At 43.4% G+C, this 71,926-nt stretch overlaps 3 protein-coding genes and 1 long non-coding RNA gene across 8 annotated transcripts in view; 2 read left to right on the top strand and 2 right to left on the bottom strand.

Moving 5' to 3' along the window:
• The window catches only part of LOC126991022 (uncharacterized), a 13,452-nt gene extending 2,081 nt beyond the window's left edge, over positions 1-11,371 (bottom strand). Inside the window, exons 1-2 of the long non-coding RNA XR_007745002.1 lie at positions 10,692-11,371; positions 4,119-4,245 (exon numbers count right to left, since the gene is read on the bottom strand). This is a non-coding gene — a long non-coding RNA (uncharacterized LOC126991022). The remainder of the gene's footprint in view (positions 1-4,118; positions 4,246-10,691) is intronic.
• A 21,130-nt stretch (positions 11,372-32,501) lies between these two features.
• On the bottom strand, positions 32,502-44,060 carry LOC126990982 (protein phosphatase inhibitor 2-like). 3 transcript variants are annotated; one of them, XM_050849627.1, is made up of 5 exons: positions 43,897-44,060; positions 40,768-40,935; positions 39,943-40,037; positions 39,151-39,291; positions 32,502-33,047 (listed from the first exon to the last, which is right to left on the bottom strand). In XM_050849627.1, exons 1-5 carry the CDS (start codon positions 43,977-43,979, stop codon positions 33,025-33,027), a joined length of 510 nt encoding a protein of 169 aa, XP_050705584.1. In that variant the 5' UTR covers positions 43,980-44,060; the 3' UTR covers positions 32,502-33,024. The 3 variants fall into 3 exon arrangements, with proteins under 3 accessions (XP_050705584.1, XP_050705585.1, XP_050705583.1); XM_050849628.1 differs by lacking the exon at positions 32,502-33,047 and adding an exon at positions 36,395-36,590; XM_050849626.1 differs by lacking the exon at positions 32,502-33,047 and having other exon boundaries at positions 36,395-39,291.
• A 5,306-nt stretch (positions 44,061-49,366) lies between these two features.
• Positions 49,367-60,569, top strand: LOC126990998 (alkylated DNA repair protein alkB homolog 8-like). Of its 3 annotated transcripts, none has more exons than XM_050849675.1 (11): positions 49,367-49,507; positions 52,209-52,354; positions 53,241-53,475; positions 53,775-53,912; positions 54,041-54,238; positions 55,023-55,224; positions 56,777-56,970; positions 58,692-58,855; positions 59,276-59,365; positions 59,585-59,734; positions 59,854-60,569. In XM_050849675.1, exons 2-11 carry the CDS (start codon positions 52,244-52,246, stop codon positions 60,502-60,504), a joined length of 2,133 nt encoding a protein of 710 aa, XP_050705632.1. In that variant the 5' UTR covers positions 49,367-49,507; positions 52,209-52,243; the 3' UTR covers positions 60,505-60,569. The 3 variants fall into 3 exon arrangements, with proteins under 3 accessions (XP_050705632.1, XP_050705634.1, XP_050705633.1); XM_050849677.1 differs by having other exon boundaries at positions 56,777-56,961; positions 59,854-60,567; XM_050849676.1 differs by having other exon boundaries at positions 49,423-49,507; positions 52,195-52,354.
• Positions 60,570-69,456: 8,887 nt separating this feature from the next.
• The window catches only part of LOC126990963 (glutathione S-transferase 1-like), a 7,878-nt gene continuing 5,408 nt past the window's right edge, over positions 69,457-71,926 (top strand). Inside the window, exons 1-2 of the mRNA XM_050849595.1 lie at positions 69,457-69,591; positions 71,583-71,804. Of these exons, the coding sequence (XP_050705552.1) occupies positions 71,605-71,804 (200 nt within the window). The 5' untranslated portion in view covers positions 69,457-69,591; positions 71,583-71,604. The remainder of the gene's footprint in view (positions 69,592-71,582; positions 71,805-71,926) is intronic.

Below are 71,926 nucleotides of genomic sequence, written 5' to 3'. Positions count from 1 at the left end.
TGGTTTAGTCGCAACATCTGTGGTCATATGCCAGAGAGGGACAGGAGGGGAAGGAATGATAGGAGAAGGGAAAGTAGAAATTTTGTTTAGTCGGCATGGATCAATTGAACAATTGCCCCCCCAGACTGCTCTGGTGGGGCGATTCTTCAGTTGGGCAGAGTTGGGGGGGCAATTCTTCAGTTGATGACAGGACTACAGCGGGCAGCCCAAACCTCACCTGTAGACCTGACCTCACCTTAACACCTCCCCGGTAGACCTGACATCTAGGGATCAAAACCTCAGCAGTTGACCTGACCTCACCTTAACATCTTAGACTAACCTGACAGTTTTAGCACCATTGGGTTCATGTATTCAGTCTGTAGTTCGACATGGCCCGTGACACATTCAAGCCTGTCGTGCTCCCTCTACTGACTGAGGATCCTTTGCCTGTGACCAATTGGCTTAAACAACATCGACTTTTAAGAAATGAAGTGAAGTGTGGCAATTGTGACAATGCAATGAACTGGACTAAACACTTCCTTCACTCATATCTGCAGGAATTTATGTGGCGCGACCAATTTTTTACCAATGCCTTTGAAAATCTGTGTATTCATATTTTGTGTATAAAATTTTGCATAATAAATGGCATAAACCAAATATAATATATAATTTCTGATATTTCTAGTTGGGGGGCGATTCTTCAGTTGAGCAGAGTTGGTGGGGCGAATCTTCAACTGGGAACTCTGGGGGGGCGATTCTTCAATTGATCCATCGGCACAACATCTGTGGCCATATGCCAGAGAGGGACAGAAGGGGAAGGAATTGTAGGAGAAGGGAAAGTAGAAAGTTTGGTTTAGTCGGCGCAACATCTGTGGTCATATGCCGGAGAGGGACAGGAGGGGAAGGAATTATAGAAGGGAACAGACCCCAGGAGACGGGACACAACCCTAAATTAATACCTGGTACCCATTCACTGCTGGGTGGACAGGGGTGTAGGGTATCACAAAAGCCACCCAAATTTTTCCACTCCGCCCGGGAATCGAACCCGGCTCTCTCTCGGTGTGAGCCGAGTGTAACCAACCACACACCAAGCCCCCTGGTGTGTGGCAGTGGAAGTACACGGCACAAGACATGACAGGGCGGCAGTGTTGCAAGAAATACCTCCTGGCAGAAATAAGTCACTCTGGCGTCCACTGTACTTTCCTGCCGTACCGGACTTGAGGAAATATATCGAACCGTTGCAAAAAACGTACTTTTGGCACTAAAATAACCGTACCGTAATATCATACCAACATACTAAACACCCTGCCCCCAGTATGCCACGCCCAAACACAGGCTATTTAAATCCCTTCGCTGGGGCATTTAAACATGCGGCAGACAAAAGACACCACCACCCCTTGGCGTACTCTCCCCTCAAGGTTATGGAATCCTACACAGCTTAACCCATGGGCTTCAGCTGTGTGAAAGCCGAGAAGTGGCCGAGAAACGGCAAAATTACACTGCATTTTGAGACTAAGAAAAGAGCATGGAACGTACATCAGAGTACTCCTCTCAACCATAAAGCTGTTAAAAATATTTACTTTTACTCAAACTCCTTTTTTTTTAGGTGGTGTTTGTTACAAAATAAACAGTCTGGTGATGCATGGCATCTAGCCTAGAGTCACTTGTTGTCTACTTTAGAGAATTTGACAAGTGATTACTGTGTGGATAGCTAATTCAGTCTGCCATGACCTTACAGCACCACCTATGACAAAAAAGCCAATCTCAAGATCACTCACTCACCACCATGACCCAGGACATTCATGGTGGGTTGCGCTATGCCACCACCGCCTACAATTAGCTCGAATTAGGGGTTTTATGGCGAGCCCTTTTTAGGGTCCACCGTACCACAGCCACGACTCGGGAAAGCCCTGAAAAGGGTCTGCCGACGTTCTCGGGTTAAGGCAGACAGAAAATTCATCAATGCTTCTTTACTAATGAGACTTTCTGTACAGCATAGTGAGGTCATTCTGTGTTGATCTGTGCTATAGGTTTCTGGCAGTCTTGTGTGTTTTGAAGTTACTATAAGTCTTGACTCAGAAAATTCATATATGCTTCCTTACTAATGAGACATTTTATACAACAAGGTGAGGTCATTCTGTGCTGGTCTGTGCTATAGGTTTCTGGCTATCTTCTTTTTGCAGACACCTTAAACTTACCCTGATCTACCCGAACAATACCCTAAACAGTCACTACAGGTCTTGACTCAGAAAACTCATACATGCTTCCTTGCTAATGAGACTTCCTATACAACAAAGTGAGGTCATTCTGTGTTGATGTGTGTTATAGATTTCTGGCTGTCTTGTGTTTGAAGACACCCTAAACTTAACCTGATCTAACCTACTATGCATTTCAGCGGCAGACAAACGGTGTTTTTTGCAGATATCTCCTAAACTAATCGTTGGATGAGTATGATATTTCAGCACACTACCTTGAACATCCGTTCGTAATTTTTGGTTAACATACCATATTGCTATATGTGTTATGTGAGGAGTTTACTGAGTGATATTACGCCTAATCCAGTCATCATATCAAAGGTGTTACACAGAATCGGACGAGTGGGGTACTGCTAACCTCCACCCCCACCACCACCACCCACAAGAACCCCACACCACTCCTTCTCTACCCCAGTATCACATGACCCTCTTCCCCCCCCTACTCACCGTCAGCCTTCCACCTGTGATTTTTTTCCCTATTGTAATTACATACGTATAGGTATAATAGTTACATACGTCAGTATGTACATACATATCATACATTAATAATATTATCTAATACAATTGCTGGTATATGTGGACATGAAAACCAGACTGGGTCAAACGACCGTTAAAGCAATAGCTAATTCCGCTGTTAATGGCCGTATAGCTTGATAATAAGCAACGTATCTAACCCGTATCTCCTCCCTCTATCCGAGGTCTGAGGTGCAACCCTCGACAAACCGAGGCTATGACAGGGCCACAGGCTATATATCATTCAGTACCGAGGCGCACCCATTAGCAGTAATGTTGTCACGTTGCCCCCGTGGATGCAGGACAGCGTATAAATACAGTAGTGGGAGAAGTAGGGAGGGGCACAGGAGTGAGGGAGGCGAGAAGCAAGGAAGAGGAGAGGAGGGATAAAGAGGCGGGGGACTTCGAGACGGGGAGACGTAGTAGTGGTTAGGAATGGTTTGGGTGGGTGTGTGGGGGGGGGCACACTTTCATTCGAATGCGTGAACATGACTCGTCGGCTTTGTGTTATTTTTCACGAGTAAACTCCTCACATAACATATATAGCAATGTGGTATGTTAACCAAAAATTACGAACGGATGTTCAAGGTAGTGTGTTGAAATATCATACTCATCCAACGATTCGTTTAGGAGATATCTGCAAAAAACACCGTTTGTCCACCGCTGAAATGCATAGTAACAAAACCCTAAACAGTTACTATAAGTCTTGACTCAGAAAATTCATACATGCTTCCTTACGAACAAGACATTTTATACAACAAAGTGAGATCATTCTGTGTTGATTTATACACTTCAAGATACCCTAAACTTATCTAACCTAACAAAACCCTAAACAGTTACTACAGGTCTTGATTCAGAAAATTCATACATGCTTCCTTACTAACGAGACATTTTATACAACAAAGTGAGGTCATTCTGTGTTGATTTATACCCTAAGGTGCTGGCTGTCATGTGTTAGAAGATACCCTAAACTTAACTAGCCTAACAAAACCCTAAACAGTTACTATAGGTCTTGACTCAGAAAATTCATACATACTTCCTTGCTAATGAGATTTTCTATACAACACAGTGAGGTCATTCTGTGTTGATTTATATACTTCAAGATACCTTAAACTTAACCTAACCTAACAAAACCCTAAACAGTTGTTACAGGTCTTGACTCAGAAAATTCATCTATGCTTCCTTGCTAATGAGACTTTCTATGCAACAAAGTGAGGTCATTTTGTGTTGATTTATACCCTAAGGTGCTGGCTGTCCTGTGTTAGAAGATACCCTTAACCTAACCTACCCTAACAAAACCACAAACAGTTATTATACGTCTTGGCTTACAACTACTACTACTACTACTACTACTACCATGATCACCAATACCTTATAAGCCAGGGGCAGAGTCTTGCTGTGCCTTCTCAGGTTGTCGTAGCCCTGGGCGGGGAGTGTTCCAGCCTGGGCACTACCAACACCGGCAGCTCAGGAAGGTAAAACTTGACAGCCGCCAGGTCTGAAAAGGTTTGGACGTCTTGTGAGCTAGCTCTAAAAATATCAAAGATAGCTCTACGGGTTTGGTGTGTCTTGGCGTGACTTGTTGCCACGTACACACAAAATCCCATTGACGCACATGAAATACACATGGAGAAAAACACACACAAACAAACATGAATATCAGGGACAGTATGAAAAAAATAGGAAATATGCATGGAAATGATTGGACATCTTGTGAGCTAGCTCTAAAAATATTAAAGATAACTCAGCAGGATTTTGTGGTCATGTGTATCAATAATTAACCGTGTAGCAGCGACGGGCCAAATTTGTGGCTTTGCCGTGTACCAGCGACGGGCCAAATTTGTGGCTTTACCGAGTAGCAGCGACGGGCCAAATTTGTGGCTTTACCGTGTAGCCGCGACGGGTCAATTTTGTGGCTATACCATGTAGGAGAGACAGGCCAAATTTGTGGCTTTACCGTGTAGCAGCGACGGGCCAAATTTCTGTCTTTACCGTGTAGCAGCGATGGGCCAAATTTGTGGCTTTATCGTGCAGCAGCAACGGGCCAAATTTGTGCCATGATATAAACCCCCCAAAAATAGATGGTACATAATCTGATCATAAATGCTTTGATATATATTATGGAATGGTTTGTGCGAGGGGTGATTTTTTCTCATTTTTCTCGCTTGGAGGGACCATTAAGAAACATGGTCCCCACTGCCACCACCAGGTTAATGAAGGCACACACACACACACACACATGTACATATGCGGGTGTGTGTGTAATGAGTTACCTCACGCCAGCAATGCAAATCTAATGGTAATGTCGAGCAGAGCCGAGCCAGCACAGCGTGTCATAGGGACCTGACATGTTTTATTTATTTATTCATTTATTTTTTACATATACGCCTGTAGCCAGTAGGCTCTCTTGAGGGCCTGGATGGAAAGTTTGGTTTAGTGGGCGTAACATCTGTGGTCATATGCGGAGCGACAGAAGGGAAGGAATTATAGGAGAAGGAACAGACCCCAGGCGACGGGACACAACACCGATTAAGACCTGGTACCCATTCACTGCTGGGTGGACAGGGGTGTAGGGTATCGGAAAAGCTGCCCAAATTTTTCCACTCTGCCCGGGAATCAAACCCGGGCTCTCTCGATCGTGAGCAGAGTCCCTGGCCTGGATGGAAGTCAACCCCAGCCCGTCATGGCGCAGGCAAGTGTTTATAGTGGCGCCATCTTGCCAAGGCACAGACAGCAACACATGGCTGGCCAGCCTTGCCTCGGCCTGCATGGAGTGTGGGCAGCGCGAGTACGACTTGTGCAAAGTTACCAGTTAGTGACACATTGAAGGCTGAGAGGATGCACAATTGATGCTACTTCACCAATAGGGTAGGCGGTGGCTGAGTGGTAGCGTGCTGGGCCCACATTCACAGCGACTGAGAATGTTTTTTGAATGAACAGCGCCCGGTAAGTACAGCAGCGTTTGGCCACCTGCCCTCCTGCCTCTCAGTCTCATTAGCACAACACAGTTATCCCTCCCACACCAGTGAATACCTCCGTGCTCCACAACATGACCTGTCAGTCTTCCAACACCCTCCAGCTTATTCTGGTCCTAAAATTTGGAATTCTGTGCCAAATCAAGTTCAACTATTACCAACATTGCATACATTTAACCCCTTGACTACGGATTTCCTACAAGAAGACATCACCAGGCTACAGGAATGGAGCAAAAAGTGGCTGCTACAATTAAATGAAGAAAAATGTAGTCCTGCACCTTGGGAGGGGATATATATATATATATATATATATATATATATATATATATATATATATATATATAATATATATATATATATATATATATATATATATATATATATATATATATATATATATATATATATATATATATATATATATATATATATATATATATATATATATATATATATATATATATATATATATATATATATATATATATATATATATATATATATATATATATCCAATCCTGGAGCATGACTTCGGGCACAGTGAAACCAACCTCCTGACCTCGCTTGGGTTCAAGAGGTCCTCCAACTTCATAGATTCTCTTGAGCGGAAGGAAAAGAGGACAAGCAGAACCAAGAACGAGAAGAGGAAGAAGAAAAAGACAAGAAAACAAGCCAGCAAGGCAGCAGAAAAAAAATTATAAGCCTGGAGGCTTCTGAGAAAAACCTATCTACAATGAGTGGGGTGGTGCCCCATGATACCCACACCATCGAGTGTATAATATCCTTAGAAAAGGAGGGGACCAGGTACCATAACTCAGAAATATCTGTAGAATAAAAAATACATTGCAGAAATACCATATCAAACATATTATGGTAACGAAATGTAAAAACAATGATTTCTTGAAATGTAAGTTATTGGCATTTTTGGTTATAATTCTGATAGCCTATAAAAGACATTTCCAATTGGATAAGTTCATTCAATAGGGTAATGGCAAGACTATATTTCCATCAAGACAAAACTCTTCTAAGTGACACAGAATATTTTTTTCATATATTTTACACCGAAACAGCGATATGTGTTTGGTTACGTAATAAAAAAAATATTATTATATATATAGAAAAAAATACATATACATATACATATACATATTGGCCAAATGTAAGCACTGAGGTTACTTTACATTGTCCAATGAACAAAAAAGCTGAAAACCCATAAAGAAAAAAGTTATTTAGAACTCAAATTCGGTCAAAAAAATCACCCCCCCCCCCCCCAAAAAAAAAGAAAGTTTTTCGTCGATCAGGCTCAAACTTTGCCAGAGATGTTAGATTATAGTCTACTTTATTGTGTAAAATTTACAGCCAAAAATATGCAACTTCATATGCTTTCTAAGACTACGCGCCCCTTAAGAGTAGACTGGATAACTACATGGACGAGGATGACAGGTGGCAGTGAGGTGTGGGTGCAGTAAGGAGACAGGGTACTGGAGCATACGCCCGTACCGAAGGTAAACGAGGATCAAGCCTCTACCTGTAACCCCTTAAACTACACCTCCTCACCCATCATGAGTAGTGGGGGGGATTCTGGAGCTGCCCTGTGTAGGCCACTCGGCCTCTTGCAGTTTCCCTATGTTCTTATGTTCCTATGTTCTTATAAGCAATTAATTAAGTTATTACTTATTTGAAATTGTTATTTAAAGAACGCCTAAAATAGGTGTTTCTTGTAATTATTATTTTAAAAAAATAATAGTAATTATTATATGTTTTAATGATCATATGATCGGAATGGTGATCGGAACAGCAGTACTTAAAAATGATCGGATGATCGGAATCGGATCAGTTGCCCAAACTGATCGGATGATCGGGGATCGAAACATCAAAAAGTGATGGTGCCCACTACTGATATATATATATATATATATATATATATATATATATATATATATATATATATATATATATATATATATATATATATATATATATATATATATATATAAATAAAGAAGGAACAACATGTGAATCAGTTATACAGGAAAAGTATCAAGTCTAATTGTCCTGCACTGATCCTGTAGCAAGTCAGGCACCAGAGAATCATTGCCATCTCTAACGAGAAAAATATTCAAATGCATAAAAAAATAAATTATTAGACCTACCATACTTATTTTTAAGTGAATAACTAATCTTGGGTAATGTATATTAAACTATGGTTTCATTTAACATTGCCAAGTTTAATACAAGAAAATGGCCTCATAAGACTGAAACAAATAACAAGTGGAAAAAAAAGGATTATTGCAATAAAAATAATTTAAATAACAAATCCGATCTATCCATCCCTGCCGCTCTTAACCCGGTAGCAGCGGGGATCATGTTTCTTAATGGTCCCCCCAAGCGAGAAAAATGAGAAAAAATCACCCTTCACACAAACCATTTCATAATATATATCAAAGCATTTGTGATCAAATTATGTATCATCTATTTTGGGGGGTTTAAATCATGGCACAAATTTGGCCCGTCGCTGCTACATGGTAAAGCCACAAATTTGGCCCGTCGCTGCTACATGGTAAAGCCACAAATTTGGCCAGCTGCTGCTACACGGTAAAGCCACAAATGTGGCCCGTCGCTGCGACATGGTAAAGCCACAAATTTGGCCCATCGCTGCTACATGGTAAAGCCACAAATATGGCCTGTCGCTGCTACATGGTAAAGCCACAAATTTGGCCCGTCGCTGCTACATGGTAAAGCCACAAATTTGGCCCGTCGCTGCTACACGGTAAAGCCACAAATATGGCCCGTTGCTGCTACATGGTAAAGCCACAAATTTGGCCCGTCGCTGCTACATGGTAAAGCCACAAATTTGGCCCGTCGCTGCTACATGGTAAAGCCACAAATTTGGCAGCTGTTGGCCTCCGTGTTCTAAAAAAAAAATAACCACGCGTGGTGGACCTGGTTTCACATGCGTGGGCTAGTCGCTGACCAAGCATACCATCGCTAACCAAGCGTACCATCGCTAACCAAGCATACCAACGCTAACGAAGTGTATCGTTACTAACCAAGCATACCGTTGCTAACCAAACGTTTGAAGAAAAAAAGTATATGAAGACCTAGTGATGCTTCATACGGTAGGTAATGAATGCGAGCTATTTTGCGGCGGCGGCGGCGTTAGCTCGATTAATCCCGTTAGGGAGCTGTGGTTTTGGTGGTCGTTAGCTCGATTAATCCCTGTAGGGAACAGTGGTTTTGGTGGTGGACGGCCAAATCACTGAAAAATGGGGTTTCAAAATGTCCCTACAAAAATCCCCAAAATCGGGAAAAATCTCTAGTCTCTAAAGAAAGGAAATTCCGTAACGTATACTCTTGTAATCTATTCCTACATAACGTAGCAGCCGCCGCAGCAGGTCTGTTGACGAGTGTAGGGCGTGTAATTGGATGGTCAGCGTAGTTGAACCCCCACCCCACCACCCCAATCGTAGTCGAGCAACTCTTGGGAAATGTCATGTTTCATAATTACATATGGTACAATACTGACGGTTAACCCATCCACTTCTTGTAAGTTGATGCTAGATAATTTTTACCGAGTAGTTTAAGGTACAAAATAAAACAGATTTGTGACAGCTGTCATCCAGATCAAACTGATGCTCCTGCTGTTAACTGACGCAGGAGTGACCTACCGACTGCTACGTATGACCCTGGCCTCCATTTTACTCAAACTCCACTATAAGTATCGCGCATTGAACAATATCCGTTTGTTTTCTGACACGTGCATGTCACACCATGTGACACTTGACACACCCGTGTCTTTGTTGGACCCGGTACAGGTAACTCTCGATTTACGTGAGTTTGGTTTACGCGTTTTTGAAATAACGCGGGGTCCAAATTCCAAATAAATGTTTAATTTAGGCGTTTTTTTCACTTATACGCGATATTTTATGGAGTGGCCACCAGATGTCTCACGCAACTGAACTCACACGGCCACACAGCTGAGCTCAGTTTTTCCCGCACGCCACTTGAACAACAATACAGTACCTACGCTGCCACGCTACTCAACAATAGGGGTGGGCAAGTACCGGTACCAGACTGCTCGGTACCGGTACCAATACTAGCCAGCCCCTCATGGTGTCCCTCATTTCTTCCTCACACGAGAGAGGCTGAGAATGAGTGCCCGAGTGGATATCTCGGTTCTGGTGACACGCGGCATGCAGCTGTTTGTTGTGTGGGTGTGGTTGTGTGGTTTGTAAACAATGTAAATGGCGGCCGGGCTGGGATTGCGTGAAATAACTCCTCGTACAAGACTCATTATGTACAGTTTCTGATATCATATTCACCCCATTATTCTCACTAATATTAATAATTAATAATGAACACATGGACATTTTTTTCCAATATGATTTTTTATGTAGCTTGTACTGCTCCTTAGTCATACAATCTTAATTAATTAAGCCACCTGTGACATCAAGATCAAGATCATACAAATGGCGCCCGACGGAAAAACGGGATAACAGCAAGGCATGGACGATCTTCCACCGATTTAGTCTTTGTATAGTAGTTATTAGATCGCCCTGTATTCTATGGTAACATATTATAGGACAGCTACGGACTATGAAGGATTATAAACAATAATAAAGGTAAGTTTGCCGTTGTTATTGGATAAGACGAAAAACAGACCCTTAAAAACATCCCAAAGAAGAAAAAAATCATTAAAAATTTGTACATTTAGCGTATAACGCGCAGGGCTAAACTTTCAGGCATTTTTTTGTGAAAAAATGCGCGCTATACACAGAAAATTACATTATTTATTTTTCGACAGAAACCTACCTCTTGTTTGATTTACATTGTTTCTGAATTACGCGACCTCTTCAAGAACGCAACACTCGCGTAAATCGAGAGTTACCTGTACAGGGATAGTAATCGGTCCTTTTGTCAACCTACATGCACACCAAGAAAGAGGTTAAAATACTCAGTTAACACTCACCGAAAGGTAAAGTAGACTGATATTTTGAGGGAGTGAGTGTCGGGCCTTCCATCCATTATGGCGGCTTGAAAACAACTGACTTCAGGAACCCGCCGTTAGGTGCCGCCGCTGATACCCTCGCGTAGTAATATTTTACGAATGTATTAGAAAATACAAATAGCTGCGGCATTAGTTGCTTTAATATAGAGAAAAAAATAACATAAAACTCTTAAAAGACCGTTTTTTTGTCCGAAATAGTTATAATCCATGCGCATTTTGGATATTACTGACTTAGGAACTAGTTTGTAGGGTGCACTGCAAGGCAGGTATGAGGCTCAGTCTGTGTATAGAGGCGGTTGTGAAACAATAACAATGGACTTAGAAAATCCAAGCCACCTAACTCTATAATTAAAGAGGCTTGCCCCCCTGGCCCCTCCCCAAGGTAAAACGTATACAAAAATGCATTATAAAGATAATTCTTTCACGTGCTAAATTACTACAAATATTGGTTAGGAGTGGTTATTCTTAAGTTTTGCCGATTCTGGAATATTACCAAGCTGTCACCTCAGCCACAAAAAGCTTGAAACAGGTAAACTTGACATGGGTAAGCTTGGGTGTGATTCTGGAATATTACTGACCCATCACCTGAACCTCCCCAAAAAAGCTTGTAATAGGTAAGCTTGAAATAGATAACCTTGCAATACGCACTGGATGGGCGTGGAAGCGTGGGGGCACCGGGTGGGCATGGAGGCACTGGGTGGGCGTGGAGGCATGGGGGCAGTGGGCGGGCGTGGAGGCGTGGGGGCAGTGGGTGGGCGTGGAGGCACTGGGTGGGCGTGGAGGCATGGGGGCAGTGGGTGGGCGTGGAGACATGGGGGCACTGTGTGGGCGTGGAGGCACTGTGTGGGCGTGGGGGCACTGGGTGGGCGTGGGGGAAGTGGGTGGGCGTGGGGGCACTGGGTAGGCGTGGAGGCGTGGGGGAAGTGTGTGGGCGTGGGGGCACTGTGTGGGCGTGGAGGCACTGCGTGGGCGTGGGGACACTGTGTGGGCGTGGAGGCGTGGGGGCACTGTGTGGGCGTGGGCGGCGTCTGTTTACTTCCGTTGATCTTGACCTTGATCTTGATGTCACAGGAGTCCTGAGAAGGGAGGCTGTGGGTTTTGTATGTCCTTAGGCTTAAAGAGTGGGATTGATAGAGGCTGGGAATTGAATGTGAAAAAGAATGCAAAAATAATGTTGAATAAATGGCCGGAGGAGGTTATATAGTGAGTTAAGTGCCTTGGGTCTGTAAGCATGGTGGTGCGGAGAGAGAGACAGGAGAAAGGGCATGTTGTTGTTGTTGTTGTTGTGTAGTGCGGCGACTATGCCTGATGAACGAGCCTCCCATAACCTGCTTAGCCACTGGGGTACCTCTTTGGCCGACTCGGTGTTATACAGAGGCGGATCCAGAAAATCAACTTGGGGGGCCCGATGGTAAAATTCTTAAAATTCTTAAAATTCTTCTAGATCTTAGTGCAGCATTTGATACGGTTGTTCATGAATTGCTTATAAAAGACTTAAGGAACATTGGAGTGGTAAACAATGCGTTAAAGTATCTTGAGAGTTATTTACAAACTAGAATTTATTGTGTGCAAATTGGAAATTGTTTTTCTTCATATGAAGCTCTGACAAGAGGAGTTCCACAAGGAAGTGTGCTGGGACCTATTTTATTTTGTATATACACGATTAGTTTATCCAAGATACTACAACAGCATGGTGTAGGATTCAAGTTATTTGCTGATGACACCCAGTTCTACTTTTCCATCACTGATATTGAAAATACAAGTGCTAAGATCAATAGTGTTACTAATTCAGTCAAGGACTGGATGCATTATAAGCAATTGAAATTAAACGGTGATAAGACTGAATTCATGTTTGTGGGGAAGAAGGACACTCTACGTTATTTTGGTGGTGGTAACATGATTATAGGTGGTAATGAAATTCATATTGTTGAAAGTGTTAGTGACTTGGGAGTGTTGTTGGATTCCAATTTGACACTGAAATCTCAGATAAATAATGTCGTAAGGAGAGCTGGATATCACCTTAGAAATATTGCTTTTATCAAGAAATACCTGGATGAAGATTCTATCAAGAAACTGGTGATTAACAATATTATATCAAGAGTGGATTATTGCAACTCGATCTACTATAACCTGCCAAAGCTCCAATTAAGGAAATTACAGATGGTCTTAAACAGAGCAGCGAGATTAATCAAAGGAATTCCACCACGAGAGAGAATAACTCCTGTTCTGATAGAGCTCCACTGGTTGCCAATAAAAGCAAGGATAGTATTTAAGTTATGTGTTTTGACACACCAAGCTTTGATTACTGGCCGTCCACCGTATTTGAGAGAATTATTACACGAAATACAGCCAGGTGAAGGCATTAACACTCGCCGAGCCACTTCTGGAATCACACTTCATGAACCACGGTACTCTTCAAATGTTGGATTGCGCGCTTTCAGTTCTGCCGCCCCAAGACTGTACAATAAGCTCCCTTCTGACATTAGAAGAACAAAGGATCTCTCCAAATTTAAGAAAGAACTAAAAACATTTCTGTTCTCTGACTGCTATGACATGGAAACATTGACAATTAACATGGCATATAAGTTGTGATCAATATTGAAAATTTAATGAATTAAATATGTGGGTCCTGCAGAGCGCTTCAGCGGAAGTGGGACCAGATAAATAGGAAACACAAGTAACAAGTAACAAGTAAGTTAGCGACGGCCTCAAAACAGTGAAGACCAATGGATAGTGTTGGCGGTTCTTTGCTTAAAATCCGCAGCTCCCGTGACAAATGATTTGTTTTGTATATATATATATATATATATATATATATATATATATATATATATATATATATATATATATATATATATATATATATATATATATATATATATATATGTGTGTGTGTGTGTGTGTGTGTGTGTGTGTGTGTGTGTGAAGCGCAATCAATATTTAAGCTGGCAAGCAATAACAAGAAACAATTCAAATTGTACATCCGACCAGTGAAAAGGCAGATCTGAACAGGTAGAAATCATCACCATACGAGCATTCGAAGAAAACTAAACGTTTATTTCGATATGAAAGCAGCAAGGGTGATCATAATACAGGTCATAAATAAATTACAAACCTAACCCTTACAAAAAAGAGTTACTATGTAAAATTAGACACAGCTGAAGATAAAAAGGAATTCTTATAGGGTTTTTTTTACATGGGATTGAGGTAACACATTTGCAAAGATTGGCTGATCTAAAGAAATATATTTACAAATTCCCAAGTATTCAACAAGTGTCTCACTAAGCAAAGAGTAGTCGGCGGTTTTTTTCGCCGAATTTGCTTATCACTCTCTCGACTGAAATGGGGATATCATAGTGGACACAGAGGAGGGCAAGTCTGTTCAGGCGCTCTTGGCCGACGGTACTCCTCAAATAGGTTTTAAGCCTTTTCAATGCTGATAAAGACCTCTCGGCTTCCGCGTGGGAGAGTGGAAGCGTTAACAGAGTTTTCAAGAGAATGGCGAGATTGGGGAACATGCTGGTGCTGGCGTGTGCCTGGGCTTCTTTGATAGTTTGGAAGACCGGAACAGATAATACCCAGCGCTCCGCTTCCGCCGTCACAAGTGTCAGGGCTTCGATGTCGAGCTCGTAGAGCTTCGCCGCATGAAGCACAGCCGCAACATCCGTTTCGGGGCCTTTGAGGAGTTGCTTGAGCTGATCGAAGTGCGACAGACACTGTGTCGTCGCCGAACCGACTCTTCAACTCAGCCAAGACGTGGTACACGAACGGAATGTACACCGCCCGGCGGTAGTACTCCTCAGCATTCTCGCACGGAACATTTGATCGCTGGGTCTGTCGTCCACAGAGTCGTGGCACAGGGATGGTGTCATGGGATGACCCCACCTCGACCAACAGCTCTTCCGCTTTCATGAACACGTCGTGGAAATGATTCTCCGCATCTGCTCTGAACTTGGCAAAAATGGTCTCGATGCCACGAATCGCGGCATAGGCTGACACCAGGGTCCGGATCCATCAACCTTACCAGCCACGTCTCCGGTATCTCTCACATTTACCGGAGCGCTACCAGAGCTGCGGCATCTTTCAAACACGGCATTCATCACCGGTATGGTAACGCTCCGGTAACTCGCACCCTAGCAACGATTGGTTGGGCTGGATAGCCAATCACGTGCGACCTTTGATGCTGTATTTCAGCTTTCACGTGTCGTTTATTTACTAATACACACTTCAAAATCAAGACGTGTATTGTACAGGGGTAAATTCTGCCTTAAAACAAATAATTAGCGTGGTAATTCCTCAATTGGATGCGTTTTTTTTACGAATGAATGCACGTTACTTGTATATTTATCCTTGAAATAAAAATATACTCGCTTATATAGCCTAGCTATATTCTGAACATTTTTGTATGTTACCTTCATAGTTTTCCGTCGCTAACGTCAGCTGTGTGCCTCGCTATCACAAGATTGGGTATTATTCTAGTGTTTGCCCATACTCACCCCTCGCAACCAAAATTGGCTAGGGGGCCATTGTCATCATGCCTCACTGGTGCAGCCAAGCAATGGGTGTGGGCGTGGGAAGCTGTGGCTGCTGAGGTGAAATGCGTGAGTGGCTTCGTGAGTAGTGTGGAAGAGGTCAGAGCAAAATTCTACGACGTTAAATTCCACAGCAAGAATATTGGAGACTTGAGACGGGAGGTGACTGTCACAGATGAGAACATTATTCCCTCTGCAGTGTTTTAACAAGCAGGGAAAAGTCATGTGGTTGGACAGTTCCACAGACTTACATACTGTTGTGCTGGAAGCTTCCCCCGGCGTCCATGGGTCTCTAGAAGGCTCCGGGAGGAGCGAGCAGGGGGGCGGGGAGCAAGGCCCCGCCCGCGCTCCGCGGGGCTGGCGGCCAGGCGCCAGGCGGGAAGTGTTGCCAACTCGCACATATTTTTGCTACATGTTCTTGTATGATCTAAAATATAATGTAACGTTTTGGATATATATAGGAGAAGAGGGCGAGAGGGGACAGTCCCAGTCATAGTAAGCTAGTGGTAAGTGAAGAGTCTGAGTGAAGTGTACTACTAAGGAAGAATATTAAACTACAGAAGCTGTGCAAAGTGTTTACATATCTCCCTCCCACGGAGTCTCCTGACGGCGACACGGAACCCAAGTCCGGTATAACATTGGCGTCAGGAGTATAGGCATTTGTTTTTTCGCCATGGAGACTCGTTCCCAAGCTGCCCAGAGGGACGACGTGTTGACTGAACTTTTGGAAGCCTTGAGACTACAGGGGGAGAAACAAGAAAGAGCACTCCACGATCTCAAAGAACAACAAGAAAGAGCACAGCAACAACAAGAAGGAACACTCCAAAAACTCAAAGAACAAAAAAGAGCACAGCAACAACAAGAAGGAACACTCCAAGAACTCAAAGAGCAGCTAGGAGATCGCTTCACGGGATTACAGCAACAGCTACAAGCAGTACAAGATGGAAGTGAGTCAGTACGAAGAGAAATGACTGATGTGACCACGAAGTTAGGACAACGCCTGATAGAAGTGGAGAAAGAACACACAAATATTCAACAAGAGATGGAGGTGGTAGGGGAGACGACACACAAAGAAATATTAAAAGTGCAGGAAAGGTGAACCGTACAGAGCAGGGAGTTTGTGACGTAAGTGACAGAGTGAAGGCCCTTGAAGACTGTTTGGCTGGAAACGGAGAGCCAGTGCATGCAGGGGCTAGTTGTACCCAAGATGCTTCTCCTACGCAAGTCCGGGGTAGTTTGAGCCCTGTTTCGCCTGAGTTTATCCCCGCAAGAAGTTTCGCCAGCCCCATGAGTCTGCTGGGTTCGCCTGTTAGAAAGAAGTCTCAGGAGTTTGATGGCAAGGTCTCCTGGGAGGCTTACCGCGCTCAGTTTGAGCTGTTGGCAGCCCGGAACGGATGGGATGACCAAGAGTGGGCGGTACAGCTGGCCACTAGCCTGAAAGGGGCGGCGCTGGAGGTCCTTGCTCAGCTCGACAATGCGACAAAGGGCAGCTACAGCGGGCTGGCACAGGCGCTGGAGCAACGATATGGGACCAAGCACCAGAACGAGCTCTTCAGGGTTAGGTTCAGAACCCGCAACAGGAGGCGCGGCGAGTCTCTTCAGGAACTCGTTCAGGACCTTGAGAGCATGGCGCACAAGGCATACCCAGGTGCCACCCCTGACCTGCTGACGGTTTTGCTGCGTGATCAATTCATCGATGCCCTGGACCGCCCTCAGCTGAAGATACAAGTGAACCATGCAAAGCTAACATCAATGCAGGAAGCTCTGGCACGTGCCATGGAGTTTGAGTCCTTTGTTAGGTCTAGCTTAATTGTCAAGCTACAGGGATGACTCGACTTCTGGCTTTAGGGCACGAAAGGGCGCTGTCAGCGACACAAGACAGGTTCCAAGGAACGTGCTGGTACTGCGAGAAGGTTGGGCACAAGGAGAACGAATGCTATAAGAGGAAGAAGGAATATGAAGGTGGCGCTAAGAAAAAGCCCAGGGAAGGACCCAAGTGCTGGACCTGTGGAGATAAAGGGCACTGGAAGAATGAGTGTCGGGAAAATGTGCCCCCAACGAGGGACCACCCCTCGGGACACTAAGAAGGACTGGTTCATGGGGGCAACGACCAGTCTGTCCTGTACATGCCCCGAAGATATCAGTGTGCAGGAGAACCACCATGACAAGCTGCCAAGTGGAGGGCAAGGTTGACGGAGTGCTGTGGCCTGTGGTCGTCGACACAGGCTCGGAACGCACATTGGTGCGGCCTGACGTGGTGAGTCATCGTCGACTTCCTAACGCCGCATCGACTGTGCGAAGTCACAGGACACTACGCAGAGCTCAGAGGCCCAGTGGACGTGAAGTTTGAGCTCGGAGGAAAGGAAGAGTTCCTCTCTGTCTACGTGGCTGACATGGAAGACCCCTGCATCCTAGGTATGGATTATCTTGTCTCCCACAGGTGCGAGCTGGACTTCCGCGCTAAGCAGCTGATTGTAGGAGGAAGGAGGGTGCCACTGACGACTGTGAACAAGGAAGACCTGCCAGTGACGGTCAAGCGCACCACCATTATTCCTCCGAGGTCGAAGATGCTGTTACCCTGTGAAATTACGGTGCCCCCGGCTAGCCTTCTTATTATTATTCTTTTGACCTGTGCCGCTTTGTATCGCTTCTTAGGTCCTCCTTCTTTCATTCTTCTTCTTCTTCTTTTTCACTTCTACACACCTTTCTTTTCAGTATACATCACTTTCTTAAGCACTTCATCCTGAAACTATGTGCTTTGCTATTTTCCACTAGTTTACTTTTCACTCCACTTTTACTGCTCAGATCTTTTTTCCCAAACACATGCCAAGAAAATTTTTGTGTGAGGTATTAATTTCACTGCTTCCTCCTTACTGCCATATAGTCCTAACACGGTACTTACTCCTCAGTCTTCCTCCTCCAATCTGCTATGCCACTCCTCTTCCCCAATAATTTCCACTACTGATGCCAATAGCCTTTGCCTCTCCTCTTCATACCTGTCACAGGCCACTATCGAGTGCTCTATTGTTTCCTTTTCCCCTATACACAAGCTACAGTTTTGGTCCTGCTCGTCTCTGCTTCTCCCCTTTACTTCTAGAGTTCCAGACCTTGCCTTGAACAGCAGCTTACTCCCCCAGTCTCCCCAGTACCAATTTTCTCTTTCAGGCTTTTGTTTTCTCTTGTACCATTTTAAAGTTGACTTTTCTGCTGCTCCTGCTTGCCATTTTTCCAGGCCATTGGTTGCAATGCATTTCTTGATGTCCTTAACCCTCATGCTATTCCACTCATTTTCAAGATTTTCTCTCCTCTTCCATCTAGCTATTTCTTTTTTCCATGAGGATGTTGTTCTGTCCTCTGTTATCACCTTTTTTACCCATCTTTCTTCACTTAGTCCTTCGATTTTCTTCATAAATCCCATCTTGCCCTTTATAATTCTCTCCTTAAATGTACTCCATCCCATTTCTCCCCTTAAGGCCTCTACGGCTGTGCATCTAGGAGCACCCAGTCCCCATCTGCCCATGGTGTTCTGCACCTTTTCTAATCTTGCCAGGTCACCTTCCCTGTACTCTGTTATTTCTGACCCGTACAGGCAGTATGGCACCGCTATCCCCTTCCACATACTCCTGCCTACCTCGTATTTATTAAGAGTCCTGCTGCCTGCGTTCATGATCATGCCCACCATCCTCCTGGCTTTTCCTTCGTTTATTTTCCTTTGTTTCTCTCCTCCTACTCCTTCTTTGCTGACTTCCAACCCCAAGTATGAATTTACTTCTCCACTCCCTCTATTATGATGTTTCCCAGGACCCACTGGCTATTGGCATTGTTAAATTCTATGGCCTTACATTTCCTGGCACTGAATTTCATCTTCCACTCCCTCCCATACTCGTTGGTAATCCTCAGTAGCTCCTCCATATCTGCCTTGTTTTCTGCCGTGAGTACAATGTCATCTGCGTAAGCTAAGCACCCAAGTTTTCTGTCTCCAACTCCTACTCCTTTTTCTGATTTTCTGATTTTCACTAGGAGTTCTTCTACATAAAAGTTAAACAATGTTGGTGACGTCACACATCCCTGTCTCACTCCAACATTGTTCTCCATCCAGTCCGTGGTGGTGTCTCCCAAAGTGAATTTTACCCTATTTTCATTGTACATCTCCTTTATCACCTCTGCCACTTTGCTATCTATTCCAATGTGCTTTAACAATTTCATTAACTTGCTTCTGTCCACTGTGTCATATGCCTTTTCAATGTCTATAAATATCAGGTACAGCTCTTTTCCGTGCTTCTTATTTCTGTTTATTATTTCCTTAAGAACCAACACATTTTCCAGCCCTCCTCTTCCTTCTCTGAATCCACTCTGTTCTTCTCCCCAAGCCTTGGATTCCTCTGCCCACATTTTCAGCTTTTCATTCAAGATTTTTCCAAATATCTTTGCCATGATGTTCATGACTGAAATGGGCCTATAATTTTCTATTTCCTCCTTAGGTTTCCCTCCTCCTTTGTGAATCAGTGTTACTCTGCTTCTTTTCCAGTCTTGTGGGATCACACCCTCCTCCAGTATTATTTGGAACATTTCATGGAGGATATGTTTGAGTCTTTCTCCTCCATATTTTATAAATTCACCGAGCACTCCATCCGCTCCGCCTGCTTTTCCATTCTTTATATCTTTTAATGCTTTTTCCAAATCCTTCAGTTCAATTGTAACACTACCCATTTCTTTTTTGTCACTGTATATTGTTGGATCTCCCGTTTGGTCTTTCTCAGTGTTGGTCTGCACTATGCTCCTCCAGTATCCCTCTATTGCCGTTCTTATCTCTTCATCATTGCTGGTTTCTTTTCCCTCTATCCTCAGCTTCACTTCCTGGTTCGTTTCTCTACCTCTCAGGTTCCTCCGCAGTCTTTTCCATCCCTCTTTCTCTTTTTCTCTTGGAGGCATCTTGTTCAGTTTCTGAGCCTGCTCCTCCTACCATATTGCTATCTTCTTACTCATCAGTATCTGTGTTTTTTTTTTTTTTTTTTTCTCCTTCTTATAGGTGTCCCATGCCTCTTGCCATTTTTGTCTGTACTGTTCCCCTTGCTTCGTCATCATTTTGCTCAGGTCTCTCTGCTTCCTGTTCTCTTTTTTCCTGGTGCTCCATGCTTCTTCCACCTCTTTGTCCCACCATCCTTTTAGCCTTGTCTTCCCTTCTTTGAATCTTTTGTTTCCCACATTTTTCTTTGCTTCTTTAAGTATTGTTCTTTTTATTCTTTGTTCCCACTGGGTTATTGTTGCCTCCCCTTTCTCTCTGCATCCCTGTATTTCTTCATCCAGTCTCCTGCTATATGTCTCCCAGTCAGCTTCTGATAAATTCCACTTTTCTCTCCATTGGGTCTTTTTTTCTCCCCTTTCTTTCCTCCCTTCACCACAGGTTACCCCTATCAGCACATGGTCTGAGATGTCAATTTCTTCATTTTTCCAGATCAAGCACTTCTTTTTCATCACTTCTTCATTCACTAAAATGTAATCTATGGCTGACTCTGCACCTCTGTCTCTCCATGTAGTAGTGTTTTCCAGTTCCCAGTTTTTAATTCTTAATTTTCTATTTTCTGCAAAATCCAGTATCATCATCCCATTTGTGTTAGTTCTCTCATTATTGAGTCCAATGTGTCTGTTTAGATCTCCCATAATCACCCACTTCTCCTTGCCTATTGCCATGCTGATTTCTGTCATTAGATCATATAGTTTCTTGTTTTCTTCATAGTTTTCTGGTCCCTCCACTCCCATATACACCACTGTGATCCACCACACTTCTTTCACATCCTTGATTTTTACCGTGATAATATCCCCTTTTCCATGGGTCAGCCTGTTTTCCATTTCTTTGCATAACTGCACTTCTGACATACTCCTGCCTTCTTTCTCCTTCATTATTACTCCCACGCCACCACCTTTCTTTTCTCCAACCTTCCTTCCTTTTCCTATGCATGTCCATCCTCCTTCTTCCCATTTGATGCTATTGTGCCAACCTGTCTCTCCTACTCCGACAACATCATACTCCTCTCCTTCCTTCAATACAGTTCTCCATTTTCCTTCGTTCCAACCCCTTGTATTAATGAAGGCCAATAGTATCTGTCCTTTCTGCGCCTTCTCCTATCTCAGTCTTCCTCTTATTCCTTCCCTCTGCTGGGCCCATTCCACAATGTTCCACCCCATCCACCTTTTTCCCAGGTAGGAGGTGAATGCCGTCCCATCCCCACACTTCTCCCCAAGGCATTCCTTCCCACAGTTGTAGGCCATCACAGCTCCAGTCCTCTTGTTTCTCTATCAGTTTCTTGTTTATCCACTGTCTCTGTTCTTCGTATCTTGTTCTCTCCTTTCCCCACCTCTTTGTCAGGCCGATGATCAATGGCTTGTTTATAACTTTCTCTTTTAGCATTTCTACCACTTCTCTTATCATTCTTAGAGTTCTCCACTCGCCCACTTCCTCCAGTTTGTTTCCCCCTCCTTCCACCACCACTAAGTCCTCCTGCCCAATCTCTTCCAGGTGGTCTCTCACTGTTGTGCGTATTGCCTCCATGCTGGCTCCTCCTTCGGTTCTGTACATAAGTTTGTAGTAACCGTCCGACAGGAAATGGATTTCCCTCCCAACTCCCTGCAGTACACTGTCTCCGAACAACCAAAGTTTTTTCAATAGCTTACCAGATTTCTTCATCTTTAACTGCTCCCAATGCTTCACTTTCATCCATGCTTGGGTTCCCACCCCTGTCCATGTTACAGCATCCTGTGTTGTCTCGTCCTCCTTTTTTCATTGCCTCTCCTCCAGCTGGGTTTCAGTCGTCGCTGGGGGTTGTTGTTCTTTGTTGCTTTCCATTCCTCCTCCTCCGACTGGTTTGCTTGGTGGCTTTTCTGTTATCTGGTCCTTCCGTGGCTGCTTGTCCTTCTCCTGATGTTTATTTTCTTCTTCTTCTTTGTTGTATGTGTGGTCTTGTTCTGTCTTTTTCTTTCTGGTTTTTTATTTTTATTACCTTTGGCTTCTTCTACCCCCATTTTTTCCCCTTTGCTAGCATTAGTTTCATTGCTAGCCTTACCCTCTGACTCTACACTTGACACTACCACTTCACACTGACTCTCCACGACACAGTCTTTCCCCACAGCGGCAGCCCCCATCACTCCAGAGTCCACCTTGATTTCCCTCTTCTGCTGCGCTGTTGCCTCCTTTCTGTTGTCCACAGCTGGCATCTTCAGCATCTCAGGTGCCTGAGGTCCCTGGGTCACGCCTCCTCCCCCAAGGTTTCTCAGCTGCTCTGCCATGCTTCTATTTTCTACCTCTAAAGCTCTTAACCACTCCTTCATGTCCTCCAATTCTTGTGTTTGCAGTTCCATTTCTTTCTTTTTTCTCACTAGTTCCTCTTCAAGTAGCTAGGCCCACCTTATTTATACTTCTTTTCACCACTGGTTTGCATTTTCTACAGAACCATAGCTCCTCTTTAGATTTTTCAAGCCCTTCATATAACTCTATTTTCACCTCCTCACATGTAATATGGACCCAGCTCTCACACCCATCACACTGTAGGCCTTTGTCTCCTTCTTTTACTTTCTTCTCACATGCACGGCACACCTAGCTTCTTCCTCCTCGCCTCCTCCTCACAGCTTGCACACATACCTTCATGACTGAGCTTCCCTGTGAAGTCGCACTGGCAGCATCTCTTCTTTTTAGCCCCTTCCCCTCTGCTGCCAGGTCTTTCCGGCATGGTCTCGTGCTCCTCGTGACTGTTACCGGCGTTATTATCCGCTTCTCGCGTCCTCCTCCTGCTCCCTGAGTGTTTGTGCCTTACTTCTTGCACTCCGCTATGTGCTGTCGTTTTCGTTAAATTCTTGTTTTTCTCCGTTGTGATTGCCTACGTTTTCAAACCGTCATGCCGCCTTGCTCCCCCGGCATGGTCTCGTGCTCCTCGTGACTGTTACCGGCGTTATTATCCGCTTCTCGCATCCTCCTCCTGCTCCCTGAGTGTTTGTGTCTTACTTCTCCTTTCACTCCGCTGTGTCCTGTCGTTTTCGTTAAATTCTTGTTTTTTCTCCGTTGTGATTGCTTACGTTTTCAAACCGCCATGCCGCCATGCTAGCCTGTGTGGTAGAGAGTGGAAGTCGATGCCCGGTAGAAAACGAGGTGATTGTAGGCAGTACTTTAGTAAACCCTGCTGCAGCGGAAGTGCCTGTCGTCGTGGCCAATGTCTCCTTCAGCCCAAAGAAAATAGAACAAGGGACCATGTGTAATGCCCCGACGAGCTTCTTTTTCCATCCTTCCTATTTCTCAACACGGCCTCTGCGTGTATCGAAATAACACGAGAAATTAATCAAAGTGAGGGTATTCCCCGGCTGCCTGGGATTGAACCCGCGACCAGCGTGACGGGAGAGCCACTCCTTACCGAGTCGGCCAAAGAGGTACCCCACTGGCTAAGTGGGTTATGGGAGGCTCGTTCATCAGGCCGTCGCCGCACTACACGGCTTTCCCCCCTATGTAGATTAATTTCTGTGTGTTGACAATGTCCCTTTGAGACATAACTCCACAATGTCCCTTTGAGACATACCTCCAACTCTTCCCATTTTCTATTACCCTCGGAGCATGGGCCATCCTACCTGTTACCCCTTCGGGGAAACTCAACAGAACTGCAGGAGAGGATGCCCACCGCTATGCCACCACTGTAATGCCCCGACGAGCTTCTTTTTCCATCCTTCCTATTTCTCAACACGGCCTCTGCGTGTATCGAAATAACACGAGAAATTAATCAAAGTGAGGGTATTCCCCGGCTGCCTGGGATTGAACCCGCGACCAGCGTGACGGGAGAGCCACTCCTTACCGAGTCGGCCAAAGAGGTACCCCACTGGCTAAGTGGGTTATGGGAGGCTCGTTCATCAGGCCGTCGCCGCACTACACATGGAGGGGTTGTGCCAAGAGATCGACCAGGAACCAAGAACCTGTGTCTGCAGGAGAACCCTGACGAAGCCCCAGGAGGAGCTGTCCGACTACCTGCGCGACCTGTTTCACAGGAGCTCCAAGTGTCTAGAGGAGCCCCAAGTGGAACAGCTCAGGGAGCTTCTCGTACGGAATGCAGATGTTTTTTCCACAGGACACCTGGACTTGGGGTGTACGGACCTGGTAGAGCACCACATCGACACAGGTAGCCACCGCCCAGTGAAGCAAGCTCCTCGAAGGATGGCACCAGCCCGTCGCAAGGAGATGGATGAGGTAATGGATGATCTCCGGCAACAGGGGTTAATCGAGCGGTCCAGCAGCCCGTGGTCGTCTGATGTAGTGCTTGTCAGGAAAAAGGACGGTTCCTCAGGTGCTGCGTGGACTACCGAGCCCTCAACGATCTCACCATCAAGGATTACCCACTCCCACGGATCGACGACACGCTCGACGCTTTGGTGGGCTCCAAGTGGTTTTCAACACTGTATATGAAGTCTGGGTATCACCAAGTCAAAATGGTGGACCAGGACAAAGAGAAAACAGCCTTCTCCTACGGTTAAGGCCTGTGGCAGTTTAAGGTTATGCCCTTTGGCCTCTGCAACGCGCCGGTTACGTTCGAGCGGCTGATGGAGAGGGTGCTGGAGGGACTTCACTGGAAGACGGCACTCATTTACCTCGACGACGTGATTGTCTTTGGCCAGACCTTCGAGCAGGAGATGAAAAGGCTATCAGAGGTTTTCGCCCGGTTTAGAGCTGCACACCTTAAGCTCAGCCCGAAGAAATGCTGCCTATTCCAAAGGGAGGTCCAATACTTGGGACACATCGTGAGCGAGGCTGGAGTACGCACTGATCCTGAGAAGGTGGCTGCGGTAAGGGACTGGCCGACACCCACCAACGTGAAGGAGCTGCGGAGCTTCCTCGGGTTGTGCTCATACTACCGCAGGTTTGTAAAAGGCTTCGCTACGATTGCTGCACCTCTGCACCTCCTGACGAAGAAGGGGCGCAAGTTTGAGTGGACAGCGGAAACTCAGGTTGCCTTTGAGAAGCTCAAGGAGGCCCTCATCAGTTCGCCCGTACTCACCTACCCAGACCCCTCTAAGCCTTTTATACTGGATTGTGATGCCAGTGATGAGGGGATTGGTGGAGTGCTGTCCCAGGCATGTGCCGACATGGAACGGATTGTGGCCTACTTCAGCAAGAAGCTCACCCCAGCCGAGAAAAACTATTGCGTGACCCGGAAAGAACTCCTGGCAGTAGTCAAGAGCCTTGACTTTTTCCATGCTTACCTGTACGGTGCAACTTTCACCATCCGCTCGGATCCCGCTGCACTGCGGTGGTTGAAGTCACTGAAAAACCCTGAGGGCCAGCTTGCTTGCTGGATAGGTAAACTAGAGCAGCATCACTACACTATTGTGCACCGATCTGGGCTAACACACGGTAACGCGGACAGCTTGAGCCGGCGCCCCTGCCTACCTGAGTGTCAACATTGCCTCCAGAGGGAAAGCGTCCAGAATATGTGCCGCCGCACTACAGTGGAACAGACAGCGGAAGTGCCATGGGAAGACTTGGGAAAACTGCAGCAGGAGGACCGAGATCTGAGACCAATTATGGAGTGGCTGAGTCAATCGGCAACGCGACCTGGGTGGGAAGTGATCTCGAGAGAAAGCCCTACCACCAAGAATTACTGGACTCACAGTCTTCGGATGGACAACGGGGTGTTGCAGCGACGCTGGGTCTCTCATGATGGTCTTGACCACTACTGGTCCACGGTGCTACCTATGAAGTCCCGGGAAGGCGTCCTGAAAGAAATGCACGACAGCATCACCAGCTGACACCTTGGGGTAAAGAAGACAGTGAGTCGCCTGCGCCAAAGGTTCTACTGGGTTGGCATGAGGAAGGACGTGGAAGAATGGTGTCACGCGTGTGAGGTGTGCTGTGCAAAGAAGGGCCCCAAGAAGCGTCACCGTGCCCCATTGCAACTATACCAGGTTGGAGCCCCCATGGAACGGGTGGCAGTGGATATAGCAGGACCCTTGCCTCTGACGACGAACGGAAATAGGTACATCTGCGTGGATTACTTCACCAAGTGGCCGGAAGCCTACTCCATCCCTGACCAGGAAGCCAATACCATCGCTAAGGTATTGGTGGAGGAGTTCTTCTGTCGCTTCGGTGTGCCTAACGAGCTCCATTCCGACCAGGGAAGGGATTTTGAGTCAACAGTCCTTGCTGAGTGCTGCAAGCTCCTGGGTGTCAAGAAGACACGGACCACTCCTCTGCACCCACAGTCAGATGGAATGGTGGAGAGGTTTAATTGGACGCTGGGCCAGGAGTTGGCCAAGCAGTGCAACAATGATCAGTCTTCATGGGATCAGAAGCTGCCTGCACTCCTCATGGCCTACAGGTCTGCCGCCCACGAGACTACGGGGTATTCGCCGGCAAAGCTGATGTTTGGACGTGAGCTGCGATTGCCGGTGGACCTACTGACAGGAAGGCCTCCTGAGAAAGTCTTCCCAAGGGAAGCCTCCAGTTTTACCCGTCAGCTAGAGGAACGGCTGGAAGAGGTGCACCATCAAGTCCGTGGTGCCTTGAAGTTCTCCGGGGAGGCCATGAAGCGCGGTTACAATATGAGGGCAAGCCACGTTGACTTCAAGGAAGGAGACCAAGTCTGGCTTTACAACCCGCAGAGGAAGAAAGGACAGTCTCCGAAGTTACAGAGCCCCTGGGAAGGCCCTTATACTGTGCTAGAACGCCTCTCCGACGTGACTTACCGAATCCGGAGAACGGAAAGGACCAAGCCGAAAGTTGTCCACATCAACCGGCTATGGAGGTACCACGGTCCGGGAAACTACACCTGGAACAACTAGACACCCAGCAGCCGACGAAAACGCAAGGGACGTCCACGACCGAAAGGAGGTCGACGACGACATAGGCCTTCTGGACTTTTCAGCCGAGGGAGATAACCTCCCGGCTTCGGCAGATGTTCCAGAGACACCCCAAGAAAATATACTGTAACGTTCTAAACTGTACTGTTCTGGATATATATAGGAGAAGAGGGCGAGAGGGGACAGTCCCAGTCATAGTAAGCTAGTGGTAAGTGAAGAGTCAGAGTGAAGTGTACTACTAAGGAAGAATATTAAACTACAGAAGCTGTGCAAAGTGTTTACATATCTCTCTTCCACGGAGTCTCCTGACGGCGACACGGAACCCAAGTAACACGTCCGGCATAACAATACTATAGAGTGCAGCCTGCAAGTGAAGCCCGCCTGAGGCCGTGCACGGGTGTGCCCATTTCATCCCAAACCGACGACTTCACACACCTCACACCCACCCCGTTTCCTGACCCCAACATTCATTTTTGAGAAAAATGGAGACCACCATCATCTTCCTGAGAAAATTCTGCATCACACTAGCATAAAATTGTAACAATAATGTGTAAATACACATACGAAAATCAGAGTTAAACGAATAGAGAGTACACATTTTCTTGCATTTATTTATATTCAACTCCTTCGTACTCAGCTGGTTTTCGTAACATCGCTTTTATAAGCCCAGATCCTAAATCTGCATGCTTTTCTGCTTCTGGTGGTGTAGGGCACGTCACGAGGTAAAGATATTCATAGGCTCAAAATCGCCTCCAAACATGAGCCTGGGCAGTGTCTACCCACTCACCATGCCTGCGGTAACTCAGTTACGGGTGCTCGGAGCCGCGGTAACTTTTGGCCTTATCACGGCTCCGGTAAGTGGTTGATGAATGCAGATTTACCTTGTGGGCGGAGATACCGCGAAACTTACCAGACAGAGGTCCGGTAAAGGGTTTGATGAATCCCGCCCCTGCACGGCAAGTAATGGTATCAGTGCCCCCTCCACCCCCAGATAATTGGTTTACACTAATTTTCTCTCCATATGCTAGAGTTTACTGCAAGCAGGTAACGGAGAGGAAGCAAAGTGCCTTTGCATTGATTGAGCTTGGGTAGTGTGTCAGCCACGTGGCCCATGACAAGTATATCAAGGCTCATGACGTTCAGGAGGCAGCGTCCCTCCCTGCAGGCAAGGGTCAGGCGATGAAAGGATAGGTAGGTAATAGAAAGGCTTCCCCAACTGCTGCTGATAATGTTTTACAGCGATAATTATTGTTAAATCCATCCATCATAGCAGCAACACTCAAAGAGAAGCACCCAGACTTGTGTGAAGTCTCTCAATACCCTGTGAGCACTGCCGCCTCTCAAGGTCGTCAGCAGCCCGCCGTGACACGCCTATATCACAGGCTGCGTGGGTTACTGAGTGCCTATACTGAGACAGTGGCTGATCGTAAGGCTAATAATAATCCCCTGTCACCTTCTTACGGCACATTCCAACGGCTAGTGATCAAATGACGGTAAAGTATAAGGGCGTAATGGTGGGTTGGCGATACCTTTTGATGTAGACACAAACTTTTTTATTTTCCCAGAGCTCGTTGGCTACTGCCTCCCAGCTGGCTGTTAGAGGAAGATGTGCAGGTCTGACACAAGTGTGCTAGTTTCAACGGACGACCCGTATGGCTGTGAAACAGAAATACAAATGAGAGCGTTTGAAAAGCGCGGCGAAAACAGGGCCAATAATGGCGTCCAAATCTTAGGTTGTCGGGACTCTCTAGATCAAGGGACTCCACTCGCAGTGTTGCTTATACAGATCTGCTATAAGTTCTCTCTTTTTAACGACGATTATTCGGTCCACCCCCTTGTACGGTATTCCCCCACATCACCCTACAGTAAAACCTCTTGTATGGTATCCAGCAATCGCAGGGAATCAGAGGTGCCGGATAAAGGGTCTGTCACTATGCTGATCAAATGCCAACCACTTTGAGGGGGTGTCTTGGTCGACCATCGGCAACAGGTCAAGACCAAAAATAAGTCAGGGTGTGTATTATGTACTTCTGTCGGTGACCGCGGCGACTGAACTATGGATGATCAATGGTTCCGGGAAGTAGAGTGGGGTGGCTATCAACGCCCGGTGTGGTACCACAGCTCACTAAAGACCCCCTTCATACTGTGCTGACTCTGGGCCACGACAACCCAGCAACTTTTGGATTTGACAACTCGGCTCCCACGTTCCAAGGATGGGAGAGATTTCTTGGTGTCTTGGTGTCAGCTAGTATGATTATCGACTGTCGTCGTCCGTCTAGGGCAGTGGTTCTCAACATTGGAGGAAGAATGGAATGAGAGGGCATGACGTCACAGAAATGAAGCAGTCTTGACATTTCTCCGCCCTCTTCCTCAAGTCCACTCATAACATTGCCCGGCTGGCCGGACGCGCGACACCCACACACCTCAACATTTTGCCTTCATGCCGGCTTGCTCTGCCTTTGGTTGTGCCCACAGTGGCGGGGATGGCAGCATAACGTTTCATCGGTAAGACTAAATGATATTTGTGGTGAAACATTATATAGGAGGTGAGAAAACTGAGCTTGAAAAAGAGCGACACAAAAGAATGCGAATGATTCCTTGGTGGAAATTTCAAGGAAATCATCTGTAATTCATCTCCCATGGCTTTTACACACAAAGAGGTCACATTACTGGGTATTACCAGAACTACAATGAACACATAGTTTTTTGCAAAACATGTAAGAGTGTAAACTTGGGCAAGTTACCAGGTTGATTCAACCCATGGGCACTCATTCTCTCATTCTTGTTCTCTAATTCTCATTCTCTTTCTCATTCTTATTCTCTCTCATTCTCATTACCTCTCTCTTATTCTAATTATCATTCCCCTTCATTCTCATTTTTCTCTCTCTCTCTCTCTCTCTCTCTCTCTCTCTCTCTCTCTCTCTCTCTCTCTCTCTCTCTCTCTTTTTAAACACATTTGCAGTACACATCGAGCTTATTTCACAGACATTCAGCCGATCGAACATGAACGAGAAACTGATGTCCGATTGTGCACTTTTTCAGGTTTAAAATGACACTTTTTCTCGTAGTACATTATTTCAAAAGCCTACACACATTCACTATATATTTATGAGCACTAGTGGTGTGGGGCATGTTCCTCGCCACCTGTGAGCTGCCACTTTCAGCTGCTGGCTGGACATATCCCTCACTGTTGACACTGCTGCAGTGAACGTGTTCCACAGGCGGGACACTCTGGAGGTGAAGGTCCTCAGGTGCTGGCTGGCGCGTGACCTCGGCACCCTGACCTGCTCGTGGCTGGAGAGTACCGTTCTCGTATCTCTCACAGCCTCACGCGGGGGGAGCCTCAGCTTCGCTAGGTGTGGTACCCCTTGTACCTGGGCCGTGTGGAAAACTACCAGCGCAGCGACGTCTCGGCGGTGCTCCAGTGTCCAGGGGTGTCATATCCTGAGGGAGCGGCTGGGGGTTGTTCTCCTTTAACAGTCGCTTTACACGTCGTTCCACCTTGTCCAGTCTCTGCAGGTGTGTGGCCGCGCTGGACATCCAGGTCAGACCCCCGTACTCCAGGTAAGGTCTTACCTGGACCTTGTAGAGGAGCATAATTCCTCGCTTGTCAAGGAAATTAATAGCTACTTTACGAAGGACAGAAACACGGAGGGAGGCTTGGTGGGCGACGTGTTTCAGATGGCGGTCGAAGCGCAGCTCTCGGTCCAAGTCTACTCCGAGGATCCTGATGTAATCCTAGAGCGGGAGGGTACCGGTGCCAAACATCACCCTTCCTTCGACAGCTTGTGTGGTTGCCGGGGACCGAGAGATCACCATCGTCTGGGTCTTCTCAGGAGCAAAGTTCACCTGCCAGAGCTCCCCCGACTCCCGTATCAAGCGTAGTTGCTGGTTGATGTCAGCAACCACTTGCTGGCTTTCTTGACGAGAGTAGGAGAGGGAGAGCATGCAGTCGTCAGCGTATTTTTTTTTTTTTTTTTTTTTTTTTACAGCAAAGGAGACAGTTCAAGGGCACACAAAAAGCAAACATTAATGAAAAAAAAAGCCCGCTACTCACTGCTCCTAAAAAGAATCCAAAGAGGTGGCCGAAAGAAAGGTCAGTTTTGGGAGGAGAGGTGTCCTGATACCCTCCTCTTGAAAGAGTTTAAGTCGTAGGCAGGAGGAAATACAGATGAAGGAAGATTGTTCCAGAGTTTACCAGCGTGAGGGATGAAAGAGTGAAGATGCTGGTTAACTCTTGCATAAGGGGTTTGGACAGTATAGGGATGAGCATGAGTAGAAAGTCGAGTGCAGCGGGGCCGCGGGAGGGGGGGAGGCATGCAGTTAGCAAGTTCAGAAGAGCAGTCAGCGTGGAAATATCGATAGAAGATAGAAAGAGAGGCAACATTGCGGCGGAATTTAAGAGGTAGAAGACTATCAGTATGAGGAGGAGAGCTGATGAGATGAAGAGCCTTAGCCTCCACTCTGTCCAGAAGAGCTGTGTGAGTGGAGCCCCCCCACACATGAGATGCATACTCCATCAGAGCAGAGACTGCTGGCAGACTCCTGAGAAGGTCATCGATGTACAGATTCCAGAGGACAGGGCCCACCACAAATCCCTGGGGGACTGAGGCACCCACTGGGAGGTCCCTGGACTGCTGCCCACCAACGACGACGTGGAAGCTTCTTCCTTGAAGGATAGTCGCTCATCAGCAACAGCAGGTGTCCTTGGATGCCTTTGGCACGAAGCTTCTCCAGCAAGCCCGCTTGCCACACCCGGTCTAAAGCACCTGCGATGTCGAGAGCGACGACAAGGATATCTAGGCCAGTATCTAGGGAGTCCTACTCCTGCCAAGCTCTGGAGAGGAGCAGCAGGAGGTTTGAAGTTGAGCGGCCAGATCTGAACCCAAATTGGTGGTCAGTGATGAGGGCGTTTTTCTCGAGGTGGCGGGTGATGGCCTCCACCACTCTTTTTTCGAGGATTTTTCCAACTACAGACAGGAGAGAGATGGGTCTGTAGTTGGCAGGGTCAGATCTGGCCCGCTTTTTGAGGACCGGCACCACGTGAGCCTCCTTCCATATAGAGGTGTTCTCCCGGACACAGGCCCCGAACAACTCCGAGAGGGGTCCTGCCAGCTCACTGGAGCAGTGACGCAGCACATGTGGGCTAACGTTGTCAGGCCCAGTGGCCACATGCGCGACAGTTTCATCCACACATCCAACACACTTTGCTGCGGGACTCAGACCACCTGTAATTTCTTGCATTCACATTCATACACTGCGCTCGAGCTTGGAAGAGATCACCACCCAGGCTTCCATCATACCAGCTGACACACTGCGGGGCTTCCTTTTCCTTGTACCCTGTCAGTCATACACCTATATAGGTGCATGACTGACAGGGACAGTGAGCGTTTGTTTTCCATATTAAAAATGATAATATTGCTTTTCTGTTTATTTACTTCTAGTCCATATTCTTTAGCTATAGCCAAGATGTCTTGGGCTTGATGGCTTGGTTTTGGTCCGATCCCTCTTTTGAACGTCCTTCCTTTGCAGCCTTCTTCGTTTTCTGCTTCCAAGAATGTTTTCATGTGGCTCTGACTACTGCCTTTCTAAATCATTACCTTTTATCTACCATTACCATTGATGAGGTTTCTGCCAGTTACAAAGTGGTATGATAAGCTAGCTAATCACCATGGAAAACATTCAGAAACCAGATAACGTATTTCATCCTGCTCGCTTTAGAAAGTGGTCTAATTTTACCTTTCCACCCGTTTCTTTGTTTCCCCTGCCCTAAGAAATCTATGGGTGGCTACTACGCGGTGGGTCACTACCTATATATACGCAAGGTAAAGAGAAGGGGTTCTCTTTACCTTGTATATACGAACCTGCGGGCCTGGGTTCGAATCCCGGCCTGGGTAGTAGGTGCACGTGCAGCCCAGCCATTTGTTCATCTTTCCTTAGATGGTCGATAAATGGGTACCTGGGAAGAAAAGATATGGCAACGCAGATGTAATATGGACATGTTAATAAGCACTCAAATTCATCCTATCTTATTCCACCTTTTACTGAATCATTATGAAATTATCTAAACACAAAGTAATTTGGGGATTGCCACTTAAACCAATTATCATGAAAGTTTGAAATTATAAATGAGAAAATTAAATACATTTTATTTGTAGAGCTCTTGTCCATGAGAAAATTTTATTACAATTGATTTGCCCAAAGCACACACACACACACACACACACACACACACACACACAAAAGCAAGCACATGTCCAAGTGTTTAAGTTATTTCATTTTACTTTACATACAATCTTATTCACACACACACACACACACACACACACACACACACACACACACACACACACACAAAAGCAAGCACTGTCCAAGTGTTTAGGTTATTTAATTTTATTTTACATACAATCTTATTCACACACACACACACACACACACACACACACACAAAAGCAAGCACATACCCAAATGTATCTAGTATTTTACATACAAACTTGTTTGTCTACACACACAAACACACACACAAACACACACACACACACTAATACACAATGCTGATGTCACATACCCTCTGCATATATCTTTAAAAATCACAGTCTTAAACTTGTGTGAGGAACATTTCTCTCACACACATACACAATACTAGTACAAAAATTATTGATGTTCGTTAGCACATTGTACCAATTATTGATTTTATGTTACAAACCTGTATATACACACATACGCAAAGCCTTCAAAAGATGAGACTATAATCACCAATGCGCAATTAAAATACTTGCCTGTGTTTGACATCGCTATAATAACATCACCTTCCTAAACGAACGGCCTAAGTCATTTTTCCTACTTTTCCTATGGTTTTCCTACTCTAATTTTCTCATTCGACTCTTAACATCGGCAGAAACACAAAGGCAAATTTTAGAACACTCAGACCTTGAATGACAAAGGCTACTATGCCAAAGTGTCACAAGATGATTGATTTAGCCCAAAACCTGGAAAATTGATGAAAAATTACTCAGGCAGTTTGTTTACGAGGGTGATGATAAGCATGTTAGAGTTGTAAGATAGATTTCATAATATGTAGTAGTCTTTGCACTACTACACCATACAACCGTTAATTCATCTGGTTGGGTTCTCAATTGTTGGGTTGTCATTCCTTCACTTGCACAATGTACCTTAATGTATATAGCCTTAACCAAGTTGCATTTCTCGACACTCATCCCCATGAATAAGTTATATATAATACTATGGAAAGTTACCTACTAGATACTCAAATTCCACTTCAGCGGCAATGATTCCCAAGTGAAACTCCTACAGTATCAAGGGACTAGGATGGACATACACTAGGAGATGTATTTCAAATCAATACAAAATCAACAGAACCTAATTCTTCCTCACCAAAACAGTATCACTTCATTTTGATTCTAATATTTACAATTTTTACTTGCTTGATAAAATACAAAGCTGCACAAATCAGTTCATTGAAGCAAAGACTTCCCCAGTAAATGATCAATATTACACTTTTGCTCACTGTTGTGACTGCTCCACCCTCTATGTGGGCCACGGAACAGCAGCGTTTTGGCAACCTGTCGGACATGTGGTGAAAACTGACAGAAGCTCTCCTCAACACTACGAGGAAACAGTACAATGAATGGCTCAAACTATGTGTACATTATAAAATCCATATGATAAAATTCATCATTATCAAATACAATATCAGCAACATTACACTACCACAGATGTATTCACAAATTTTCTATGTGCATCGTTAGTATTTTCTAAAATATTACATGTATTGTGAAAATATTAGGCATCAGTCACACACTTACTTTCCTGTACAAATTAATGCCAACAGTAACAATTTGTGTTAAAAAAAATATCAAGCAAAATTTGTGTAAAATGCTGTTATGATACAAGACAATTTGCAAGTGCTGCTTGATTAAGGCTCATCTTCATTCCTGCAAAGAACATGTCATTCTCTCCAACACAAAGATGATAATGAAGTGAGCCATGGCTCAGATGTCTAAATCAAACTACTGCTAAAAGAGATTTGTTATGTGAACACAGGAAACCTTCATTAGCCATCTAATTAAGTACCTAATTATAATTTCATATCTTACAGTAATCTAACCAATCGTTAATACTCATCACAGAAAATTTGACTCAGTGTACCAGACTGATGAAGGTGAAGGACTGCAGAAGAGCTCAAAGGAAACCAACCTTGTTTGCTAAATTGGCACTATGAATTTGCTTCAAAGGTCTTTTCCACTGAAGAGCATTTTGAATCCCATACTTTCACACCCACCCAAGAATGTACATGTGTGTGTGTGTGTTTACCTAGTAGTAACTAGGTGTGTGTGTGTGTGTGTGTGTGTGTGTGTGTATATATATATATATATATATATATATATATATATATATATATATATATATATATATATATATATATATATATATATATATATATATATATATATATATATATATATATATATATATATATATAGTCATCCCTCAAATAGTACGGGGGTTAGGGACCCAGGATTCCCGTACTATTCGAAAATCCGTATAAAATTAGTGCCCCCCTTAGAAACACTCCTGGGCTGTGTTTGAGAGAGGGAATCGGGACTCTCAGAACATCCCGAGTGCTCTCAAACGCGTGATGTGGCAGCACGAGTTGCCAACTCGGCACGTCTGCTGGCTCCCGGCTTTGAGAGGTGGAGCGCCTTCATGCTGTGATGACGTCATCAGCAAATATGGCTGCCCAGCAAGAATTTCTTTTACACTATGATTTTCAGGGTGTTGGCCCTGAGGGAGTAAGCTGTTTCAAAGGCTGTAGTTGGGACCGAAAGGGACAACTACCTCCCAAGGGAGAAATCCCAGGCCACCTGTGACATTAAGACCAAAATCAAGATCATAGATACAGCGAACCCTGCTCTCATTCTCGTGGTATGCTCTCCCAGTGGCAACGTAACTCATCCCAAAACGTAACTTCTCCTAAATCTGAATTCTTCTGCAAGGTGAACACCTATCTCAAACGCTTTTGGGGTGCTTTCAGCAGGTGCTTTGGTACAACAGTGTTGCCACTCATGCCATAACTACTTGGTGCGACGAGCAGGAAATTTAAAAATCCAAAAAAAAATCTTACATGACAATCCGTATAAAACCAAAACCGTACTATTGAAAACTGTACTATTTGAGGGACGACTGTATGTGTGTGTGTGTGATATATATATATATATATATATATATATATATATATATATATATATATATATATATATATATATATATATATATATATATATATTTTCATAAACAATGGTTGGCAATGTATTTACTGGAGAATGTTTTGCTCATCACAGCAAACTTTTTTTGACAGAGAAGAGTCAGTGAGACATGTTGGACAGGCTTACTTGAATGTTCGTCTCCTCCTTCTTCTCTTTTCCCATTATGTATGAGGATATTACTCTGGGGCAAAGCGTGCTGCCTTAACCTTCTGCTTCTGTTGATTAGGAGGCACGGTTTCATTGGAAACATGACAAAATGCACAAAGGAATAACCTAATCAGTGAATAACCAGGCCACAAGGTAAAAACTTTGCTGAAACAATAGCACGGCATCTTTGCATTATAACAATTGAGGCTTCTAGAGCTTGAGGGGCAAACATGCCAACATGGCGAATTTTGAGTTTCCTTCAGTTTCCACTAGATGTAAGCACTGTGCAACCCTCTGTGAATGTGAAAATGGGAAATTGGTCTCTATGGTCCAGTAAAAGGGTGGTGAGAGTAGTGTGTTTTTGCCTGTCTGCAGTGTATGAAGTCGGCTGTATTAGGGCTCTAAGGGCGGAGGCACAACATGGCTGACTAATGGCAGTGTTGCTACTAGTCTGTGTGTCTACATTCGCGCACTCAGCCAATCAGCTCCTCGCTTCCACAACCCTTACAGCAGTCACGCCATATGTGTGGACGACCCCACTGATGATATCCTGGATTATTAAAGTAACCTCCCCCCTCTCATGATGATGAGCAGATTTGCCACCAAACATAGACTATGCACCAAATTATAATATCAGTGGGAAACTTTAACTTTTAACATATAATTTTAACTATAATGAGTTATCACAGCGTGCCACGTTTAAAGTAAATCGGTCAATAATTACTCATACATAAAAAAACCACCATTACGTGTTATTTGCCGTTTTTCTCCTATAAATGGCAGATGTGAAAAAAAAATCAGCCCATGTTATTATTTAATTTAAAAGCTTTCAAATTTTGATACAGTACACTTTGAAGTTTGTGCAAGTTATTCTGCTTTAATGAAACTCAGTTAAACATCAGCTACTAGTAAAACACTCATAAAACACCTAAATATGGAAATTGTTTTGAAATTTAAACTGGCTGTTAGTTACATCATGTTCTTTTAATTTTCTGAGTTTGGATTAAATCAGATATTAAACATGCATTAATAAAAAAACACCCTTACATGTTTTTTTTTTAATAATTAACACATTTTCACGCAAACACTCATTCCATTGAATATGTCTAACTGAAAACTTTATATTGATGTATGATGATATTGCTATGTGTGTTTTTCATTATGTTGTTGCAATGCTTGATTTTTTTTTAACGTTCCTGTAGCTCAAAACTAGGTAATTGGCTTGTTCGCCCCTTGAGCACTAGACGCCTCAATTGTTAGATAGCATTATAAGTGTGCTGAAATCAATTGAATGGGTAAAGCCAGCACTGAAGTGAAATGAATCAACATTTCAATGCCAGGTAACAAAAAACATTTGTAACCCAAACAAGCTGTGCTCAGGTGATATGTGGTTATAACATGGAACACTCTGGAACAATATATGGCAACACTGGTGATGACTCACCAGTGGCAACACTGCAGGTTTATTTTCAGATAAATAAATAAACCAAAAAATCTAAACTTACATCACTACATGCAATGGCTCTATAAAACTTTGACAAAAATACTTTCACTAACCATCTAAAATTAGTTTCAGCACTCAGCAACAAGCTAGACCAACATAGCTTTGTGACACTTTCCAACATGATTGGAAGGTACTCCTGTCTTCAGATGAGATCCCTGATGAAAATTTTGGCAAAATGCAGTCTGCCATACATCTTTAACACACACAAGTCTTCGCTAATGAGAAGTACTCTGACAAGAAAATAACAAACACTAAAAAAACTAAAATAGATCTGAGGCTCTGGTGCACAGCAAGTCGCCAATCTACACTGAATACTGTGATCCTCAAGCTTGCAGCCTACACGCACTATGTACACTGACTGTTCAACTTGTCTTACTTTCGTGCATTTCGGAGACGCAGCAAGGTAGCAGCAAACATACCTTAGGCAAGTTAAGTAAACGGAATTTAACTATTCTGATAACACTGATTACATTCAACTGATATGGTTTGGTGCCGATCATTAGGAAACGTTCCTTTCAGCAGGGACAGGAATCAAGGCGACAAGTGATGAGGAGGAAAAACAGAGCATAATGACAATGACAAACATTCAATTAAAACACAGACAAAAACCCAAAAAGGTGTAAACTGACGACTGGCTGTGTTCCAAATGTATGTGATTCACTGTCATGGATGCTGGGTGAACAGTTCGCTCAAGAGTTTATGCAGACTATGGGAAGAGAAACTTTATAAAATCACACAGCGGATCCTTTTGCTGAGACCTATGAATAAGAGAAAAAATATACTAGATAGACACGGTATCAAATGATAGTTGGGTTTGTCTACTCTCTTCTACCTTGATGGAAACTAGACTATATATATGAGCAGTAGTATTCATAATGGTAACTGTCGAACTGCAGGGATTGCCATTTCTGCCGAAGGAGGAAGTGCTACAAATATTTCAGGTTTTACAGCTTGTCTTCTTCCCTTCTGTACATGGCTTTAGGAGCCTAACTCGCTGACCTCCTGCTCCTCCCCCACCACTGCCATCTTTTCACTGTGACCTCCTGACCTTGCATCGTCACCCTCTATCACCTCCTCCATGTTTGTGTCTTTCTCATCATTTGTACTCACTCCCTCATCTTTACCTGTGGACTTTTTGCTCTCGTCCTCTTCGCAATCGTCTTCGTCCTCCTCATCATCGTCTTCCATTAGCTTCCGGGCGAGTTTCACGGCGTAGTACTCATTGTAGTGCTGCTTTCTCTTCATTTCAAATATTTTCCTCTTTTCTGAAACCAAACAAAACATCAGTACGACTGAAATGTTTACCTACTTTGACACATGGTACTAAGACTCCTCCTCCTTCCCTCCTGCCCAGGTTGTATCATACCCATCACCATCCCCATCTTCCATTAGATGATCGATTACACAACCAACTATTTCCATCCAATGCCTCAGCCTCTCCTACGCCCAATGTTACCAAACCCTCTTTAACACAACAGGCTGAGGCATGGACCAAGCTTGGGAATTCTTCAGCATCACTATATCCCTAGCAAGACACTATTAATAGCTGCAATATTCTGTTATTCATGGAAAGCACCCACAACCTGATTATCACATCCATTTTTTCCTGTGACATTAGTAAGGCTAGCAAGGAGGCAAATCATCCTGGTTCCTCTCTGTGCATAACAAATCTCAAAATCCTCCAGTGTGGAACGGCTGTTAATCCCTTCATGCTAACAATGCCCATTACAGTAGACTGGATTTTACAGACACAATTTTTTTAAGATTTCAGATTCTATGGACAACAACATTCTGGTTAATTAATATAAATGTCACTAAACAGAAAACACCAATTTCTTGCGCACTGATTTAAGATTCCTCTCCCCTGCTCCGGGTCTAATCAAGGACAACTTTTCCTTTTAACATGCTCAACTTACCTCTTTCTTCAGGGCTGATGTCTTCATCATCACTCGAGTCCTCATCTTCAGGCTCAACCAGTGCCTTGGGAAGTTCATTGCCTCCCAGTTGAATTCTGTGAATGACACATTTAAATTTTATCACATTACATTCATGGGTTATTTCTTGCCACAGACTCTAGGGCCAATGTGACAGAGATGAGCACCAAGGTCAAACACAGCTTAAGTGTATACTCCCAACTTTGCCTTTACCTTACATGATACATCCCATTTACATCCCTCACACTGACCCTGTTTGCTGCACCACCATGAGACATCAAGAAGACCTTCAATACAACAAATGTGATTGAAGAAGCAGTTGAGGTGGCAGTCTAGTTTTTAACCTCAATCTCCTGAACCAACTGTCCCTTCAGTCAATTCTTATGACACAAGCACGAACTAGAATGAAGACACTTATAATCCATTTAGTACTCTTGTGCTCATTACTATTACTTTTACTATCACACAAAATAATCAGGTGATGCGTAAACTTCTGTGCATAATTGTCTTCACATTAATCAAACCAAAAAACACTCTGAGAACATATACAAGCAAAAGGCTCATATATATATTTTTCAAGCTGTGACCTCAAACAAATAACTCCTATTCCCTAACTAATTCTCTTCTCATGCATTAAAGCCAAAACCACTCTGAGAACACTCTTATGCACACTCCCTTTGCCTTTTAAACTATCACTAAAGGTAAGCCTCACTGAAGGTAGGAGTATATACAACTTACAAGTAAGAGGCTCATAATTTCTTTCAGTTCCGAGGACCCAAACAACTAACTCCTATTCCCTCCACTAACTTTCTGGCTAGCAGGTCAGCGTCAAGCCCTTCATGTTCATCCCCGGAGTCCCCTTCGCTGTACTTGGCGTAGGGCGTCTTGGGCTCCTCGATCTTCATGTGGCCGTAGTCTTTGTCCTTGGGGTGGAGCGTCGCCAAGATGTTCATTTCGTCCCATTTTGTACCCTTCCTGTAGAGTGGGCATGAAGATATTAAAAAAAAAGTTACTATAGTGTGCCCCACCGCCCCATTTCATCACATTTCTGGACAAGAATGTTTTTGTCCCCCCTTTCTTCTTTTTTTTTTTATTATTATTCTCCTTACTTTATCAGCTCACCAAGGAAACTATGTTACACTCTAGGTAATTTTCTTTTTCATTTCCCATTGATGCGCTTTTGTGGATCTCGGTTACAACAATAAAAATGACAATAATTACGATATATATAAAAAAATTCAACTCAGACCACCACCCTATGGTCATATTTCTGGATATATAAGTATGTTTTTGGGCCCCCCACTTTTTTTCTCCTTTTTATTCTCTCCTCATTTCTTTACTTTCACTGTCTCTTTCATTTCTTTTCCACACCCACGTCTGCTCATCGCCGGCACTCCGTTCTGGGTAAACATCCTCAGTTTTATTTTCCTTTAATACCCTTTCATGGATCTCAATAATAAGAATAGTAATACCAAAAACAGGACAATATTCATTGCCTGCCCATCCCCATCAGGAAAATAAGGATGTTATATGTGAAGAACAACAAGAAAAAAAAGAAAAAGTTCAGAAAAAAAGAAAAAAATTGGTACCTATACATCTTACCTAGACGGGTTCCACGAGAAGGGAAGCCCACATGTGCCAACACACCAGCAGAATACATATTTGTGTAGTTACTCTTAACACTAAAACTATTGAGCCGCTGCTGGAATGTGTGTTGATTGCACTAAGTAAAGACTAGTTATAAAATATAATGACTTATATGTATATAAGTGAAATAAGTATTTATATTTATATTGCTGTAAGTAGAATAAAGCAATTTAGAGTTAATATGTCCTTTGAACATAAAATAAGAACATAGAGAAACTGCAAGAGGCCGGGTGGCCTACACAGGGCAGCTCCAGAATCCCCCCCACTACTCACGATGGGTGAGGTGTAGTTTCAGGGGTTACAGGTAGAGGCTTGATCCTCGTTATACTGGCGGAACTAGGCACGCATCCAGTACCCCGTCACCTTACTGCACCCACACCTCACTGCCACCTGTCGTCCTGAGTCCAGAGTGTCTAGGGACTATAGTTAAAGTGAGATCATATGAAATTTATATATGAGAAAACATTGGTATTAGTATGTAGGGGTTAAAATTCGTATCGCCTTTGACCAAGGTACTCTGCTAGTTTTCTCTTAAGCACAGTTAAGGATGTTGACAGGATAACTGTGTCTGGCAGGCTATTCCACAAAGCAATCACTCGGACTGAGAAGTATCGCCTACGTATTTCTGTGTTGCTGTGGGGTAGAAATATTGTGTGAATTTCCACGGGTCCTAGATGATGTCTGGAGGGAAAATAACTCAGAGGGTTGCACAGGAGACAGGCCATTGAGAATCTTCCAGACCTTGACTATGTCGGCTCTAAGCAGTCTGCCATGCACAGAAAAGAGACCCAAGGCATCCAGTCGGGAGGCATAGTCAAGATGCGAAAGTCCAACAATCTCCTTGGTCTATTGTCGTTGGACTCTCTCAAGCATGTCGGTATCACCTACATACCCTGTGTGCCATACAACTGAACAAAATTCCAGCACAGGACGGATATGAGAGGTGAGAAGAGATTTCATAAACTCAGGCCCACGGTTAACTGTGCTCTTAAGTAAATTCAACGAAATTCCTGCAGCTTTATTTCCAAGAGAGCGTATGTGGAGATGAAACTTCAATGAAGTATCAACTTGAACCCCTAAATCTGATGCAGACTGCACAAACTGTAAAGGATTTCCTTGAATATAGTAGTCAGAGTACGGGCCAAGATTTGGAGCAGATCCTTGGCAGAACCTAAGAACACGGGTCTTGTCCGAGTTGAGCCTGAGCCCCCACGATTCCGCACATGACACCAGTGCGGAATGTAAGAGAAAACATAGTCTTATTTATCTTTTGGTATATTTTCAGATCATCAGCAAAAATTTTGTATTTACAGGTCAGACCGTGAGCCACAAAGTTAATATAAATGAGAAAAAGGGTTGGTCCAAGGACAGACCCCTGGGGAACTCCACTAGTTACATGCGTAGAATCACTCTCAGAACCCCCAACCATTATTCTGGCATCTTTCCCAACAATTGCTATTAGATGCTGTGAATATATACTTTATCCTAATGTAATACTTGTTAATCTGCTGCTACTCTTACTAAAAGACAGACAGACAGACAGGGAGTGAGTCAGCCAATAGTTAAGGTCATGACCCCTGATTAACCTTTACCAGTACTGCCTTTTAAGTCTTGGTGACCTTCCTACACACTCCACCCAGAAGCATAGGATTCATACATTCATTTAGCAGGATTACTTTACACCCAAGAAATCCTAGTGGTCCTGTCATAGTCCTAGTGGAGTTAAAGAGGAAAGGATTTGGGTCATGACAGGTAAAAAGGAGAAATTGTCAAGGTTGCTGGACACACACACACAGAATCCATAGAAGTAGGATTCCCATACAAAAAGCAGCTACTAGTGGTCCTATTATGATCCTATCTAAGTTATAAAAAGAAGGTATTTAGGTCATGACAGCAAAAAAGGCGAAACTGAATTTAGGTTATTATACAGGCAAATGGGGTCCATATATTTAAGTACCCCCTATAATCAACAGCTCTTAATGGCCCTATCATGATCCTATATGAGTTAAAAAGGAGGGGATTTAGATCATGACAGGAAAAAAAGGCGAAAATGTGAAGGTAAAAATAAATACAAGCTTCATATATGTAGGATTCCCGGATATCCAAGATCCTATCTTGAAAGGGAATTGGGGTCATGAAAATGGGGTAAAAAACAAACAAACTATAATCATTAAGCTAAATAAAGGTGAAACTGTTAAGGGGTTATAAACACTTGAGGTGATATATGAGTCACGAGGTGAACTTCGTGTAATATATTTCAGGATCTTAGACCATAGAGGGGCCACTCACTCTCTTTGTCTCTCGTTCCCTTCAAAACTCGAGGAATTCTTGAGTATGCCCTTCCGTGGCTGCTTGCTGAGGTTGTCTGCCATGATGTGCTACCAGCCTACCACTGCTGAGCCTCGGACACTGAAGAAGAAGAAGAAGAGCGACTGTTGTGTGTGGCATGGAGGAATGGACATGGAGGACAATTTGCAGTTTCACCCAACCAACGATTTTCTCACGTGGTTCATGTTTTTCTGGTGACAGATGTTGTGAATTGTTTACCCTTTAATTCTTCTTCTGTGAGTTTCGACAGGGGATGCTTGCAGTCTATTTATGTCAATCTCAAGAAGGCGTTTTGTTGACTCTGCAGTGCATCGCAAGGCACTCGGATCTGGGATCTCCTGCTGTACGTAATTAACGGCCCGAAATGTACTACAGTTATTGTAAAGGTATTTTTTCCCAAAATAAATAGAGTTATCAGGGGATGTTTGTGCAACCATATGGGTTTCTCATGACTTAATTAGAGAGAGAGAGAGAGAGAGAGAGAGAGAGAGAGAGAGAGAGAGAGAGAGATTTACATAGATTTACATAGAAAATCAGACCACACAGACCCCATGGTCCAGACTTGGTGGTCTGTCCTTAAACCTAAGTGATTTTACATTAATCAGAAGACTCCAAAACGTTGCATTTCTAATCTAGTTGATATTAAGTTGAAGGAAGTGACGGTCGAGCTTATTTTTGAAGGAGTCAATCGTGTTACACTGGACCACTGATGATGGGAGCTTATTCCATTCTCGCACTACAACGTTGGTGAAGAAAAATTTGGTGCAGTCTGAATTTACTTGTCTACATCTGAGTTTTACGCCATTGTTCCTCGTGCGCAAAGTGTCATCGATCATAAACAATGTTGATCTGTCTACATTCGTGAAACCATTAAGTATTTTAAAACATTCGATCAGTTTTCCTCGGAGGCGACGTTTCTCAAGAGAGAACATGTTAAGGGTAGAAAGCCTTTCTTCGTAGGATTTGTTGCGCAAGGAAGGGATAATTTTCGTTGCCCGACGCTGAACACCTTCTAATTTAGCAATATCCTTTGCATGGTGGGGAGACCAAAACTGTACCGCATATTCCAAGTGGGGTCTGACTAAACTGTTGTAGAGCGGTAGTATTACATCTTTATTCTTAAATACAAAGTTTCTTTTAATGAAGCCCAACATTCTGTTCGCTTTATTTGCTGCATCGATGCATTGCTGTGAGAATTTAAGGTTTGACGCGATTTTGACCCCCAAGTCCTTGACGCATTGAACGCTTTTGAGTTTAACGCCGCGCATTTCGTAATCAAACTTTTTATTCCTCGTTCCAACTTGAAGGACCTGGCACTTGTCTACGTTAAAGGGCATCTCCCATCTATCCGACCAAGCTGAAATTTTGTGCAAATCCTCTTGGAGGCTTTGCCTGTCTTCGTCAGTGAGAACCGAGTTACCAATCTTTGTGTCGTCTGCAAATTTACTAATGCGGTTATTGAGTCCAACATCCACGTCGTTGATGTAAATAATGAAGAGCACTGGGCCAAGAACCGAGCCCTGAGGGACGCCACTAGTGACAGGCGCCCACTCTGAGTTAAATCCGTCAATCACTACTCTTTGTTGTCTGTTGCTCAACCAATTCGCGATCCATTGGTTTACCTGACCGTCAATACCTATTTGTTTTAATTTGTAAAGTAATTTATGATGCGGGACTTTATCAAACGCTTTCTGAAATCAAGATAGACTACGTCCAGTGATTTGGTTACGTCATAAACAGTGAAGAGGTCGTTATAAAAGGTTAATAGATTTGATAGGCAGGATCTTTTATTTCGGAAGCCATGTTGTGAGTCCCCAATTAATGAGTGGCTTTCAAGGTAACTCACAATTTTGTCTCTAATTATGCCCTCAAGTAGCTTACCTACAACCGAAGTTAGACTAATGGGCCTGTAATTACCTGGTACTTTTTGTCTCCTTTCTTAAAAATCGGTGTCACGTTAGCCTTTTTCCAATCTGAAGGGACAATGCCTTGTCGCAAGGACATATTGAATACGGTTGTGAGGGAGGAGAGTATTTCACTTTTGTTTCTTTCAGCAGAGTTGGATATACTTTATCAGGTCCAGGACTTTTATTTGTTTTAAGTGATTTGAGGGCTTTAAGGACTTCATCGGGTTTTATTTCAAAGTTAGACAATGCATGCTCTGGATTTACATTAGTACTGGTGTTGGTGGTGGTGGTGGGAGGACTGTTATTATTAAACACCGAGGAAAAGTAATTATTTAATAGGTTTGCAACGTGTTGGCTGTCAGTCACTAGTGCACCGTCGCTGTTTATTAAAGGTCCAATTCCACTTCTGATCGCCTTTCTGTTGTTTATGTAACTGAAGAAGGATTTCGGATTATTTTTACAGTTGGCTGCAATATTTACTTCATATCTACGCTTTGCCTGATGCACTAATCTTTTTACTCGTCGCCTTGCATCATTGTAAAGTCTAATGTTTTCGGGCGTGCTTTGGTCTTTCTTTAACCTGTAAGACAATTTTCTCTCCTTGACTGAGTGTTTAATTTCGCTATTAAACCAAGGTGGACTTTTATTAGTGTTAATTCGCTTCTCGCACAAGGGGACAAATGTGTCCTGCTGAGTGAGTAAGTGATTTTTAAAGTTTAGCCAGGCGTCCTCTGCATTGCCGTCATCTGATAGTTGCATATCTATTAGTTTTCGTCGGATTTCTACGAAGTTGGCTCTTTTGAAATTGGGCACCTTAACTTTATTTTCAGTCACCGATGTTTGAGCTCTAATGTCAACGCGCACTAGTTTATGATCGCAGGAACCGAGGTGTTCTCCTACCGTGACATTACTGACTAGGTTATCTTGGGTCGCTATAACAAGGTCAAGTATGTTATTTTGTCGAGTTGGTTCAGAAACCATTTGGCTTAGATAATTTTCCTCTAGAAATTCGATCATTCTATGGGACTCACCTTCTGTACCCGACAGTGTCGCCCAGTCGATATGGGGGAGGTTAAAGTCTCCTAGTATCAGTGAGTCGCTGTTATTAAGTGACTGCCTTAAGACGCTGTACATTTCAAGATCGCCATCAAGTGATTGCCCCGGAGGCCTGTAAGTGACAGATATATTTAAATTGACTTTTGCAATGTTTACTCGCACGCACAAGTGTTCAACGTTACTGTTTCTTGGTGTTTTGTCAGTAGGTTGCAAGTAGCTTTTGACAAAAGAGAGAGAGAGAGAGAGAGAGAGAGAGAGAGAGAGAGAGAGAGAGAGAATGTTGTTGTTGTTGTTGAGAGAGAGAGAGAGAGAGAGAGAGAGAGAGAGAGAGAGAGAGAGAGAGAGAGAGAGAGAGAGAGAGAGAGAGAGTATAATCAGTCGCGGGAAGTTTTGGTTATGGCTCTCGATCGAGGCACTGCACGAGGAGGCGAAGCCCTGGGACTTCCTGCCTGTCCTGGGACAAGACCATGCAAGGACAAGTGTTTATTGGAGGCTTGCTCGATGAAACAGTAGGTTAAAAAAAAATATACAGTCTGTTCATGCGTGTGGCGAGGACATTGAGATCTCAGAAAATTCCACACACCTTGCCATATGGTAGCATATAGTTTAGAACAACGGTGAGTCTCGCCAAGAAGTCTTACGGCGAATTGGCTTGGCCCACGGTGTTATGGAGCCTTTGGTAATAAATATCTACGCAGAATCATGGGATATCGTTAGAACGACTGTCAAACCGGCGCGACTATACTCCGTGAGACTGATTCGACATAATTACCCGTCATGATCGAAATAACTTCGATCTTGTACCATATAGTCCGTCAACGCTGACTCCGGCTATATATATGGGCACGTTACTCATGCAGAAGCCGACCCTGGTCACCGGGTTGTCTCTTTAAGAGACAATCCTGAGTGAAGGAGGCCAAGGGACGCCTATGGAGTTCGTGGCTTGAGCAACTATATAGAGTGTCGGGAGGTACTCAGGATGGGAAGGGGGCTTGCATGGAGACTCCCCCGTAGGGGCCCCCTGAGTTGGCGACGTAGGGTGGACGAGGCGATGCGCCCCCCGGCGTATGCTCCCATTGATTGATTGATATAGACTGATTTTTCTTCTTCAGTGTTCCATGTAAAAACAAGAAGAAAAATAGGCATCTTTTTTCTTCATTTCCCTTGTTCTCTCACCATAACTTCATCCATTCATTCGGTATAGGCTGATAATATATTCATAAGCTACGCACATCCACTGAATTGAAGCTGTAGCGCACTGTGCTGTGTGGGACAGCTAGGGAAATGTAACATTAGGTTGCAATACATCTTTTCTCTTCATTTCCCCTCTTCTCTCAATACGACTTCATTCCTTCACTCTGTAGGCTACGTACATCCATAGAAGACACTGTACCGTACTGCGCTAGGTGGGACAGGGAGAGATAAAACACGGAGCAGCATCCACTTGTATCTTCATTTTCCCTGCTCTCTAACTTCACTCATATTCTTCGTGGCTTTATACAGAGCCCGAAACTCAACTGCTGTGTGCTGTGGGGAGGATATATGATTACGTAATACCTATAATTATTGTTATTACTTGTTTATGAAGGGATCGGTTAGTGAAATTAATTGAATTGAAATTAGGGAAAGACTAGTGAAGGCAGTTAACCTTGAGATATAATTTAAAGTGAGACTGGAGAGAATGGAGGATATCTGCAATTTAAGATAGCATGAAAGGTATAGGCTATACTTATGGAATGTATAAGAGATGGCAAATGGGCGAATAAATATGGGCAAATGATAAACAGGAATATTATGCTAAGTAGGTGGATGTATCGACCCATTTAGATAGGCAGAATGTGTTTGAATGGAAAATAACAAACATAAATGGAGAGGGGTTTGAGTGGGATGTAAGAAAGTGGAGGAATGTATAATATATATAGATATATATATATATATATATATATATATATATATATATATATATATATATATATATATATATATATATATATATATATATATATATATGTGTGTGTGTGTGAGTAAAAGATGAGGGACTGAACAGGTGGAAGAATGAAATGGAAAGAAAGGAAATCCTAGACTGAAACAGGGAGAAAGAGGCCCCAAAGTGTGAGGCAAAGGTACGTGTGGTATGAGGGAAGCCTGGGAGGTGATCTCTTTCGTGGAGCGCAATGTCTGAATGTGAATGCAAGGAACATGGTCTGAATCCCGCAGCAAAGTGTGCCAGATGTGTGACACGTGTGTGGATGAGACTGTAAAGCATGTTGTGGAAAGAGAACGAAGATGATCGATGCAGGTGTTTCTGAGTGAGATGGGACGTGAAGTGAATGGGAGGACTGCAGGGATCGAGTGGAGTGGATGGAGAGACGAATGGACGAGTGATTGAGACAGTGAAAAAGTTCTTGGAGAGCATGTGGCGTGCAAAATCTAGGCAATGATATCTTGCCCCGAGTAGTTGAACACCGACCTTCTGTATAATTATGTTTTGCTTTCCTTCGCAGGAGCTGCCGATACAAAGGCCTGTCAGGGCTGGGGAGAAATCTCACGCCACCTGTGACATCAAGATCAAGATCAGACGGAGGGAGGACAGCAGCTGAGTGTTGGACGTAAGTATTTTCTCTATAAAGCAGCCCCACGCCTTTGTCCCGGCGGTTGTGTTCGCTAGAGTTTAACAGGAGTAGTTTCTTGATCATATTAGCAGCTTTAGGGGGAAATATCGTTGTCAAGTTGGTTGGTTTCTTTGTTATTAGCTTTGAAACATACCCTTTAATTTTTGCTGGAATGTCTTTTACACTAAATACAAGGAAGATAATTTATTAGGGAGACAATACGAGAGGCTGAAGTTAACATGTGTACTCAGTGTAATTCCTATGTCTGAATCACCATGGATACCCTTTTTTAATATTTCATGTATGATATGTACCCCATGACCTTACAGGCTATGCACATAGTAAGGTTCTAATATATCTTCATTTCTGCTGTTCTGTAAATATAACCTACCGCACCTATTATAAGTGGTTCTAAAGAAGAGCCTGGTCCCTGGTGAAGACTTAGCAAGCGTGTAATTTTATCAACCCTTTTGCTGCTAAACCTAACCATCTCTTTCTTCAGACACAAATTTAGGACACCCTCAGCCTTGATCACTTTGTTTTCTTTATATTACAGCAAGGCAGACAGCTCAAGGACAATTAACCAATGTACCCCAGTAATTCTGCTTCTGTTTCTTCGGATACCCCAATGTACCACAATAATTCTGCTTCTGGGGTGGAATTCACAAACATACTCACTAACTACGAACTAACATAACTACGCACTATTGATTTAGTGACCGACGTTAGCGTCAGATTCACGAAGCAAACCTTAGATGGTAGTTAGAGGCGCGCTAAGTCAGTGAGGCCGCTGATTGGTTGATGACATCATTGGCCTTGCAGCGAATTGCAAGCACGTTTACAGAACCGTCAGCCAATCCTAGGGAGCCCCCTCCAGCTGCTGGTTCAAGAAACCCATTCTCTTTTCCCATTTTTCTTCCTTTTAAGGCAAACTGTACTAAATCGTAATCTACGAATTTAATTATTTCGTTGTTTGCTGCACATTTACGTCAAGGTAACTTTGCTGTTCGATGTCTTGTTACCTATGAACATGCTTAAGATGAAGAAAAAGAAGATATGGAGGAGATTGAGGCAGGAAGAAAACAAATAGAAATATGGGACAGATATCGAGGCAGACAGGAACAAAAGATGGAAGGAAGAAACGAGGGAAAATTAATACTGTCTTTGCCATATCTGCAGCCCAACTCACGGGCCAGCTGTCACCCGACAAAGGTCCATGGTCCTTCCACGGAGGGACAAATCTAGAGATGGATGGATGAATGGATGAGGAGGTAGGAAGATGAAGGAGGAGGGAGGTCTGGCAATCCCCTGGCTGTGCGTCGGTGTTGCCATACCGCCCACACTTATCATATACCTCTCTAAGGGTGTATATCTCATCATTTTATAAAGAAATGGGCTTCCTCTACTCGCAAAGTTATATTTCAAGTTGAAAAACGCGATTTATAAGCATTTATACGTAAATATGATAATATTGTTAGCGTTTACTACACCCCCGAAGCAGTAGTTAATTAACAACATATTTAGCGTCACACAGAGCACAGTAAAGCTTTGTAAATCCGCGCGCTAACCCGTGACGTCATCGATTAGTTGGTAGTTATTACCACGCGAGCTTTGTGAATCTCAGTGTTCTCAAAACTACGCACTATGGGCCCAAAACTATGAACTAAGCCTTTGTGAATTCGGGCCCTGCTTCTTGTGATACCCTAATGTACCCCAGTAATTCTGCTTCTGCTTCTTCCAATACCCCAATGTACCTCAATAATTCTGCTTCTGCTTCTTCTGATACCCCAGTGTACCCCAATAATTCTGCTTTTGCTTATAATAAATATTTGTAACTTCACTTGCTCAATGGCATAAATTTTTTTAATTCTGTCAGTTTTTATGTGACAAAGAAACAACAAAAGAGCCTGCTAAGCTCTGCTCCAACAAAAAGAATAAGTGGCCTGGTTCATTGTTTACTGAGAACGTTATCCTGGAATATAGCAAAGGAGTTTTAAGGAATGGGTGGTATCAGGATGGACAGATGGATAGATATTTCTTTGTTGTGTGAATCTTTCTTTGCTGTACCATACCAAAAACATCGACCCAAGAGACAGATTTCTGGTTGCTATCCTCGAAATTTGATTGACCACTAGGGTGAGAAGTATATAGCCAACAACTTATATGTCTTTTGGCACCCTTGCATATGCTGATTAGGATACCAAGAAGGATCAGCCTAATTATGATGAAGGATGTACGTATTGCATAATGTATATCCAACTTCAACACATGACCTGCAGATTACATATTGAACTTAGGTTAGGGTAAGTTTAGGGTATCTTCAAACATGATACTGATAGCCAGCACCTTATGGTATAAATCAACAAAGAATGACCTCACTTTGTTTTATAGGAAGTCTCATTAGTAAGGATGCATGTATGAATTTTCTGAGTCAGGACCTATAGTAACTGTTTGATGTTTTGTTAGGTTAAGTTTAGGGTATCTTCAAACACATAATAGCCAGCACCTTATGGTATAAATCAAGAAAGAATGACCTCACTTTGTTGTATAGGAAGTCTCATTAGTAAGCAAGCATATATGAATTTTCTGAGTCAAGACCTATAGTACCGGTAGCTGTTTTGTGTTTTGTTAGGTCAGTTTAGGATGGTTTTGGAAAGAGAGTTCATTGTAATACAATATTCCAGTTGTTCTTTTTCAGTCCAGAAAAGATTTTTGTTTGCATGGTTTCTGAGGATGGAGGGCTGCAGACGGGACTGGAACAAGGTAAAGAAGAAAATAACAAGATGTATCGCTATCCTCCAGAGGGACCTCCCAGATATCTACACTTCAGAGCACCCAACCAAGGTGAGGGAGAGCTCAGGTCACAGCAGGATGGGAGTATGTCTGCACCCTAGTCGATAGGAAAGAGTTTTTGCATTGCAGGCATACGTGTCCAGGTGTTAGCATTATTAATGGTTGATGCGCGCATATTGAACTTGGGTTAGGTTAAAACACATAGCCAGCACCTTATGGTATAAATTAACAAAGAATGACCTCACTTAGTTGTATAGAAAGTCTCATTAGTAAGGAAGTAAAAATGAATTATCTGAGTCAAGACCTATAGTAACTATTTGAGGTTTGGTTAGGTTAAGTTTAGTGTATCTTAAAACACATGATAACCAGCACCTTATGGTATAAATCAAGAAAGGATAACCTCACTTTGTTGTATAGAAAGTCTCATTATTAATGAAACATATATGAATTTTCTGAGTCAAGACCTATAGTAACCGTTTAGGTTTTGTTAGGTTAGGTTAAGTTTAGGGTATCTTCATACACATGATAGCCAGCCCCATATGGTATGAATCAACAAAAAATGACCTCACTTTGTTGTATTGACAGTTTCATTAGTAAGGAAGCACTCATGAATTTTCTGATTTAAGACCTATAGATATCTGTTTGGAGATGTAGGTTGGTCACTCATACCAGTAAGCTTTTTTTTAACCCATCCAAAACTTAGCCAGATAGTGGAAGAATGGCTTATATGTCAGAGGTGCAATCATTTTATATATATATATATATATATATTTATATTTGGTCATTAATGCACCAAGGAAATGTATTTGCTTCTACTTCCTTTAATCTCCATGTCTCTTCAACACTATGGTTTCATCACCCCATGAGGAAGGATGTTACATAGGTTGCCATCAGTCTTGCTCACTCATTCATTGCCTCCCCATGTTCCCTCTTCCAGCACATCTTCATAGGCAATGCAGGACTGACCACAAATGCAGATGAATCTTCCTTGGTGGAGCTGATCACGTCTGTTGGGTGCGGCCTGGAGGCCCTCACGCTGCTGCCAGGGAAGCAGTACAGCTTTGCCTCCTTCACCACCCCTGAGCAGGCCAGGACAGTGATAGTGGCAGCTCATGGCCATCTGGCTGTGCGTGGCTCCACCTCCCCCGTGTACATGGCTTATGTGGACAAAGGTGAGGACCAATACCACATGCACACAGGAGCTGAAAAGTAACACTAGCACATTTTCTTGCCCAGGCACTCAAGGCACCACATGAAGCTGTTTGCTTTATAACAAGACAAATCAAATTAAAATGCTAGAACATATAAAGATTACTGTGCTGTAGAGTTCTCTTACTAACCTTCCAGAACTGTCTTGCTTTGGGCAGAACCCTTATAAAGAATACTGTACTGTAGAGTTCTCTTACTAACCTTCCAGAGCTGCCTTGCTTTGGTCAGAGACAAGGGCTAAGCTCCTATTGTTCCCCAACAGTACCTCTGGACCCATCACCCATCAAGTTCAGGTTCCCGCCGGGCCTGTCTGTAATAGAGGACTTCGTCTCCCCAAAGGAGGAGCTACAGCTGATGAACTTGGTGGACTGGGGAGCCACACCCTCTTGTACAGCTCAAGGTAGGCATGAGCCCTCCCTTTCTCCATCTCATGGGGCAGTTGTTTGGGGTCCGGTCATTATATGCATTGAAGTAACATCTGGTAACTTTGATCACACATCTAAGGCATACCTTCCCACCCGCCTCAAGGGAGCGTCATGAAGCACCGTCAGGTTCGTCACTTTGGGTACGAGTTCCAGTACAGCACCAACCGCGTGGACAAGGGGCGGCCGCTGGCCCAGGGGCTGCCCCCGGCCATTGACTACCTGCTGTGGAGGATTGTGGAGCGTGGCTGCATGCCGTCCGTACCCGACCAGCTCACCATCAACAGATACCTGCCCGGCCAGGGTAAGGAGAGGAAGGGCTCTGTATAATAACTCTTTGTAATAGCTCTTTATAATAGCGCTTTATAATAGTGAAACTTCTCAAACACTAAACAGTCGCATGAAAGGGTTGCTAATTATTGGTGCCTTTGTCTCATGGAGGGTTGATTAATAAATACTACCAATCCATTTAGAAGGAAATATTGCATAACAGCACAGGAATGTCACTTCCATGGTAACTAAATTTTGTTGATAGATATTCAGTGAAAATGAACATTACATGAGAGATGATGGATAATATGATTAGTTTATTTTTCCTATTTCCTCTCAACATCACTAACTATGGAGAGTATCAAGACACTTCTTCCTCTGAAATTGCCTCTCTTCTGGCCACTTGTTTTTTCTTTCATATCAGAGCAGTGCCTAGTGTTTTTTCTTGTTGTTTGTTTTGCCCCTGAGCTGCCTTTCTTGCTGTTAAAAAATTAATAAATCATCACCTTCGTAAACAAACCGCCAAAGTTATTTTTTTCTACTTTACAGGAAATCAGAAAAAAATGTCATTATCTCATTTGGCTAAAGATCTAGGCAGAAATGAAAAGGTCGATTCTAGAACAGTCAAACCCTGAATGACAAAGACAACTGTACAAAAATGGGCATCACATGTTGGAAAATTGATGTAGACAAAAACCTGAAAATCGCTGAAAACTGACTTAGGCAATTATTTTATGAGGGTGACGAAATAAAATTTACCATAGCTCTACAACATATAAGCATCCCGAGACTAATTCAGTACTCCCACCCCCTGGCAGGCATCCCCCCCCACGTTGACACCCACAGCTCCTTCACGGACGAGCTGCTCTCTCTCAGTCTGGGCGGCGGTGTCAACATGGACTTCCGGTACATTGGTGGCAGTGGAGGCAACGGAAACGGCGAGGGAAGCAAAGACAAGCCGCCTCATTATGTGGTGTACCTTCCCTCGAGGTCACTCTGTGTTATGACTGGCCCGGCACGGTGAGAATCGATTGCCGTTTCAAAATACTATAATGGGGCATATGAGGCGTGTAGTATAAGACGTGCCACTTGCTGTTTTTATAGTTTTGAGCATATTGTGTTTTAATCCATCCGCTGCGATTAACACGGATTTGCCTTTCACTGGTTGCCTGGGCCGGTATAAATAAAGCTTTTCTGTTAGCCTTAACAATTTCTGCTAGTTAACAGTAAAACGCCAACAGGTATACACAAAGCAGAACTTGGCAACTGTTAGCTAGCAAACAGCTGTTTGTTAAGTTTCGGCTCAGGGGCACCAACTGTACTATGCTCTCAACAATCTCAAGTGTTTATATGCATTAATCTGTTGATTTCAATGTCAATATTAATAAAAAAAAAAAAACATGTTCGCCACCCGAGTCCTGTCATGAGTTTCCGTGGAATTACTGGCTGCAATAGATGTTTTCAACTTGTTTTTATCTTAGGTATTCTTTTGTCTCATGAAACTTCACCTTTCTCTCGCGCTGCTACAGAAGAAAACGGGAAATGTTTTAGCATTCACTAACATATTGTATGTATCCACGAGGAACTATATCATAATTTTCTTCGTAAATCCAACAAACACATCTATGTATCCGCACAAGCCTTAATTTCCTATCTTTCCTGATTAAAATGCTTTTTGAATTCAGAAAAATGGTCAACAAATAAGAAGGAGTTACAATAAGAACATAAGCCATCCTGCTAACAGCTGTTTGCTAAGCGGTAAAAGTGCTCCCTGCCTCTGTTACCCTAACAGTGCTGTTAAGGCCTTAACAAGCTTTGTGAATATCTGTTAGTGCTTAACAGAAAAATGTTACGGCTAACAGGAATATGTTAGTCTTAACAGCTGTTTGCTAGTGGTAACAAGATTTATGTATATGGGCCCTGGTAACTTATACTCCGAGGTCTTTCTCTGCTTCTGTGGTGGATAGTGGATTTTTTCCCATTTGGTATTGGTATGCTGGATATCCCCTCCCAAGGTGCATGACTTTACATTTTCCTTCAATGAATTGTAGCCGCCACTTTTTGTTCCATACCTGTAGCTTGGTGATGTCTTCTTGTAGGAAATCTGCAGTCAAGGGGTTAAAGTGAAGCTACACGTTCCACTCCAGCCGAGTTTGACAATAAGATCACGCAAATATAGGCCTTTGAATCACCCACTATAAGGTCGTTTTTGCCTTAACTTGCCTCCCCACATTATGCAGTAAGATTTCAGTTACCAGATGCCGCCAAAAACAGAATATGCTGCCTTCATTGATCTGGTCGCCCCTGTTACGCTAAATGCCTCATATATACATGCTCAAATGAACATCCTCCTGTGCCTTTGTCATCCTATAAGTGCTTGTTTCAGTGCAGGATTTACTTAGAAATTGACCTCGCGTTATTTTTCTTTTGTTGGAGAAGCGTCTAGCGAAATTTTTTGTAGGATATTCAGATATTCAAATCACACATTAGGTGGTCTATTCATAAACTTAGGTGCAACAACAAGGGTGAGGCATGACTCATAATTTCTACCTTCACTATTTTATCCACCAAGGTATGAGTGGTCGCATGGCATCTGTCCGCGCATGACAGACGTCGTGGCCAGCAGGAACAGCGCCACGGGGCTCCAGCTGCTGCCACGCCGGGAACGCATCTCCTTCACCTTCAGGAAGATCCGGCAGGGGGAGTGTACGTGCAACAACGCCAACATCTGCGACTCTTACAGCAAGAAACAGAAGAGTGAGTTTGGTGCGTGTTCTTGGTTTCTTGACCCCAGTACCTTGACCTTGACACCTCTCCTCCCGAAACTGACCTATTTTTCGGCCACTCCTCTTGACTTTCGTAGGAGCAGTGAGCAGCAGGCTTTTTTTTTATATATATATTTTTTTTCATTAGTTTCCTTTTTTTTTTTTTTTCCCTTGAACTGTTTCCTCTATTGTAAAAAAAGAAAGAAAGAAAGAACGAAAAGAGAAAGCAGTAGTTTTGGAAGGCTTCTGTGATGTGATTGGGAAAAACACTCTTGACAACCAGACTATCTTCTCTGTGTGAGCTTCAGCATTTAACATATATCATGAAATAGGATACTACGTACATACATTTTGATTCTGTTGTGATAACTAGGTTTAGTCAAGTCACCTTTCACTGCCAACATAGCACTGCCATCCTTTACAGTGTCATAGCTGGGCGTTATCGCGATAAGTTATCGCGATACTTTATCGCTGATAACAAAATCGGATTATCGACCATCCGCTACTTATTTAAATATATTTCAGTATCTTCGTTACTTTTGTAACCAAACTAGCGATAATCGCTACTTTTTTTCCGCCTCTCAGGAAAAAAATGTGGTCTACCTAGTGCGCATGCGTGGCCCGGTGTTGTATGAAAAAACTTCGGGGTATGAAATATCTTCGGTGATGAGATTTCATACTTAGGTCATGAAAATTAAAATACTAGGTTATTTTTTTTATGCTACTCAAAATTCAATATATCATAGAGAAAAATCATTTAACTTTGCATCAAAAATGATTATTCACTGCCTCAAATTTGATATTCCATATTCGTTTGTGAGCATGTCATGGTATTGAAGGCACCCGCTGTTGTGTTATATGGTGTCCCATCGTCAAAAGCTTGTGTACAAACACTGGTCTCTCGTGAACTGCGCATGCTCAGACCATTAAGTGTAGACCTGTACAGTCTCACAATGCTTTTTTAACACATTAAGAGTTGCTGGAAAGCTGAATCAAACATACAGTACCACCATCCTCGCTGTTTCTAGAACGACGTACACTCTGTACATATAAATACAACTCGTACAGAGTGTCGTCCTAGAAACAGCGAGGATGGCGGTAGTTGTACTATATGTCTGATTCAGCCTTCCACCAACTCTTAATTACGGTTTAAAAGCTTTGTGAGACTGTACAGGTCTACGCTTGCTGGTCTGAGCATGCACCGTTCACGAGAGACCAGTGTTTGTAAACAATTTTTGACGGTGGGGACGCCAAATAACACAACACCGGTTCAGGCATTTCTAGTATTAACGTCCATATGTACGTGTCAACGTGTGGTTTTAAGGTTTTGTAAGTTTCCTAAAATACAGATAATGAAAATTTGAATTCATCAATGTTGTTCTATCTGAAATATCAATATAGTATCGTTTTCGCCTATCGGACTTATCGCTAGCTAGTATCGGAATTGTGGATTTATATCGGGTATCGGTTATCGGTTATCGCCTATATTTATGTCTCTAGTTAACGAATATCGGTTATCGCCGTTAAGGTTTTTCATTATCAGTTATTGGTTATCAGGAATAAGGTTTTCTGTTATCGTGCCCAGCTATGTACAGTGTAGCCTACAGTCTTTTTAGCATTTTTATACCAGTCATTTGTAGAAATACTTGCCAAAATTGAATAATTTTTTAATCACTGACAAGAGCCTGAAACGTTTGGCAATATGAGTCTTCTTTTTGCCAGGCTGCAGTAAGGGAGAGAGCAAGGGCTGCCCCACTACCCCTGGCGAGGCACCCACTGACAGGTCTGCCGCACGCCTGGAAAAGGAACACGTCTTGGAGGTGTATGACCAGATAGCGGAGCACTTCAGCGTCACGCGCCACAAGCCTTGGCCGCAGGTGCTGGAGGTGAGGAAGAAAGCCAGAGGAAGCCTACATGGATGACTAGTGTAAAGTGTAGGAACAGAGCCAGAGAAAGAATATAGGGTGGATTATAGGAACAGAGGCAGAGAAAATATATCAATGACTAGTTTGAATTGTAGGAACAGAGCCAGAGAAGGAATACTGATGACTGGAGTAGATTATAGGAACAGGGCCAGAGAAAGAATACATGGATGACTAGAGTGAATTATAGAAACAGGGGCAGAGAAAATATAATGATGACCTGTTTGAGTTGTAGGAACAGAGCCAGAGAAAGAATACTGATGACTAGGGTGTAGGAAAAGAACCAGAGAAAGAGTACATTGATGATTGCGATGACTTTCTTATATACACATAGAGATATTGAAGTCACTTTGGAATGTATATCCATGTGTTGTATCTTTGCAGTTTGTATTGTCGCTGCCTCTGGGGTCCATGCTGCTGGATGTTGGGTGTGGCAATGGCAAGTACATGGGCCACAACAAGCAGGTGTTCCAGGTAAGACTGTAGAAAGGTCACACTTCATGCTTTGTCACTTCTCTCACCTTCAGTTTGTGGCCATGCAATGTGAGAGAAGGAGGAAGCATTATGGTTATCAGTCAACTGTGTCCTCTGCAACCTAAGTCTACAGTTATTTTATGTTGTGAATATTTTCATTTTAGAGTTTAACAATTCCTGTATGCATGTAAAGTTCCTGTATCTGTCTTGTCCCTCCAGGCTGGTTGTGATACGAGCTTTGAGCTGATGAAGATCTGCAATGGGCGGGGTTTTGAAGTCTTGACGTGTAACTGCTTGCACTTGCCGTACCGTGACTCAATATTTGATGCCGTCGTGTGCATCGCCGTCATTCATCACCTGGCAACTGAGGTAAGAATTCAATATTTTAGATAATCATTTAAAACTCACTTGCCAATACTTGTGCACTCTGTGGCCTTGACAAATGTAACCATCTGTCTGGAGACATGTGTTGAGAGTGTTGCCCTCAGGGCCGGCGCCTGGCAGCTGTGAGGGAGATGGTGCGTGTTCTGAGTGTCGGGGGCCGCGGCCTGATCTACGTGTGGGCCATGGAGCAGCGGCATGGGGACAAGAAGTCAACCTACCTCAAGCAAAACAAGGAAGACATTGCCAAGGATGATAACAATGAGGAAAGTATGTCCTCCAACAAGCCTCAAGACAGAGCTGATGCGGGCAAAACGGGCGCTGCCTCCCTCCCTGTCCACGTGAACCGCACAGAGTTTATGCAGCAAGACATGCTGGTGCCCTGGAAGCTGAAGCCTCCCAGGAAGTATGAGGCAAAGTGTGAGAGAAGGAGGTGTGACCGAGGCTGTGGTGTGAGTCACAGCTGCAGAAACAAAAAGGCTCAAGACACCTGTGACCCGGGCGTAGACACACTGCAGATAACAAGCAATTGTGGCGTTCTGGCAGCACAGGAGAACGTGCGCTGCGATAACTGTCACTCCAAATCCAGGAAAAAAGCTGCCTGTGCTGAGAACAGAGCTGATCAAGTCTTCCACAGATACTATCATGTCTTCAAGCAGGGAGAGCTGGAGCTACTGTGCAGTCAACTCAATGTAAGAATTACTAAGTCTTTTTATGATGAAGGGAATTGGTGTGTGATCTTCCAGAAAGTAAGTTGAAATAAACTCTTTAGTATTGCAGTAATTAACGTTTTACAATGTCAAACAACTCTAGTGTAGTAATGAATAGGTAGTGAAACTTCAAGTGAGAGAAAGAGGTAACTGATAGTTGTCTGGGGTGCAGCACACAGGGAACAGTGGTGCAGTGGGGGAAGGCATCATGGCAGGGCCAGAATAGTGCAGCCAAGAGCCTCTCAAAGTTTGTAATTTTTATTTGCCTGTTACTCAGCAACCAACTTTATGATTTCTTTCATTTTGCTGGCAAAAGGTGAAGAAATCTATATATTATCAGAAAAAGTATATAATTTACACCCAGTGAGCTCATATAATGACCCTTCAATGAGGCTATGCATCTGTTTAAAACATTCTTTGTCTCCATCGTGACAATTTTCAGACTAATTTATCCAGTTAAGCAACACTGTGATGTTCACAGCAACCACACAATCCTGTGGAGATTCAAGGGACACAGAAGCTGGAGAGTCACATCATTGGTCAATACACTGATCCTTCCCCCACTGCCTCACATGTTTGATAAGGTACTGATGGAGATTTGTTATGGTGATCTACTCCTGAGGGTAGACATCACAAGAAATTTCATCATAGCTGTAGGAATTTAGTCAAATAGAAAAATCACATTAGCAATGTATTGATCACAATGCGCACTTGTCAACTTGAACAGTTTTAGAAGAGAAGAATAAATCTCAGGCTAATGCATGGCACCAACATGCTCTGGCTGATCTCAAAAGACAAAGGTAAGTGTCTGGCATAATACTGAACAGCCACATATATTTCTACTGACCATGAGGTGTGTCAGACACTGAACAGTATATATCATGGTCTTGCAAGGCTGCTTGGAAGAAGAAAACAGTGATCCAATAACACTGTCCATGCTCATATGAAAAGCTGAGGGACTGCTATAAGACAGACACTTAGGAGGAGATACACAACCTCAATAATGTGGTGTGCTTCAGGCCATAATGGCAGCTTCAAGGAATGGCACCACAAAGCAGCACTCGAGCGGTATCACTGTGTGGAAGTAAAGTGTTCTGAGGCACCGATAGAATCGCTCCGCAGAATAAAACTGGTGCAGTCCCGGCTCAACATAATGCCTTCAACTGTGAGCTTCAGCATTTAATATATATCATGAAATGGGATACTACGTACATACATTTTGATCCTGTTGTGATAACTAGGTTTAATCAACTCACCTTTCACTGCCAACACAGCACTGCCATCCTTGTACAGTGTAGCCTGAAGTCTTTTTAGCATTTTTATACCAGTCATTTGTAGAGATACTTGCCAAAACTGAATTAACCACTGACAAAGCAATGCAAGAATTGCAATCTCATGGCAACCTTGCAAAATGCTCAAGCCTGGTGACGCCAAGGCTGATGTGACTCCCGGCCCAGAGGGATTCCTGGCTGTGGACTTATTACTTATGGGAGAGTGAGGCCATTTGGTAACATTTCCATAGTGTTGTGTGTGTGTGTGGGGACCTCAGTGGTGTATGCGTAGGGGACACGTTACAGGAATCATACCACTCCTGGCTGTGGATTTTGTATTACTTATGAGAGAGAGAGACAACTGATTAACGTTTCCGTAATATTGTGTATGTGTATGTGCGTGTGGTGACCTTGGTGTATGGTGAGGGAAGCTGCTTGAGTGCACAAGGTATATACAAGAGATCCCAAGTGTTTCTTGTTGGCTCATAGTGTTCTGGTGTCTGCTGCATGATGGGAAAGGTTAAGTTGGGGATGTAGGCCAAGCTGTGAGTCTCAGTAACCCTAGAGCCTGTGTGGGGCAAGGAACCATTACCCAGGACACAGGGCAAGGGTGAGATAGAGCTACTAATAATTACATTCCCCAAGTACCTATTTATTGACCAGCCCAAAAGGTAGGCTGGGTATTGACTGCCCTGGTTGGGATCAAACTTAGGCCTACAGACTCTTAGCTATAAAGGCATGATAATAGCTACACCAAAGAGGCACTGTGATGTATACCATTAGCTTTCTTTTTTATGAAGTGTGTGTGTGTGTGTGTGTGCGCAGAACTGATTCGTTATGCTACTCAGTATGTTGTTGTATATGTTGTCATGTTGCATATTTTAAGATTTCCAAACTTATGAACCCATTAATAAATATTGTTTGTCATCTGAGTGGTTGGTCACTATGCTCTAGTCATTTTAGGTTAGTCTAAATACATCTAATGTGTGTGTGTGTGTGTGTGTGTGTGTGTGTGTGTAAGGAGAGAGAGAGAGAGAGAGAGAGAGAGAGAGAGAGAGAGAGAGAGAGAGAGAGAGAGAGAGAGAGAGAGAGAGAGAGAGAGATCATGCATAATGTTGTTGCATGACCCCTCTCTAGGTGTAGTAGACTGAATAGAAGAGGACTATTTCTGTTGCTTGTTATAATGTGGACAATAAATAAACCTTGGTGAGTAGCATGTCTTTATGAGGCGATCCTGTCTTGTCATAGAAGATTAAAGACATTCGTTGGATATTGAGATTCTTTCATTCTCAAACCATTACCACTATTATTATTATTAGTAGTAGTAGTAGTAGGTTTGAGACCACGAGGAGGCATCAAGGAAAATAGAAGTAAAAAAGGGTGGGGTGGGGGAGGTTCCCGTGGTACAGTGGTAGAGTTTCCGCCTTGCGCTCCGGTTAGGTGCTGGAGTGTATAGGTTCGAGTCCTATCCGGTGCCATTGGGAGTGGAAAGGTGGGCTCTTTCCGACACCCCCAGCCCCGTTGTTGGGCCTCCTCCACTTGAAACTGGGCATTGGGCATCCCTCTACCCGCCGTCTGGGTGGTTGCGCGGCATGCACCGCCTTCCAAAAAAAAAAAAAAAAAAAAAAAAAAAATGATAGACCCAAACAGCCTTCTTGATGGGCACAGGCAGATACAGGGCGAAACTAAAAAAAATTTAGTGGGTGGGCACTGCACTTTTTTTTTTTATTATTGAGTTAGTCATCGCATATTAAAGATCTTACGTGTATAATGTATACTTGAATTGAATTGACACATTTCAGCTTCATGAGTGAAAAGTGAGGGGGATATATATATATATATATATATATATATATATATATATATATATATATATATATATATATATATATATATATATATATATATATATATATATATATATCCCCCTCACAATCGACACCCATGAATTAGCAGGGTTATTACACAAGTGACAAGGCTTGTAATAATGTGTAGTAGACTGTAGGCTATAATTATAGCGAGCTGACTGACGAAAATCAAGGACACTAGCGAGTCACGTACACGTCTTTACTTGTACAACTGTAAACACCGTCTGAACAGTGAACAACACTCAGAAATCAGAATCTGGACATAATATAGAATGATCACCTTTATTCTGATTCATGCATACACATTATAATTATACACAACATAATAAGTGTTATCAGTGTGTAGAATATATCAATTACTATGCTTATTCACACTGCAGTCAATATGAGGCCCTCATCACACATTGCCTATCTAATGTGGCCCTGCCAACCAAAAAGGTTGAGCACCACTGCTCTACTCCACATCTGTTAGCTAGGTCTGTACCTTGGTCCTGATTCCCGCCATATACCTCAGCATTTTGCAATCACTTGCTCTCAATACCCGTATATATACAGGTTATTAGGGGAAAGATGTGTTTCAGGTTTGTTGGAAGCATTCAGAAAGGTTTGTTTCAGGTTTGTTGGAAGCACTCACGAACGTTTGTAAAACGTTCTTTGAGCGATTTTTTGTTTACAAAAATGGTCGTTTTCAGGGCTCATTCACGATCATAGGTTTGCGCGCCCCCAGAAAACGTTTCACAAACTCACAGAACTTTAAATTTCCGGTGTGTGTGTATTTACCTAGTTGTGAAACACAGGAAAAGAGCCGTACTAGCCTCGTGCTGTCCCGTCTCCATAACGTACGCTTATTATCCAGTTTGGCTTTAAATTCATGAATCGTTTTTGCACACAGTCTCCTTGTCAAGTCCGTTCCATGTTGTTATGCTTCTGTATGGAAAACTATTTCTTGATGTCTCTCCTACAGTCGTTCTTCTTCAATTTCTTACCATTGCCTCTTGTCACACTTCTGTCATGTTCCACTAGGTCTTCCCTGTCCAATTTCTCCAATCCCTCTTGCATCCTGTACAATGCTATTAGGTCCCCTCTCTCTCTTCTGCTCTCCAGTGTTGTTAGTCCCAATTTCTCCAGTCTTTCTTCATAAGTATGTTCTTTCAGAGTGTCTGGTAATTTAGTCGCTGCTCTTTGTATTCTTTCCAACTTTCTAATTTCTTTCTTCAATCTAGGTGACCACACCAATGCGCTGCATATTCCAGTCTTGGACGTATCATCGATGTTATTAGTTTCTTCACCATTTCTTCATCTAAATATGTAAATGCTGCTTTTATGTTTCTAAGAAGATTGTATGTTTCCCCAGTTATCTGGTCTATATGTTTTACAAAGGATAACTTGTCTGTTATGATCATTCCCAGATCTTTTTCTTCATTTTTTTTCATGATTCTTTCATTACTCAGAGAGTAGTTCCCCAATATTCGTCTACTGCTCTTACCAAACTCCATCACGCTACACTTCTCTGTATTGAATGTCATTTCCCATTTGCATGACCATTCACTTATTCTATCGAAATCTTGGCTCAGGGCTATACAGTCATCTTCATTAGCCACCCTCCTCATTATTTTAGCATCATCAGCAAACATATTCATATAGCTTGTCACCCCTTCTGTCATGTCATTAATATAAGTTACAAACATAATCGGAGCCAGCACTGATCCTTGGGGGACTCCACTCGTCACTTCCATCCAGCTTGATTTTTTATTCCTGATTACTGTTCTCATTTCTCTCTTCGTCAAAAAGTCCACAATCCATTCCAATATTGAACCACTCAGACCTCCAACATGATTAAGTTTCCATATTAATCGCTTGTGTGGTACTTTATCAAACGCCTTCTCTAAGTCCAGATACACACAATCTGCCCAACTGTCTCTTTCCTGTATTATATCAATTACTCTTGAATAGAAGCTGATCAGATTAGTTATATACACAAGACCGTCCTTCTCTGAATCCGAATTGGCTATTTGTTAATATACTGTTTTCTTCTAAATCAGTGGTTCTTAACCTTTATACTACCATGCCCCCTCTAGGAATTGGTCCTTCCCTCCACGCCCCCCTTGCATCTCTGAATAAAATTTCCTCACAGATTTTAAAGAAAAATGAAAAAAAAAGATTTTAGTCTCTTTATTGAGTATAAATTACCTAGTCATTAGTGAGATACTTGACACTGCTTCTTAGCTACTAGATCTTGAATGCGTAGTTGAATGCGAGAGAGTGCACAATGTAAGTTCCCTTCAAAGTTCAGTCTTTCAGTACTTGGTCTTGAAAGCAACGAGCGAGGAAAGTGCAGCTTCACAAAGATACGTGGATATGAACATAGCTAGAATCCGAAGAGCCTGATGTGAGATCAGAGTAAACAGGAAGGTACTTGACCCAGAATGTCCCAAGATCCAGTTCTTTGTAGTCTTCTTTAAATGTAGAGATGAACTTTAACTCAAGAAACTCGTCTTGCACTCCATTCGAAACATCAGCTACTTCACATTGAAATAGGTTCCTGATGAATTTCCAGGCTTCATGCTTCTCATCTGTATATAAGAAGTGTCTGATGAATTGTTTTCAAGCCAGTTAGATAAGTGATTATTTGTTTCAGTCAAGGTTAACGTGATTGAGAGCAGATTCCAAGTTACTAAAACTGGCTGTATTTCCCTGCTGAATTCAACACTTCCAGAGGTTGAGTTTGGCCACGAAGGCGATACTTTTCTATTGTTTCGTGGGCGTTCTGTATCGTCTCCGCCAGTTCTTCTCCCCCGCACAGATGCTTTCCATATATAAGGGCTTGTCCGCCCTCGTATGGAGTATGCATCTCACGTGTGGGGGGGCTCCACTCACACAGCTCTCTTGGACAGAGTGGAGTCTAAGGCTCTTCGTCTCATCAGCTCCCCTCCTCATACTGACAGTCTTATACCTTTAAATTCCGCCGTCATGTTGCCTCTCTTTCTATCTTCTATCGATATTTTCACGCTGACTGCTCTTCTGAACCTGCTAACTGCATGTCTTCCCCGTCCCGCGGCCACGCTGCACACGACTTTCTACTCATACTCATCCCTATACTGTCCAAACTCCTATATGCAAGAGTTAACCAGCATCTCCATTCTTTCATCCCCTTCACTGGTAAACTCTGGAACAATTTTCCTTCATCTGTATTTCCTCCTGCCTATGACTTGACCTCTTTCAAGGAGAGGGTATCAGGACACCTCTCCACCCGAAATTGACCTCTCTTTTGGCCACTCTTTACTTTTCGCTTTGTGGGGGCAACGATTAGCGGCCTTTTTTATCTATACTTTCTTTTTGTTGCCCTTGAGCTGCTTCCTGTGCTGTGAAAAAAAAAAATAGCCTATGTTGTTGTTAAGAATAACAAAATATAACCAGAGAAATTCCAAGTTTTTCCCTAAGGAAATTACTGACGCCCCCCAGGTTAAGAACCGCTGTAATCTAAATACTCCACCCATCTGTTATTTATAATTTTCTCACACATCTTTGCTACTACACTTGTTAATGACACTGGCCTATAGTTCAACGGGTCTTCCTTACGTCCTCCTCTATGTATTGGGACGATGTTAGCCCTTTTCCAGTCTCTTGGTACCTTCCCTTGTGCTAGTGAGACATGTTGTTATGCTTCTGTATGGAAAACTGTATTTCTTGATGTCTCCTACAGTCGCTCTTCTTCAATTTCTCACCATTGCCTCTTGTCACACTTCTGTCACGTTCCACTAGCTAGGTCTTCCCTGTCCAATTTCTCCAGTCCCTCTTGTATCCTGTACAATGCTATTAGGTCCCCTCTCTCTCTTCTGCTCTCCAGTGTTGTTAGTCCCAATTTTTCCAGTCTTTCTTCATTAGTATGTTCTCTCTGAGTTTCCGGTAATTTAGTCGCTGCTCTTTGTTTTCTTTCCAACTTTCTAATTTCTTTCTTCAGTCTAGGTGACCACACTAATGCTGCATGTGTGTGTGTGTGTGTGTGAGAGAGAGAGAGAGAGAGAGAGAGAGAGAGAGAGAGAGAGAGAGAGAGAGAGAGAGAGAGAGAGAGAGAGAGAGAGAGAGAGAGAGTGCTGATTTACATTTTAAAAACCAAAAGATACACACACACACACATCGGTGCCGTACCGTGTGGGGGTGGAGGGGGGAGGGGTGGTCGGTTGCATCATGGTACACTGGTGTAGGTCAAGGTCATTTTATAAAGGGATAATGGGGGGAGGATCACTATAAATACTCCGACAGCCCAGTGGATAAAGCTCTGTTCTGTCGGGCTCCGGTCTGGCATGCTGAGGTAGTGGTTACTGTCCCCCACCAAGTATTATCATTTGAGCAAGAAGGATGGGGTGTATGGTGTGTAAAGGTCCCAGCAGTACCCAGAAATCGACTACAATGAGCTTTCTCTAACCAGGAGATATATTATTTGCTGGCGATGACGAGTCCAGCTCGATCGTGATCAGGACGTGGTGAATCGCACTGCATCCCAAACTATCAGCAGTTACGCATCATCAAAATTTCAAAGCCATGTGTACAGTGAATTCGTGGAAGCAGTACAACTCGCCTTGATGATCGTCGCTTATAGGGTATCAGAGCAAGGTGATCCCAATATAATATTTTCTACAGTTTACATAAGAACTATGAAGGTAAAGGGTGCATGCATGAGGATGGAGTGCTGTCTTGTGCGGCAAAATGATCTTAGTGTCGAATGATGAACTGATATATAATGAAATAGCTACCTGGGGGTTATGCCTAAGTTACCCCTTCAGGAAAGATTTTTGTATCCTTAATAGAGGAATGATATATAGATAGAGAGCACTTCGTCACACGTACTTCGATCCGGCTGTCACCCACGCATATAACTTCACAATAGATTACCATGACTTGGGTTTCCATCTTGAATGACTTTGTTGAGAGAATCATCGTGAGAGTTGAAAAAAAGAAGGTTGCCGAGACTTAAAAAGGGAGATAAAGAACTACTTTTTTCTTTTTAATTTCTGCATACATTTTTTCTTATACAACGGTTGGTAGGTCATTGATTATTATTATTATCATTACTATTATTGTTATTATTATTATTATTTTTTTATTATTATTATTATTATTATTATTATTACTTTTATTATTATTATTATCATTATTATTATTATTATTATTATTATTATTATTATTATTATTATTATTATTATTATTATTATTATTATTACTATTACTATTATTATTATCATTCACGAGGGGACATCAGGGGCTTTTTTTCTCTCTCTGTCTCTCATTTTGGTGCCCTTGATCCGTCTCCGTTGTTGTAAAAAAAGGGAAAATAGAACAAGTTACATAGTATAGGTCGGTATTTTTCAAAGCTTCGCCTCTCACATCAACTATTTCCAAAGGCCGGAAAGGAGATTAATCAGGCTTTCATGAGTATTGTTTTCACGTTCATGGTACAGAAGAAAGGTCAAACTATCGCTGGGGTTATAAAAATACCCATGGAAATGCCCAAAACGCCTTTACGAAAGCCTTGTCAAATATTGTGTGCTTGGCCGTCGAAATGTTTACATATAAGAATTATTCTCCATAGACCCAGAGTCCCCTTGACACGGATACATACAGCAAAAGACCGTGACAGTAAAGTAAGAACATAAATCAACAAACAGGAAAACAACCACATTACAGCGAAACGGTGGTGAGCTAAGCGAGTCTCGAGGCGGTGACACATCTTCCCTGTCACCCTACCACCTACCTATCTACCGACCGACCGACTCGCTGACGCTGGATGACTGGGCGTTGTGTAATACCTACCAACCTTGCTACCGGGAAAAAGCGTCATTCTTGTTTTGCTTATATAACCTTTGGCGGAGAGCCCCGAGCCGGCGAATCGCCAGCACAACGCCACTTCCCTTTCCGCGCCGGTCCTGATCAGTCGCATCCTCGCCAGTCACAAGCGCCTGCACCAGCACTCCGCTCTGCTCTCCTCCTCGTTGTTGGTAATTAAGTGTTAGTGATGCTCGTAGGATTAGTTACCTGGCTTATCATCTTAGAAGCATTGTGTAGGTAGGCTAGGTATGTGTCCTCATCTGCCTTTACCTGGATGATAATACCTGTGGACCCATCTGGTTACAGAGTATTTGGGTAGATTTACTTGGAGTGGCTTACTTTTTGGTGGTGGAAGGAGTGTTTGTGTGTATAGCTTGTTACCTGGTTTAAAAACGCAGTGTAGGTATGCTTCCTTACTTGACGTGGATGTTGATACCTGTTAAATGTATTCAGGTATTCTTTTTACCTGGATTAACACCTTAGGCCTATGTTATAAGGAACATAATGTATACTGTATAGGCCTACAGGTATATTTTCGAACCTGGTTTCACATCTAGATTGTTGTTCATGGTAGTAAAATTTCCTCCTTGGCTTCACACCTTGACTGTTGTTCGCAATATATTGACGTAGTTTCCTGGCTGGCTTCACACCTCGACCGCTGTTCATAGTAACGTAATGTCGTTGTTTCTATCTCGGTAACCCAACTCCCACCTTTCTGATATCCCTGTTGAGTAAAGGTAATTTTGGGGTGTGTTACTTCTAGGAGTCATTGCTTAGGTGTACGTAGAAGCATGATTATTTTCTTTTATTATAGGCATCGATTTCTGACTTTCTCCCACGCATGGTAGATTATCAGGAAGGTGGTCGTGTGTTAGGGTGGCAAGGGGCGGAGGGAAGGAAGGCACGCGGTCAAGTGTAGGGGCCGGGGAGAGGCTTTGTTCCCGGGGAAGGAAATGAAGCCAGACAGCCTTCACGGCAGAGCTTGAGTTACACACGAGTAGCGGCCTCCTGGGATTGTGTAGTACTATGCTGCTGTGTTTTGAATTTATGCTGCTGTGTTTTGAATTGATGTAAAAATAGTACCAGCTATGGTTTGTGGGAGCTATGAACTTATTACAATGAACCGTAGAATGATAATAATAATAAAAAAGATGCTTTAATTGTACGGTTTTGCTGTAAATTGGCTTATATGGCAGCACCTTATTGAATGGTGCTCGAAATACAGTCATCCATTGCTTTAATTGTCACCATGGCGAAGTGAATCGAGTTTACATTTTAACATTCATTGCAATACCCGTCAACAGTTACAAGTGAATGCAGTCAGGCCCAACGATAAAAGAAATGTCATTTTTTCCTTGGTCATGCCTGCCCCCACCACTCTCCCATGAGGATAGGTTATGTCCTTCCGTCCTTCGGGAATGTGAGCGTCCTTGTGCAAGTCGTGCAAGTCATGCTGACCACAGGGTGCCTAGGGGGAGTGTTCAAGGCTACATCCCTGCCAGGCAGGCGTGAGGCGTGGGCCGCACACACAATACAGCCATCGATTAACTCGGGGATAATTCAAGACATTCCCAGAAGCAGTGAATTTATTATTATGATTGCCCTTTCCACTACAAGGTGGTCGATATGTGCGCGTTCACGGCTCTGTGCTGCGAGGTTACTGCAAGGGTGTCGTGGCGGTTGACGCGTCCGTATCCGGGCCTGCTGAATCACAAAGTTTACCGCACGGGTTAAGAGTTTCGACTATAGTTACTAGCATGTAGCAATAGTCGAGATTATTTGATGGCTGAACAAACTCCTGCACAACTAAAAGTACCAGAATTATAAGTACATGAATTTTTTTCTCTCAGCTGCTCGATTTATATTATCTATACATGTTAAACAAATTCATTATTCCTTGAAGCAGACGGCGCCATGGAACAAAAATAAGTGTCCTTGGCTACCTAGCAACGCGGACTGTCGTTACCAAGGAGACATAATACTTTCATATTGTCTCCTTTGGTAGCTCTTGGTATAGATCAGTTCCAGCCTTCTCATGTTACATTTAATATAACTACAGTAACTCTCCATCGCAACTTAGTGCCACATGGGTCACTGTTGCCTTGGCGCTGGGTTTGCATTACCCAGTTCAGTTCACTTCATGTTCTCTGTATCTCGCCAGGTCTTCACGCCGCGCCACGAAGATGCCTTTGGATTTCTACTGGATGCCGGCCTCGTCCCCGTGCCGCTCGGCCCTCCTCACCGCCAAGGCCGTGGGGGTCGAACTCAACCTCAAAGAAATCAACCTGATGGCCGGGGAGCAGATGAAGCCTGAGTTCGTGGCTCTCAACCCCCAGCACTGCGTCCCAACCCTCGTGGACGACGACTTTGTGCTGTGGGAGAGGTGAGTTAATTAGTCGTATCGTATATGGTGTTGCTGCTCGTGATTTCGATGCTCATCTCCGTCGCAATAACTTAATTGTGAGCCTGTGGTGGTAAATCTTTAAATATATTATGGTTGATGTG

The sequence above is a fragment of the Eriocheir sinensis genome, unplaced genomic scaffold (assembly GCF_024679095.1).
Source record: "Eriocheir sinensis breed Jianghai 21 unplaced genomic scaffold, ASM2467909v1 Scaffold23, whole genome shotgun sequence".
Classification (NCBI taxonomy): Eukaryota; Metazoa; Arthropoda; class Malacostraca; order Decapoda; family Varunidae; genus Eriocheir; species Eriocheir sinensis.
This window is presented reverse-complemented; position numbering and strand designations above follow the sequence as displayed.

Bases quoted from the DNA above. Each gene is read 5' to 3' on its own strand.
- LOC126990982 (XM_050849626.1), bottom strand. From the start codon at position 43,979: ATGGCAGACAACCTCAGCAAGCAGCCACGGAAGGGCATACTCAAGAAT. The intron at 40,038-40,767 runs GTTAGTGGAGGG...TGTCATTCACAG, and splicing joins GCTGACCTGCTAGCCAGAAA to AATTCAACTGGGAGGCAATG. The intron at 39,292-39,942 runs GTAAGTTGAGCA...GTTTGGTTTCAG, and splicing joins CATCAGCCCTGAAGAAAGAG to AAAAGAGGAAAATATTTGAA.
- LOC126990998 (XM_050849675.1), top strand. From the start codon at position 52,244: ATGGAGGGCTGCAGACGGGACTGGAACAAGGTAAAGAAGAAAATAACA. The intron at 53,476-53,774 runs GTGAGGACCAAT...GTTCCCCAACAG, and splicing joins CATGGCTTATGTGGACAAAG to TACCTCTGGACCCATCACCC. The intron at 59,366-59,584 runs GTAAGACTGTAG...TTGTCCCTCCAG, and splicing joins ACAACAAGCAGGTGTTCCAG to GCTGGTTGTGATACGAGCTT.